Genomic DNA, 71,383 nt, shown 5'->3' with positions numbered 1-71,383 from the left:
TGTCTTCTACTTGTCATTTTCTCCCTCATTACCTTATCTCTTTCTCAAGGACTGCTCTGGAGAATATACAGGCTCAAGTAAGCTGTTCTGACCGGAAATCCCATTGCTCATAAATCACCTCCCTGGGCTACTGATCAGCGCTGTTTCACCACAGCATAAGGAGCATACAGTGGTGTGTGCAGCTGAGCAGCGGCTTCTATAAATCAAAGGAAGAGTACAGAGTATATTGCAAGGGATAAAATACTGTGGGACACTGTATCATAAATCTGGAAAATAATCACTGATTGTCTGTTAGCTGTGATATCAGACAATGAATATAGCAAGACAGGTAAACAGTTATAAAGTTATGGGAGAATGGACAAGGACTTACTAACCTTCTTTTATAACCTGAAATTATGGCATGAACCTTTTATAATTTGAATTTTATAATGGATTTTGTCAGTATGATATTATACAGGAGTGAAGACGGAAGATTTCACACTTCTGTTGAGCCAAATTTTGTACAGTCAAAATGTGCTGTACTCAGCTAATGTATTGGCCTATTAGATAATCAGTAGGGGAACATTGTGTTAATTCCTTCCAACATTTTCCCAGTGCTGTGCAATTAGAATTGCATGCCCCAACCATACCTTGAGGTGTCGTTGCTTTATAAAACATCCACAAATAGCTTCAGAGGACTTTTCCTTATGTGTAACCCTTTTTAGTGTATAAGCGAGATAAAGACTCAGTTGGCTGTTAATTTCTTTCATGCCTTTTAACAAGGGCCTGCGGAGAAACCCTGCTCTGAATGCATTACAGAGCTATTACTGTGTAAGGGAAATAATCTCAGTATTAAATTTGAGCATTCAATTTGACTCCAAGGCGATGGAGGGGGTTCAGGTTTAATTAAAACAAATCCTTCGCACAACTAGTGCAATGTGAGCGTCTAAGACGCTGATAGACCAAAAATCATTGTTGGAGGATTCACAGAATCTGCTGAATTTTTTGTAATTGAAATCGGTTTCATTTTAGAGCGAATCAGCCATCATTGCTGGGAGGTGACCATGTGGCACACAAACCCACAGTGAGGAAGATTCTCTCTCAGTCTGCCACAATCCATTGAATGTAATCCAATCTATTTTCAGTAATCTGTTGTCTTTAAAGGATGGGGGGACACAGCACAACACAACAGAAGCCACATATTAATGCCAAATACATCTATTTTCCAGCTACACTCATTAAACAGCCTTCTTTTCTCTGGAGAAACAATTATTTAAATGTCACCTTCCAACGCAGGACTGCAGGATGTATTTTTAAAAGGGTATCATACTGAATTTTTGCTAAGATTTGTGCATTATGCATGTAAGAAACCCCTCATATTACACATGGAGTACCAGATTAATCCTTCCAGAGATTAAATGTTGCACACAGATGGTGGGCATGTTGTATCGTCCGCTGACCTGCTGCCATTGCTCTGTGATTACAAACAGTGCACTAAACATATCTGCTCAGATGACTTAAAAGCATATCAGGCCTGGAAATATGAAATTCAGGGGGAAAATACGGCATATGGATATTCTAGTGTTTTCAGTGGTGAGTTTAAAAAAACACACAGTTTATCAGGTGAATTTATGACCTCAGATCAACAGCAATAATGAACATGGAGAATTAATAATACAGAGTTCATCCAAAAACATGTGGAGCCTGTGGAAAAAAATATAGATTATTTAATATAGACTTGCAAACAACAGATTTTTAGCCATAATAACGGCTTGGCTCTAAGGATGGTAATGGCAGTCTGTCAATCCACCACTTTGGTCCAGACTGAAGGTACAGCTTCAGATAGCCACTTGCTTGGCTGTAGCCTTTTGTCTTGCTAACACTGTGGATGCTGGGATCATGTCCTCTATATTTTTCTGGCATATTGGGGCTTCTAGGTATCATTCAACAGTTGAAATTTACACATGGTGTGTATTTTACAGGCAGAGTTCAGTAGACTTTTGAGTACAATAAAATTTGAAGCCAATAAAGGACCAACAAAAAAAAGCTCAGTATTGCCACAATCAATTTTCTTATTCTTGGTAGTTTGGAAAAGAAACAACATTTAGACATATTAAGTGTACATAAAGTGTACTGACTTTCTTTTTGGTGTCTGATCAAAATCTTCTGAGGGGGTTTGGGCTGTAGGTTGTCATTGGGTACCTCAGATTTCTAAAATCCTGGCTAAAACCTTCTGTACTCTGTTCTTTTTGTTCTGTTCAAGACTTGTATAGTGTTGATGCTAATATAGTGCAGCAGTGTAGGACCAATAAACGGCTGTTGGTGAGTTTAGAAGTGTAAACAAAACAAAGCCGAGCAGATGCTGTTTCTCCTGTAGCCGTGAAAGCGTTAAGACCCCTGCACTCTCATTAATCTCTATTGGTCTGTGTCACCGCTTAGAAAGAAAGGCGAGATTACTCCCATCCTTGGCCTCAGACTCTCATTTAGCCACATACTTCAAACCATTATTCAGCCATCATAGGAAAGCCACAAAACAAATGGTATTTACCTCAAAGGCCATATTACCTCAGGCGGGAGGGGAAGGAAGCCAGGAGACGGGAAAAGGAAGTGGGATATAAACAAGAGTTTGAAACTAATCATAGCGCATTCACTTCTTCTGGAAGTATCAGGCTGTCATCTGTCATCCGAGAACATGAAAAACGGCTGAAATGAACTGGAGAAGGATTTGACACAGATGTCTGACATCACCATCTAATCCTTCACTACACTCTGGAAATGCCACGATGGGATGGACTTGATTGCCATGGCAACAAACTCAGAAATAACCCTGCAGACCCTGAAAGCCTGGGTGATTGGTTTTGATTTTGATTGTGGTATTAAATCACAGCCTGCTTCTGCACCAAAGAATGACTGATTCTCAAATTAGGGCGCTGTTAATTAGTCACCCTCATGGAGACGGCCTGCAGTCTATCACAGTCCACAATCAAGAGCTTACTTGCTCGTGTGGTTTTAACCTACAAGCTTCTTACACAGCTCAACCAAAGTTTAGCCTCAAGAGTAACACTGATTAAATCTGCTCTAGTCTCCACAGCTCTGTCTGTCGTTTGTTTTAATGCCACAAAGTCTGTTTTTGCTGGATGAAATATCAACATCTGCTTAGTAGTTTTTTTTTAAGCTACAAGAGGTCCGGCACAAGAAAGTGAAGTCAAGGTGAAAGGAGGAAAGACGAGTGTGTTAAGGGCAGGGTGTAAGCGGTTGGTGATACTGAGCTGCCCTGGAAAACACAGTGTGTGTGCGTGTGTGTGTGTGTGTGTGTGTGTGTGTGTGTGTGTGTGTACTGTATGTGTGATAAATCCACAGTTTGGGTGCCAGCCATGAGTCAGGGACAAGTCCGCTGTGTGATTAACTTTAGATAAAGGAGACTACAGACCCAGCCAACCTGGATCACAGCTCCTCGAGGAAATAGAGACGCGACTCACATACAGGATGAAGATAATCCCGTTCTCTACAGGATTGCTGTTATTTTCAGGAAAATAAGATACAAGGAGTGTTTAGAAATCCATGTTTCAATATTAGGGCAGACGACTTGCAGAACTGTTACTAAAACACAATAAAAGAAAACACTCTCTGCATTCCTAAGATATAGATCACTTTTAGACCTCTTATTAGGGCCTGAGCCCCAAAGGGGCAAAGACCCTATTGTATTTCATGTGTTTGTTTCTTTTTTCTTCTTCTTCTTCTTCTTATTAGGGCCTGAGCCCCGAAGGGGTGAAGACACTATTGTATTTCGTGTGTTTGTTTCTTTCTTCTTCTTCTTCTTCTTCTTTCATTAACCCTTAATTTGACCCCCTAAACATGCTCGAAAACTCACCAAATTTGGCATGTACATCAGGTCTGGTGAAAAATTTGATAAAATGTAAAAATTATCCCCCAAAGTGCCAAAATGTGCTCTATAGCGCCACCTATGTATCTAATGTGGCCGCCACGGCCCGTAGGAATGTCATAGAGAGATCGAACCAAAACTCAATTATTCGTCTCATCAAGACCTACAAATCATACACTGACACCCCTGACCTAAATCCAACAGGAAGTGTGCAATATACCCATCAAAGTACGACTTTGCGCCAATTTTGGACCCCTAAGAAACACTATCTCCTCCTAAGGCGTTAATGGTATTGGCTTCAAATGGAAGCCAATACCATGGACCATTGAATGGAGCTCATTGAGTGAGGGTGACAGTTTAGTGATAAAGTGCCACAGAAAAATAAAATCAAAACTAAAATTTGTAGCTCTGTACTGCAGTTTTTCCTTTATTAGAGCCCAATCACCTAATGGTTTGTTCACACTCTCCATTCAAATATATGAGTATTTTTCTGTGTCCAGCTGCAGTTACTTATTGTCTCTTCACACCTGACAGTACACATTTCAATCAAACTTTGACCAGGTCATGTGGGTTAAAAGTCTTTACTTTTCTAAAAATAAACTTGACAAAAATTAGGAAATTAATTTGTTTTACACACAAATTCATCAAGAGTTTTGTTTACTAATTGAAATTCAAGTGAATGGGCCCAAAACTTGCATCATTTTGATGCCACAGGTGTGACCAAGACAGACATCTCACCCTGCAGAAAATTCTCATCCTCGCACCGTTGAGATTTAATGCTTCGCCATGACAGAGGAAGTTGCTATAACTTTATTGTACATGCTCCAGTCTGCACCAAACTATATGATAAGAGTCCCGGCCTGAACACGTCTACATGACAATATTACATCAGTAATGCAAACTGGCTGAATAGTGCCCCCTACAAAATTGCAGCAAAGCAGCCCCAGCAGCAGGCAAAACAGTGGAGAAAGGAAGTGATGTTTTTCTCCTTCTTGCATTGTCTGAAGACATCTACATGCCCGTGACAGAAGACCTTCAATTTCGTCGTGGCCCAACGTGCATGGAGGCGCGAGGGCCAGTTGAACGCTGCTTGCAGCTTTAATTATATATGCAACACACTTATGGCAACATCATCTTGAGGCCTAATGAGCTACAATCTATAAACACTGTATCCACATTTAAAGCTCAAAACATTCCTGTTTTCTCAGGCCTATGAACAGTGTGTGTGCGTTTAGGTGTGTGTGTGTGAGAGAGAGAGGGAGCCTTGAGCAAATGCAGAAACCCCTCGGAGGGACCGGTGACATTTCCCAATTTTTGTGCTCCATACAGATTATATCCATGGTTCACCAGCAGTTGTGATCTGGCCTCTAGATGGCATTCAGTGTCACCTTAATCACTTCTGACACACTTTTCATCACTGCCACCAACTATCGAAAAATGTCACAGAGTGGTAAGGCTTGACTGACAGAAGCTCTCAACGTGTACTTTAACATTTTTAATTCGGATTTCATAATTTTCTACATAACTACTCACCTCTCTCGTATCTTCAACCTCACTTTTCCAATCGGCCCTTGTTGGTTGGCCCAACAGTTAATTTCCTGAACAATAATTCAATTGGAGTGCTGTATCACAGATGTGTGTTTGTAATAGATGTGCATGAATAACGATGAGGCAAAGAGAGAAAGGAAGAGGTTGCGTAACCTATTTTGAATGCTCGAGTCTGTCTCCAAAACTGATACCAAGCAAACAGTGTGACACATGTATCTGCCTACTGAATGGGAATTAGACACACACAAAAGCACATCAAAGGGTGTGATTGAAGGGGTTTGTTCCACAGGAGATGAGTGAAAGAAACTCAGCCAGTCATTTCAGATGTGAATTACTTTCATCATCTGCACACATACGGCAGGCCATAATAATCATGTTACTGCGTTTACTTTGTGAAAGAGAATTTTCCTGTTCACGGAGTCTTCGGGGACGATAAATAGAGGCCACTTCTTTTCTAATTCATAGGCCGTGCAACATACATGCATATAGACCTGCCTGATTTTTGTCCTTCGTAGAGCAGAGCCAAATCTTTGTCTGTAATGCTGCTTCACCTTTGAATTGATGCTCTAAAATTTGGCATAAAGTGATGTTTATATGTGTTATTCTATATTTCTATTACTGGCAATAAATCCTATGAGAAGACAAAAACCAACAATGCTTTAGTGCATCTATCAATACTTTCCATCTTCCCTATCCTGTCTGTGGCACTTAGCCCCGAGCCCATTTTCCTACTGGAGACATAAATCTTTAAAAACAGGCCACAAATAGTTCATCTCATTAAAAAAACAAACTCAGTAATTTTCTAAAACAGCTGGGCACTGTAGTTTTCAGCAAACATTACACAAATAGGAGTAAGTAGTCCCCTTTGTCCCCTTTGTCGGGGACTATTTTCAGCTGTGGATTAATACACATTTGTTGCCAGGACAGTCTATATTGGATCAACTTAAAATAAACTAGTTACTGACTTTTTTTGAAGGAACCAGCCCAGTGTCCCTTCAGATTATGTCCATATTGGACGATTCTGCATTACACTATGAACATTTGCACATTCCCGGTCAATATACTGTATGTACATTTCATTCTCTTCTTTTTAAACTCTACCAGCTCTTTTCAGCTTAGAATATATTTTACATATTTGTATTGTAAATTTCTATTTTATATTATGTATCATTACTTGACTTGTGTTACTTGTATTTTCTCTTACTTTGCATGTTTTGATTGTTATACACCACAACAACAAGGCAAATTCCTTGTAAGTGCAAACCTACTTGTGATTCTGATTCTCACAATTTACGTCCTGAGCCAATGGATGGATGGGTGTGTGGCGAGTCCAACTTTCATGCAGAAGACCAGAGTTTGTGTCCTACAGATCTGCAATTAATGTCCTTGTTTCTTATTATCTCTAACCATGATCTTTCCTCAACCTTACCCAAGTGTTTTCGTTGCCTAACTATGACCACACTTTACCATATTCTATGTGAGCACAATCTTTTTCCTAACCTTAACGTATTGTGGTTGCCATGCACAGTTATTGCAGAGAGCAAGAATTTTAAATCAATGCATTGGACATACAAAAGAAAAAACAAACAAACTTGGCATTGAATTTAAGGGTGTGCCCGAATACAAAAACATTATTCGGCAAAGCACAAATAATGTTTGTTTTTTTGTTTTTTTGTTTTTTTTTACGAATATTTGTTTCATACAAATATTTTTTAAAAATTATTTGTTTTCAGGAAGAAAAAAAAAAACATGTTAAATACCAGTGTGCTACCAGCAGATACAAATACAAATAATGGGCCCTCTGCACATCCCTGCATTGAATGCAATCTGGGGTTTTGCAGAATTGTCCAATATTGACATTGAGTTGGAGGGAATGTGTCATCTGATCAATACTTCTGCTCAGTGATTGGTTTTAAATAGTTTTTGGACAATGATGGAGGTCTATCAGAGGAAGGAGACAGCTTAGGTTTTCGCTACACAGGTAGTATTTGTTGGTTTTGGTCTTTTCATGGGATGTGTTGACAATTTAAACACCTGAAGAATATTGTCAGCATTTTCCTTTGTGCAGAAACATAAATATGGAAAATGACCAGTCTCATATTTCAGATGAGAGGTTCATATGCTCAGGAAGCTTATTTAAATAATGAAGCAGGGCAACAAATGCTCCAACCACACAAAGGCACACTTGATGTCCCGCCAACCTTGGAGTACAAAAATGTTTGCTGTTTTTCCAGGATCCTTTTCAAACACATTATTTCAGATATTAATAACCCTTTTAGCACAGATCTTCTTTGTTTAGGATGGATATAAACTTCTGTGGGCTTCTCAAATAATCAGATCCGAGACTCATGGGACAGAGCCTTCACATTTTCACTATTGTGCCACAGTGTTCTAGTTTCCCATCAGGTTGGGTAATGGACCATAGTGAGGGGAAGCGGTGTCCCGTTTCAGGTATTTCATGCCAGCACAGGACAGGCCAGACACACAAGGCTGGATTCAGGGACTCAGAAAAGTAGGAAAATTGAGAGAGAGGTGTAACAAAGCCACTCTGAGAGAAGGAGGAGAGCAAGAGGACTGAAAGAGGAGAGAGGGGAGACGCAAAGGCAGTCCCAAAGGCAGTGAAGAGGCAGCTGGCTCAGAGGTGTGTGTGTCCTATTTTTAGTTTCCCTCATGCACATCTCCAACTCAAACAGCTGCTGGAGCATTTGCACACCAAAGACTTCAACACCGTCATTCCTGCAGACAAAAAAATAAAAAATAGAGAAAAAAAAATCATGCAACAGGAAAGCTTAAACTTTAGTCTGGCTCAGGTGTTTCAGCTATAATTGGCTAGAAGCTCAAATCCCGCCCCTAAACCCTGCTTCCCTTAGGTTGTGTTTAGTTAGGTTGAGTTACTTTTACACATGAACGCAAAGGTGAGGTGTAGCGTGAAGTCACATGACCCAGAGTGCTGCTGATGCACACTGCCTGCAGCCTGACAAGACAGCTGTAAATAGCCTACATCCCATGTGAGTAATGTATGGGGGGACACACGAGGCTGAGAGAGCAGTAAGAGGAGGTCATTAATGACACGATGGGCCAAGATGTCACTATGCTATCCAAAGGAAAGGCAGACATGTAGCTTCTTTTGCAGGCTGCTGAGAAAAGAGAGAATATTATATTTATTGTTTACCTAAAGAAACTGAGAATGCTTTGACACTGCCATGGTTACAAAATATTTAATTCATGAAATGCTTTAGGAAATCTTGAGATCTTTCCCAACTATCTCAATAATGGCTCAAAGCTGAATAGGAGCACCTACTTTTGAAAATACATTTGTGTTGCTACCAGCAGAATAGATGCATTCAACGCATATTTGAAAAATAAATGAAAATGTCCCTGAGCCAAACCTAATTTAGGCAATGACTGAAACAATGTCAGAGCTGCGATAATAAGCTCCTGCATACGTAGGTAGGGGAGCAACTTAGTGCGCTACCCAGAAGTAAGAAAAGAGGTTGTTTCATTTATTTATCAAATATGAAATATTTATAGGATTCAATCTGCTGGCAGAGGAGGACCAGGCAGAACAAACTGTGGGTGGAAGAATCGCAAAGTTGCTTTATGGATGGATGTTAAAAAAAGCATCTGCCGGCTGCTCTGCATACATTTTCGCCCTAAATGACATTCCCAGGCTTTTAGGCAGTCATGACTGCGTCAGTTGACCTGCAGTGACAGCACACTGAGAGCCATTAACTCAACTGGACTTTGTCTGTCAGACAATGGGAGTGGGCACCTGCATAAAAGGTGAGGTGTCTACATATACACACAAAGGCACCTGCGGCTATCCAAAAAACTGCAGATGTTCCGGTTGAGCCAGTTTAACTGGAATGCATTTTCCCCCAAACAAACTGCAGCCTCACCTTATGTTTACTTTGTGAGAGTGAGAGCTGGCTTTTACTGAGGCTGGTCAATAAACCTTTCTAAAAAGAAATAGAAACAATAAAATGAGTCACCTAATCATCACCTGGGAACTGCTGCAACTATGACAGCGACTAACTTTTGGTGGAGGATTAGTTCCCTCTGAAAGGGAGAAGTTAATTACGTGGCTTTGATGCACCTAAAGTGCTGTTCAATTTGTGGTTAATCCTCATCAAACTGCGGCACAAGGATTATACATTTTGACTGACACCTTGTTCAAATTAAACTGCTGAAACACATCCTCACACACTCTGGAGCACATCTGTACGCTCTGCAGTCAAATGATCAAACACAGCCACAGACAGAGGGGTAGAAAGGGACCCAAAAAAAAAAAAAATTGAGAGAGGCAATGCTGAGACAGATCACATTCAGTGAGTTAGCAGCACTCTCTGCGTTAGACAGCATTTTAAATAAAATATGAACGCTGGAGAAGAAGGCGCTCCTACTTATACACCAACTTGTGACAAGCCATGATATTCTGAGAGACAGCACACCAAGCTCAGAGCTATCCCTGGGGAGACCCTTTCCTCTCCATCAGATAGACTATATGTCAGAACCATCATACATGGTCCCTCATCTCGCAACATCCGAGTCTCCTCAGTAGAGGCCAGACTGACCTGTAAGAAGCGGATAAGCACTTATGGGCTGACTTCCTCTGATCAGTAAAACAACAACACTACACTACAGTCATCAAGCAATAAGTTTCAATCCAGAAAAACATTACCCAGAACTAAAATCAAGTCCTGTTTAGGCCCCCCTTTCCTCTGCCGGAGCCATTAAACTCTTAGAGGCTTGAGAGGAAGGACCTGTATCAACATTGATATGAACATGTAAATAAGTCATGGCTAATCTCTCTCTCTCTCTCTCTCCCCCTCTCTCTTTCTGTTGCTCTCTCTCTCTCTGTAAAAGCCATATGTACATTTTTAGAATTCCCTGAGTTCTGCTGACGTGAAGAAAGAGATGAAAGATTCATGTTTGTTTAAAAAATTCAAACGTATGTCCTGAACTTTCGGTACATAGCCAATATGGATGAATTATTTAGTCTTGAGATGCAAGAAAGGGAATTTGGGGTTTGGACTTTGCAAATTAAATCCAAATAATCACAAACAAATGGATGACACTAGTGATTATGATCATCATGATCATCTGCTGTTACTGCTTTGAATGTCCAGCAAAGGCTAATATTCTCACAAATATGGAGGATGAGTTTAGGATTATTTGATTTTCTTTTACTCAGGTGTGTCCAGCAGGACTGACGTGGGCTGTTCTGGCACTTGCAGGTGATGAAAAGAGGCTGCAGAGCTGCAGGGTCAGTGAATGCACCAGCAGAGGGAGACCATGTCACATGACAGTGCTGTAAACACTGCTCTGCTTTATTTCCCCCCCCCTTTTTTTTTAAATGAATAGAAATGGGGCCACTCAGAGAAGTGAACATGTAAATAAAGTGATAAATGGTCTAAACTATTATGAGGCTGAATCAGAAGGCAGAATTTAATCATTTAGATCTTTATTTAATTGAAATAGTCACCCAAAACTTATTTTTGAATTAATTCATGACTAAGAACTAGTTGAGGAATTACTTAAAGTTTTGTATTTGAATATATGATATTTCCATAATTATTTTATATACGTGTACTATTTCGATCTCATTGCTTCATTTTCCTGTCGTCAAATTAAATGATATATTCATATTAAGGGCTGATTAAGGGTTAAACTCAGTCAGACGCGACACTGAAATCCGATACAGTTCTTGATGAGTTAGCCTTGTTGTAATAGAGAGCTTGTTACCACTGTGTTTTATGACTATCATTTCCACAGGTAGGTTTCTTGTCCTGATAACATTTCGGCACGAGCCTGTCAGCGGTAGTGAAAGCTCACGCGCTGCTGCACCGTCCCGTGCTCAACGCACTGCGTCATGGCGACAGCGGGGAAGAAGGAGTTACGCATTCCTTAATCGGACTTTTGGGAATATTACGCCGGCAGTCAGCGGACACATGTGTAAGTCGTTTTTAGTCCGTGTTGTTCAAACAGATGTCGGAGTATTTCGTCTTCTGAGGATTTTTCCTGTTGCGGTCTTACCTGTGCAGCCAGGTGAGCCGACACGACACCTGTGAGCACGTAGCAACACCCACGCAAGCAGTGTGTAATGTTTACTCCAAAGTTTTTCCTTATCTTACAATTACACATTATCAGACTGTCTGAATCAGAGATTGAAGTTATATTGTTAGTGAACTTATTGCTTTAGATACCGTAGAGGACTTTGGACAGTAATGCTGTAGGTCTGTTATTGTGAAGTTCCTGTCATTGTACTAGCTTTTCATTCGTTTCTCTTCCAGTATGGTGGATTACAGCGTTCCTGATGTACCAGAAACCCTAGTCACAAAGAGAGGTGGCCGTTTTAAAATGGAGGAGCTGGCTCTATTGGCCTTGCTGAAATGTCCTCTGTGTTTGGAGCAGCTGGATGTGTCCGCCAAGGTCCTGCCCTGCCAGCACACTTTCTGTATGTCCTGTCTGCAGGAGCAGGAGGCAGCCAACTCCCAGCTGCTCTGCCCAGAGTGTCTCGCCCCTGTCCCAGCCAGGACAGTGGAGGAACTCCCTGCAAACATCCTGCTAGTGCGGCTCCTGGAAGGGCTCCAGGGGTTTAAGGGGCCCGGCAGGCAGACAGCCCACGACGCAGTGGCCAGGGGCGTCATGACAGTCAGGGAGGGTCAGCAGCAGCAGGAGAGCCAACAGAGAGGGCAGCAAGGGCACAATGAGGTCAGTGCTCGACCCCGGCCTTATTCTGTGCATATCTATACACTACAACACATGCACCGCCTTTTGATGGTCGTAACTGTATTACTGTAACTGTCACACTGCAACAAAATTGAACACTGTATTGCAACTTGCATGCCCTGATTTTGCCAAGTGGAGGAGGAGAAGGGCCTTGCAGACCCTACAAACCATGCCTCCTCCAAAACATGCCCACTTATACACAACGCGTCAGTGGCTGAGGAAGACAATAGACCAAAGCAGATCAAAAATAAATAATTAAAAGTAGCAATCTTAACAACTATTAAGCAAAGAAATGAGGATAACCTAGTCTAGGTGTTTGAGCCACAGCAATATATGACTTTCAACGCAAATAATGTAGTCTAATCAATGAATGAATGCAAACAAAAGGTGGCTTAGGAAAATGAAATGATTTGAAAAAATAAGTATCAATATAGGTATTTTTGCAACTATTAAGCAGAAATAATGAGGAGAATCTATGAATTGTGTTAGTTTAACTGCTAAAAACATATTATACATGTTGATATTTATGAACATCAAAATGTAGTTTTCATACATTTTACAATGTGAATAATTGAATAACTTTTTCAAAATTCATATCATGGGATCATTAGTTTCAAACATGTGCATTTACTATAACTTGACAACATGATTTTTAGTCTGATTTCAGAATCTTACATTAGCCTTTGTAGTTTGATATGTTATTGGCATGGACTGAACAACCCTTCACAATCATTATAATTAATAACTGTCTACTTTTTAACACCACATAAGGGGGGCTCACTAATGCACTAAATCATTCACATTAATGTTATTTTTGGTGAGTCAGCACCACTAGGGATCCATTACAAAACCTTTACTGGAATCTTCATGCACTCCGTGAATGTAAACTATAAGGTTCATTAACCATATTTTGTTGAAGTTTGTCATTCTCTTCTGAGCTCCGTGTGCCATCTTTTCTTTTCCTGTGTCAACACCGGCCAAGCAGCTGAGATAAACAACATCATGTTTTTGGCGCGCTCTCTTCTGTGACCCAGAGCCACATAGATGGCTCTGCTGTGATCCTTCCAGCCCATGAACCATATTTGGAAGTTCAGCTTCCTTCATGTTCAAGCTGTGGCTGCAGCTGGATGTACTTTGGTCCTGAGACCAACATTTTGTATGATAGCCCTGAGACAATCAACATTTGTGATGTCATCACAGAGAGCCCTGCTGCCAATGCCTGCAAATTTTAAAAACAGTGCTATGTCCAACATGAAAGTTCTAAAATTTTATTTAAAACTAAATTTTATTTAGTTAGTTTATTATTATTATTATTATGATATTTAAATACATATTTGCTTTTTACATTCGCATTTTTTCACCATGGCTGTAAGGTAACATTAGCTTGCATAGGTGAGCTAACAGTTAGCCAGGTTGCTACTAGCGAAAACTGATGAGCATTACTGTCTTTCTGGCTCATAATGAAACAATCTGAAAGTACAGTAATATTTAGTGTGCCTAGTTAAAAAAAAAAGGTAAAACTTAGCTGTCTAGCAAACATGAGCAAGCTAGCTAGCTTTTTTTTTAGCTGTGCACACAATAAAAATATCAACATCTAAATATTACTTTCATATTGTTTCAGTTTGAACCAGAAAGACAGCAATGTTTGTTAGTTTTGGCTGGTGGCAACTTGGCTAAGTGTTAGCTCACCTTTGTAAGCTAATGTTAGCTTACTTCCATGGTGGCAAAATGCTAATCTAAAAAGAAATGATTTAATATCCTCTTAATAATAAGACTGTAGTAGCAGACTAGTATAAACTAACAAGTACATTTTAGAACTTTCATGTCAGTCTCACTTCGTTATGTGCACATCTTTGCACAGCTGTTTTTACCTCCTTTTTAAAAAAAAAATGTTTTGCAGGCATCAGCAGCAGGGCTCTCTGACGTTGACTGGCTGAGGCAGATGTTGTCCCAGGGCTATCATACAAAATGTTGGTCTCAGGACAACAACCACTTGGCAAAATCAGGATGTGCATGCAACCCAAAGTGTGGTCACAGTGTTGGGTAAGCTTAGGTTAGCCCATCTCCTACAAACACTTTACATCAATGCTGACCATTTTCTAAAGCTTAACAGTTTTTAAAAAACATTTTTAATACATTCGTTCTTTCACATCAACATCATTATTGGATTTTAAACATGATCTGCATGATATGGATCAAATCCTCTGTCACAGCATATGCATGTGTATATCATAATATTGATATATATCATGATGAAGTAAATTTTCTATGAAAATGAACTGGAAACCTGTTTATGTATTAAATAACCACACATAAACATCTATTTTTGGCTAATCTATCATAAATACTGAAAAATCCTAGTACTTCATCACATTGGTGTAAACAATTATATAAAATTCTAGTATTTCCATAAAGCAGTGCCGCTCATGGATTTGTAACATGGCTCACAATGACCTGATACACCCACACATGTTAAAGGGAGAGCTACTCTGTATAAACTGTATGGCAAATTTATGTTGCCTCACAGTATATATCGTCATATTGCCCACCACTATGATGTCTCTTTAATGTATTCCTCCACACTCTGAAATCGGGCTGTATGCCTCATTTCTGATCTATGAATTACTTATTCATTGCTGAGTGGGATTCTTCACCTTTTAACCATGAACAGCTGTATAAGATTACATGACACATAAAGAGCTGGAAAGTAATCTGAACTATCAAAATATTTCTTCTGGTAAAGTATGAGTCAGTATTTTCCCAAGTCTCTATTGCAATGAGATTTCCATAAACCTGTGCGAATTGTGTTTCGTTATTTTACAGCTGCATTTCAGTCTAACAATGATTTGCTTCTTGTATCACAGAGAACATGGGAGACCCCAACCCTCCTGAGTCCTGCGGAGAGGTCTATTATAACTTTAAACACCTACTGTATTGAGTAATAGCTTTAGGATTAAGAAGAATTCATTGAAAGTAATGCAGAAGATGCAGAATGCAGAAAGATCTCGAACTTATCAATAAGATTGGGTCATATAAATTGACATCTGATGGTAGTATTCCAGATACAGAAGTTAATGGTTGGGAGAAATTAGTTTCTTACATAAAACAGAGAAAGATTAAAGACCAAAAGTTATCTAATGAAGGACAGGATCAAAACACGACCAAGACAAAGCAGCCTGGACAAAGGCTTTTGCTGCATATCTTCTCCCTCATTTCCTGTCATCTTTTCACTGTAATAAAGGCTTTAAAACACCAGAAAAATTTAACAAAAATGTTATAAGACGAGAATTTGATTTAAACCCTGAAAACTCTATTTTAAATTTATAGTTAAAAGAGAAAAAAATGGTTTAAATTGTCATTCATTCTCATTTTATTTGCAGAATTTTTAGTTAAATGTAATAAAAAATGCAATTTAAAAGAAAATAACAAAATAGAAAGCTATGAATGTTTAAAAATAATTTATCTATATAGAGCAGGTCTGTACAACACACCTCACGCTGTCACCTAATTTAAACCCAGCAGAGATCTGCGGATCATAAATGTACTTCACAGTGTGTAAATCATTACACAGTGTTTATTAGATGCTGATGTTTTATTCTCTGAAACAATTAGAAACACAGAGACCTTCCCTCTCAATAGTACTATGTTCAGTATAAACTGTTCAGGGCGTTCAAGAGTTTACTTGTAATCCTTCACTTGAGTTCAGCCAGAGTTTGAAAAGCTCAGCTGAGTTCATGAGGGAGAGTTTGTGATCATCCTACCGTTTTAGACGCTTCAGACAACCTGCAGCTCAGAGCTGTGTTAGATAACTTATTCCAGCAGTATCCTTTCACTCATTCCGCGTATCACAAAAGTCCCATTTTAGTGGGCTCATCTTAGAATAACATCAACATACTGTAGAGATTAAATGCAAGCTGGACCTGATGAGGGAAAACTGTAGACAGTTTCTTGCTTTTTGTAATTATTTGCCAGTTGATTTGAATTCCTCAAAAGTTTTCTTCAAATCCAACTTCTCTTCTCAGGAATCATTTCTCAGCAGTATTATTCTTCTTCAGCTTTAATAAACAGCACAAATTGGGTCCCCTGACTGACTCTGTGGAAGACAACATCACTTAGTTACTGCTCAGAAAATTGTCCCAGAAATGACTCTTTTTTTTTTTTTTTTTTTTTCTGAGTATGAGATGGAGTAGGTATTATTTTTATTTTACTTTTTATTTTTTCCCTGAGAGTTGTGATCGTCCCAATCTTCAATGACATCAATCACATTTATGGATTGTAAACAGTTCGATGATATTTCACACTGTGTTATTAACACTGTATTATAGATAATTCTTCAAGAAAGATATTTCCATTTAACTTGTATATTTGTAGAAATCTAGAAAGTAATGCAATGCTCTTCTCTTTTTTTGAAGGACATTAGTTTTGTGAAGATTCACACAAGTTATAAAATATTCCTTATCACGTTTGTCTCTTGGCGGTTTCCTGTCTCTTAACCTTACTGAAAAAGTGTAACTGAAAACCGTGAAACACTTGATAACATCATCCTTAAAAGGAAAAAGAATGTGTCATATGAAACACATCTGCATATCTAGATAAGAATATTATACATCTGTGTCTTTTGGATACAAAATGTGTTAAAAACATAAGAGTTTTTCTCAGTCTGCCTACACTCTTGTACTGAAAACCAGGTTGCGGTGAACCGAAGGAGAATCACTGAGAGTGATACATCCTGATTGAAAGCCCGAAATGTGTGTTTGGACCAGACAGATGTTTTAGTCTGTGTGTTATCTTTCTTGTCTCTCTTTTTCATTAACAATATTTTGTACTACATTCCTTGTCCCCGGTGTGTAAAAGGAGCGATACAGGAGGTCATTCAGACTCAACATTTCATCTGCCTTTGCCAGGCCTGCTGACATTGAACTGCTCGTAGACTAAACTTACCTTTATTGTTTGCTTATAACACTCTGCTTTTTGCATATCAGGATTACCAGAACATTTGAATATATCTGGACAGGGACTTACCTTTTATTTATTGTTATTATTCTAATCACTTTGCTCATTTCACACTGGAATATTTGACTGTATCTGGATGTTATTAATCTGCAGCACTTTATGCCCTCATCTCATATCTTATTTATAACCAGACTATCATTCTTTATCCCCACTTATCCATTCTTTAGTCTTTCTGCTTATTCATCATAGCTGCTGTGTTCATGTACTTGTTGTCATCTGTAATTTAATGTATCTGCTTGCTACAACAATTTAATTTCCCTCCAGGGATTAATTAAGTCAACTATCTATCTATCTGGTCACAACTTGTCATAGTTAAAGATGAGGACAGAATAAATAGCTTCATGTTGGGCGTTCACCGTCTGAAATTGCAGTTATGTTGGCAATTTATCACCTTTAAAAGAGAGCTCAGCCTCAAGAGCTTTTGCAACCCAAAACCTATAAAAGAGTTTGATTTCACAATCTTGAGAAATGCAGTGAATCATGTTAAACAACGGACACCATATTTCCACATTCTATATATTTGACTTTCTTCTGTTCCTCAGGTTGCTGTCCGAGCTTCAACACGTTACCAACAAGGAGATTCACCGGTGCTCACGCCCTGTAATAGTATCACGCCGAAATACAAAGTGGATGAAGGCTGGCATCACGGAAACGCCGGTGACAGTAGCGGCGCGTCTGTCACTGCCAGCACGCCGCAGGCCGTCAGCCAGATGCCTCAGCTGCAGCCCCTCCAGCAGTCCCAACCACCGGCTCTCTGCAGAGCGCTGTACGACTTTAATCCTGAAGAAATGAATCTAGAAGACAGTAAATATTGTCTCAGCTTCCTGAAGGTTTGACTCTCAAACTACTTACTTAACATGGCAGTATAATGCTCATTTGCATAGAGTTCACTCACTTGTATGTGCACATCTTATCTTTTAAAATACTAGCAGGGTTTCCTGCCGTGTTGAATAGCAGAGATGGAAATAGAAATGAATATAACCTCCTCCAACATCATCATCACAAAATCTGCACTGTAATTAATACATAACAAGCACACATGCAGAAGATTAACACACTTTTATGAACTAAAACATTACTTTTAAAGGGAAAAGAACAATTGTGCTGTTTCGCCTTTATTATATTGCACTTAATGAGTGTGACATAGACTGTCATCTACTAACCAAACTGATCAGAAAACAAGATGTGTCTGGATGTGGGTGCTTAGCACCTCTGCTAAACAACTTCCTGGCAGAGGTTATAGCAAGTGTATTTGTATTGCACTTTTCAACGACAAGGCAATCCAACATCTCATAAGGCATAGAAAGGCATGAAGACAAGACATAAGAAAAACACAAGTCAATATAAAAACACACACAGGGAAACCCACTTAAGGATCATTTATCGGGAAGAAACTGCAAACATTTAACTGTTTTTTAATTTGCTTGATTTCTCTGGTTAATATCACTAAATGATTACTTTTGAACTTTAAATACTCATTTGTCAGTTTATCTGCATCTGCATTTTATGGACCAAACAATGTATTTATCAATTGGAATAAACAAAATATAGATCCATCAGTTATGAAAAAAAAAAAACTTGTTTGCTGCCTTTGGTGATACAACTATCACAATGTCCTTGTCAGTTCAGTTGCTTAGCTTAATTGACTCCCTGATTCACTGTCTGCATCCTCTGGTGTGGTTTATTTGAGCTGGTAGTGCATCTATGTATCATGTATAGCACAGGAAGTCCCCAATTGTACTAATACATAATGGTCAGTGGTCATTGCTTTTTGTTCTTTTCACTGTTTTGAAAGCCTAAAAATTGAGACTTGTACAACTGGAGGCACAGACCTCTGCTGCAGAGGTTGTTACTTACCCTGAAGGATTTCTGAGAGAGTTATATAAGGGCCTCAGTAGGCCTACTTAGTAGTGTGCTCTCCATTAATGCACACTTGAGCTTGCCTTTTTTGAAAATACAAATGCAGATGGTCAAATGGTTTTTAGAGCGAGGCTGGCCGCAGAAAGGACTGGGCCTGCAGACACAAAGGGCGTTCATGTCACATGCTGTGGGAGAAACGCTGGGCTTGGAGAGTTTCAGAGCTCAGTGCTCAGTCTCCAGGGCGAGCACACTCTGTTATAAGCACCTGGCAACTTGTTTTTTTTTTCTTCTTTACAGCAGTCTCTCTGCCTTTCACCTTGTTGTCACTTTTGCCACTCTTAAGTTCACTTCTCTCTGTGTGTGTTACTTATTTTTATCTACAGGGAGACATCCTTACTGTCATCAGACGGGTGGATGAACACTGGATTGAAGCCAAGCTAGGGGACAAAGTTGGAATTTGCCCTTTGCAGTTTACTGAGGTTAGTTCTTTCTTTCTTTCTTTCTTTCTTTCTTTATTTGAATGTGGGTTATGGCCTTTTCAGTGTGATGAGGGTTGACACCTGCCGTTTGGCCACTTTGCTCTGATAGTTTAGCTCTTGTAATGAATTGAACCATAGATGTCGTCGCTGGATGTCATTAATTCTGGGTCACTGCCGGGGTGCTACCTTGATTTCCATTCAAATCTTTGATTCATCCGTAAATGTCACTCCTGCGCCGCAAAGTGCTGAGGCAGAGAGCTAATCTCTGAAGCCCTGCTGTGTCTGCAGCTTCTTATTAGTGTGTGACTATGTGGCTTACTCAGGTTTGCAGAGCTTGCTTAGCTAGCTGACTGTCATTTGTTTTCCTCTGTACTTTCTGCCTCCAGGAATTAACTTCATGCATGCCAGGGAAAATTGTATTCGTTCATACATTGGGGTTAACGTAGTGCCTCATTCAGTTCCTCTTGTTTACTTTCCTCACTTGTCATCTGTTTTCCTAATTTTCTCTAACTCTTCCCCTCCCCTTATTAGTTCTCTCTTCCTCTTACTCCTCCTTTCCTCTACTGCTCATCCATGTCTTCTCCTAAAGCCCCGCCTCGGCAGTGCTCTCCATCCCTTTTCTACCTCTGTGCTCTTACTCTTTCATCCTCCTCTTTTCTCCTCTCCCCTCTCCTTCCTGAGCCTGCCTCTCCTCGAGTGTCGTGCAGCCAGGCGTGAAGACACAGTAATGCTTTCTCTGCTTGGGTGGCATAACAGCACATCACTGTGGGGAGTGAAAGCATTAACCCTGCCATTCCTGTCTGTGTGCCTGCCTGCCTGTCTGTGCAGCTCTATATTTCATGTTGCCTCCTGCTCCTCTCTCAGCGCCAGTCAACACTTCCTGGCTTATTGGCTGGTACTTATCCTCCTGTCTGTCTGCCTGCCTACCTGCCTGTCCAACAAGTTGTAGGGGTGAGTGGAGTAGTCATAAGTGGATGTATTTAGACAGCCGTTTCACTGATCAGCAGGAGCAGAGGTTGACAGGCGCTAGTAGCAGGTAGGAGCGAGTTGGAGAGGATTTTCTCGATTGAAGATTGACTGTTCTCTTTGTAAGGATTTGTCCTGGTTTTCACTGTGGTTTCTCTTCATGCATTCATCTCTTCCAGCCAAACTCAGTGACTGTCAAACTGCTAGAGGGAAAGAGTCGGAGGGGGGGTGACTCAGCAGAATTTCACCATCGGACCGGGAGCGGGGGCAAAGACAAGGCCACTGACGCATCCAACAGGACCACCCATTACAGAGTCCCTCAAGTTCCAGCAAAGACACCCATCATCAATGCTTTGCCTCTCTCCAACCAGAGGAAACAGCCCGGAGCCAGCAGCATCAACTTTCATCAGACGGTCAAAAGAGAGTCGACCAAAATCAGCAGTTTCAACAGCTCCAACCGTCAGGGTCACACACACCGGCTCTCTTTGCCCTCTGCCGCCCGGGGACACGCTCACCCCTCCAGAGTGAACTATCAGCGCATTAGACGCCACTCTGACAACACACACAGACACCTGTTACAGGTGAGTCATGTGCCAAAATATTTGCCTTTATGCATGTCACTTTGATGTGATAGTTTCATATTTTTATCTCTTTCAGTTTCCTCTTTCACAATTTGTGAGCTAAACTATGTTTGACTTTGTGTAGTTTGCAGTGAGTTGCTGTAAACATGTGGTTGGCAAAAGGCATGAAACTTTTCTGTGAGATAATAGGTGTTTTTTTTGAGGGATCAAGTTGTCCTCAGAGGCACAGGGAGGGAACCATGACACAAAGCTTAAGGAATGAATGTGAGAGAGGCATCGCCCTTGTATTGGCTGCTACATGATTAAGTGTCTCTCATTAAGACAACACAGATGTGGTTAAAAGGTTGGATATGAAATATGCAGGATTAAAGGAATGAAAGGACTGGAGGTGAGTGGACCGAAACGTTCAAAGGTCTTTAATCAACAGTCCTGGGACATAAGCCAGGGTTTCCCGTCAGAAGTGAATAACAGTCTAACAGTGTTTGTGTCCTTTTTCTTTCTCCAGCTAAAGAAAATAAAGAACTTGAGAGAAGTTTGGCAGAACAGTAGAGCTTTAGAAAAAACAAAAATGCTCCTTTGACTTGAACTAGAGGCCCAATTAAAGTACTTCTGTTAACTTTCAGGTAATGTCTTCTAAATTACTAAATTATTAGGTGAACACTCAAGTCTCAAAGACTCTTAAAACTGACTACAAATATAAGTATCTTTTGCCATTTTGGCTGTTTTTCATTCTTGCATGAAGCTGTTTCTGGCGCCTATGAATTAAATAAACTCATAATTTAGTGACGTTTGGGTCTCAAACTATGAAGACTGTCTTCTCACCGACTCTTTTCATATGACCAACATGATACGCCCTGCATATTTTATACAGACTGTATCGCATGACAGGATGATGGATGGAAGATTAAGACCTCAATAAGACAATTTCTAAATCAGACATTGTGAAACTCTTCAGGCAAGTGTTTGCATGTGGTAGACAGAGTAGTGATGTGGCTGAGGGTTCACATATACACTGCATTTCATTTTTCAAAATATGTTTATATGACCGTGCAGCATAACAGAAACACAATAACAAACCATGCTGTGAAAAACCCAAAGAATAATAAAATATGTACTTATTTAGTCTGATTACCTCACCTTAAAGCTTTTAATGTATACATGTCATGTCAACAATATTATGTAAGTCCATTCATGTACATTAGAAATAATGGCAAAATAATGAGGATACTGTAGTGCCAACTAGTGCTTGAGTGAAGTGCCGACATAAAAGTCTCTGCAAGGTTTAAGAATATAACCTGCTGCCAAGTGCCTTGCCCCCTGAGATAATGATTTCCTTTGAGTCAGTTGAAATTTCTCGGCTCTGCCCTGCAATTATACATGTCAGAGCATAAAATGCAAGACCTCATGCAGGTTGGAGAAAAACCAGTAGAGGAAGGGAGGTGGAAGAGACTTGAAACTTGAAATAAAAAATGAGGAAATGGGAGAGATAGAAAAGAAGGAGGAAATACTGAAGGAAAAGAAAGAATGGTGTAGAGCTGGCAAAAGAAACAGAAAACAAAATTTCCCAAGCTGCAAAAAGGCAAAACACAAGAAGTAGGAAGAGGAGGAAAAATAAGAGTGTGGGAGGCTTGGAGAGTCCCTCAGTGTGTCTGCTTATCTCTCTCATGCTGATGATGATGAGTCACTGGTGGTTTGTTACATAACAGACCCCTCTCTCTCTCCCCTGCCTTCACTCCTTCCTCTTCACTAAGCAGGTAACACTCACTCTCACATCAGTGGACCAGTAATAGCAGACAAGTCATGCACTTCCCTTTTTAAAGGAGAGGAGGGCTCCGTCCCTAAAGCTGAAGCTGAGCTCCCTACTGACCAAACCAGCATGTGTGCTATTCTTAGTGTTGCGCCCCATCACCTCTCACCTCTGGCTCCGCTGTTTCACAAGGAGATGCAGCTTCCCACCAACTGTAGATGAAACAATTAGTGTGAATATTGGCATGATTATGTAAGAACATAAATCAGGATGGAAAAGAGACAAAAAGTTAAATACCGTATCATACATCTCTGCTGCATCAAGATACCAGCTATCATTGTTACAAAAAGATTCTTTGTGAGGAACCCTGTCTGCCTCAAACTCACATCTTGAAATAAAGAAATCCAAAACACCAATTAATAGTCAAAATATCCGTCACATCTTTCTTGTTACCAAAGGTTTTTGTGCATTAAAATAATATTGACTGAACTGATTGAATGTATTGAGCCTCTCTGGGCTCATAAAAGTTGCCCTCAACCACACGACATTCATTCTATTAATAGAATAAACTTTCATAGTACAAAATGTGATTAATATAATTCAAGCTCATGTTATTAGTTCACAGAGTTTGGTGACATAATTTCCTGCATAGCTTCATCCAACTTCAGCCTGACTAAAGCCCTAATTAGTCAGAGTAATTGAAAGTGCTTGTGCAGGACCTTTTAATCAGTAATTGATTCTGACACATTTTCACTTTGTGTTCATCTCACAGCTAAAAGTATTGGTCATCCTGTGTGTCCGAAAACCCACTTTGTTTAGTTACTTACATGTATATGTGTATCACATTTTTACATACACATACGTAAGTGTTGAGCTTCACAAATAGATTTTTACATAATCTTTTTTGCTGGAATTTGGAGATTTTTCCTTCATTTTACAGCAAGACGTTTTGCAGGCTTATTCTTTCTGATAAAATTACTTAAAATATCACATGGCATTCTGATAATCGGAGATGTTTTTGTTTTTTGCTGATCTTTCTGAGTTCTGTATACAGTTAAAACACTTTGGATACATGTTTCTATGCACAGATAAATTTGTATTTAATATGATTAGAAAGGACACAGTACACAGTAGTGTATTGTAGGTCATTTTTGCTCATTCAGACTGAACAGCCAATCTCATCACAACTGGCCTCTGCCTTGTTTTTTCAATTGTCAGACAAAGACTTTGTGATTAAGTGCCATCATAAAACAAAACAGTAACAGGGAAAAAATTCTGTTGTGGCATTGAAATTGGCTTTGGGAAAAGAAATATTTTAAATTACAGAGAATAAATTACATACAAATGACAAATGACCTGCAGTTAACTCTTTTGTTATTGAGAAAAGACACAGGCTGAAATACCATTGCATAATAATGAGCTGTATCAGGATATTTTACAAATCCCATAGTTATATTATATATTTAAACTATATCTATTCATACAATTATTTATTCTATAAGATTTTATTTGTGTCTTTGACTTTGAACACTTCTGATTTCCATACATACATGTATATATTCTGTTAATTGGTTTATTTATGGCAGCAGGGATTCTAGAGGATGTCCCCTGTTTGAACAGAATAAGACTTTATTTGCTGTTCGGCCAGTAGAGGTATACTCTCCATGTAAATATAGCCACTGCCGTTGCTGGGTCACTGCACCTGGCCATAGCGTGACTGCAGCATAACTCAGACAGGCTCTTTGTATCTGATAAAACACAAACCAAGAATAGAAAAAGGACACAGAATAATAAAAAGAACTAAATAATTTAATACATGAAAAAAGTGGCGTTTGGCTTCTTTCTTGTTGCATTAAACAACATTTTCAAGATGTTACAAGATGAAAATTAAATTTCCCTCTTGCTGCCTTTATTTTCTCTACAGTAGAGGTGATGTAGAGAAAGCTACAACAGGAAGTTCTCACTATTTAGTGGTCAAGGCTGTGTCATAAAAGCCTTGCTCTATGCTCAGCGTACGCATGGACAAAGACATTATAGATGACAGTGATGAACATCCATCTGCTCATATAAGATGGAAGGCTTCAGGATATACTATCCTAACTTTATCTCTTTTTACTTCTGCCTCACAGCACTGCTTTTGACAAGTGAGAATGTGGTTGTAGCAATAGCTGCATCTTAATTAAGACTTGCTTTGTGTTTCTGTGAGGTACAGTGTGAATACATTGCAGCACATCAGGATCCAGGCACATGCTATATACAGAGAACCTTTGCCTACAGGCCAGTATTAATGCTTTAAGCAGTAGATGGGTGGTAGTGCTGTAAATAGCAGCAAGCATCTGCGGACGTCACTGAGGAGATAATAGGCACTGGGAAAGTTATTTTCATCCCTCTCTAATGATAACAAAAAGAAAACCTCACATGTGTGGGATTTGTTTGGTCAGAGGAGAAAATTAAAAGTATATAAAAAACCTCTTGCTAAAAGGCTTTTTCATCTTGGTAATTAAATAATTAGGTATTAAGCTTCATACTGTGTTGTTAACAGTTGGAGACACACCTCAGTGTCACTCCCTGCTAGACGCTGGCTGCGTCAGGCCTGACTCACTGCTTGATGACTTGAGGCCTGTCAGAGTTTCTTAGCGCTCAGCTTTGAAGAGAAGCTTGAATAAAATGCAAAAGACGTCTGTCATGCCATTACATATACATTTTACTGGTACTGTATGTTACATAGCTTAAAATATAAACAGTCTATATTGATAAAGATTGAGCTGAGCATTTCAAATAATCATGTCAGACGGGTGACAAATTGAAGGAAGAATCTGAATAAATGAGTGGAGAAACTCCGCAGATGCAGATGCAAGAGGACAGAGATGTCACTGAATGATCTGATGAATATGAAATTATGTGAATCATATGCTATGTCCTTCGCAGTCAACATATCTCAACCTAATTGAATATAGACTGATGTGTTTAGACAGCGCTCCCCACCATCATCGTTAAAATACTTAGTGAGGGAATATTTAGTTTAGCTTACCATATTTGGCAGTTTGAGCTTAAACGTCTGAGTTAAGCTTTAATTTGACTCCCTTTTTAAAGTTATGCAAAGGTCATTTTTCTGATTCCTGGCACCACAGAACCTAAAGGAACAAGTACCCATAAGATGGTCTTTGAGATACTTACGGGCTCTATTATTATATATATTGTGTACTGCTCTGAGTTGTGTTTGTATGCCTCTATTCTTCAAGTGTAACCATCCGAGCTTTTGGGAACTGATGTTTGCCAAAATGTACCCAACACACTTGTTCTAAGAGATCAGTAGTTTGTCTTTTAGTGTTTCCCCCTAATATCTTTTGGAAGAATAATGTTCATCCCTCTTTTTGAATTCAATATAATGATAATTTTGGATCCAACTCATTACAGAGTGAGAAGAAGATGACCAGTGAGACTCCACCCAACATCTCTATGGCTCTCGTGAACCCCCAGATGTCCTCTGCCCCTGCAGACAGCAAAAACTCCTCCACGCAGCAGCTTTCAATCAGTGTGTGAGTTACTGTTTTAAACCTTATATTAATTAAATGAAGGTGCAACATAACCATATACAAAGAAACACCAACCACTCGAATATCCATAAAATTGAGCTTAATCTGGATATATGTTGTAGAAAGCGTGGTAGTGACCCTCTGTGTGACTCCTCAGGTGTGCTGTCCTGTACTCCTATAAACCACGACGCCCAGAGGAGCTGGAGCTGAGGAAAGGAGAGATGGTGGGAGTCTACGGAAAGTTCAAAGAAGGCTGGCTGCGTGGGTTATCTCTTAGAACGGGCAAAGTAGGCATTCTGCCCAGCAACTACGTCACTCCTGTGCTCAGGTGAAAGGCTATGATCCCTGACTGCAGAATGTGGGGGCTAAATGACGTTTAGATTCAGGATTCAGTAGTTTAGTGTGGGCAGGAGGACATGTCATCATGTACACATTTATATGATTCATGAATTGGAAATATAAAGCTATATAACGAGCTGCAAATAAACTTAAACTACAGTATAACGTGATGTAAGTACTTCAGTTTTTTATATTAATGTGTCTCATTGCCTCACTGCAGAACATCGGCCAGACTTCTGGAGACCAAAGCAGCTAATGCGTCCGTACAGTATAACACAGTCTCTGGAAAGAAACCCACAGCTGCCAAGAATCCTGCTGTGGTCCTTGCTCTTGATCGGGTAAACGCTGATGGAGCGATATACTCAACAGGACAGGTCCCATCTGTGCCAAATGGAGCACAGCACGCAATGACATCCACTGGAGCTGGAAAATCGTCCTTCTGTGGGGGTTCACAAGGTTGGGACACCGTGAGGCGCATCTTTAACCCACATAGAGGTGAGTGAGCAACCAGCTCATCATCTAACATCTTGATTGAATTAGAGATTTCAGAAGGTTTTCAAAGATCATCTTTTAACTTTCTAAATGTATTTTTTTCAGGCTCCAACACGTTTTCTCATTCGTCCAATTTGAATGTCCCGTCCAACTTTGCACAAGTTCAGGCGTCCGGCTACTCACCTGCCCTGCAGAGGAAGAAAAACAGTGGCATCCTTCCTAACTCTGGCAGACCACTGCGCTGGATGACTGAGTCAGCAGCGCCCTCTGCTGCTTCAGTCCTGAAGGACAAGGACTTCATCACTTCTCATGAGGCAGCATTTCACCATGTTAGACAGCCCTCTAATGGCCCTCACTCAATTCTGGTCAGACCTGACTCACACAAGAACAATACAGATAAGGTAAAGTAATACTTTTGTATCATGCAAGAGCTTTGAGCTTGTATTTGTCATAAGTTATTCACTATTTATGCACTAATTTGTTTTAGTTTGCACTATTAAACTCAAAGTTCTGCATGTGCCTTACTGTAAACATTTTACTTCCCAAGCCTGCAAAGTCAGTGCGGTTCCTAACAGATGAAGACTCCCCTCCTCCAAGACTTCGGACCTCCTCCTGGTCCTCGGGAAGTCAGGTTCCCTCTAACAGCCGGCCTGGCCCCCCTCCGCTAGAAGTGTGGGCTCCATCACTCACCCTGGGAAGAGACGGACCAGGAATCATTCTTAAAGAAGGAAAAGCTCCTATTCTCAGGAAAGGCCTTGAAACAGCCATCACAGACCTGAATTCTAACCCCCAAAAACCAATATCATCATCCCAGCCGTCGCTCTCAGCCGTGTCAGCTCAGTTCAGCCCCAGCAGGTGTGTTGTATTTGTGCATTTGCCCTTGAAAACAGAGAGTGGTGATTAATTATCAGACAGAGGCGGCAGGCTTGAAAAATTGCTATTGATGTGACTCACTGCACAGAGATCTTTACTATCTTTTGCTTGTTTTCCTTCTCAGACACAGAGTGACCACAACGCATTTAGCCCAGACGGACTCTGAACTCAGTCTGCTTCAAGGAGAGTTCGTCCTTGTCCACAGACCTCGACCCGACAGACGAGTTCTGGTTACTCAGGAGAGCAGCGGCCACACAGGCTTATTTCACAGTAGTGTTCTTCAAGCCCTGGAGAGGCTCAGCTGACTGTGTAGTGTTACTGTAGTAGTATATTTCTATTTTCCCTGTGTTCAAAACTGCCAAATGACTTGACTGACCTGCTGAACAACAGGATGTGTGTTAAGGTCCAAAGGTTAATACTGCCAAATGACAATCCTATGAAGAAAGTGTTTATTTTTGTCCTGAGTGCATGTGAGAGTGTGATTAAATCTCCAGAGATTGAGTCCTTCAATGTATGTGCATGTATGTTACACATGTACGAATATAAGATTTTGCACAAAAATCCACCTAATGGCTGTTCCCTGTTCAAACCCATGTTACACGCATTGGTGAGTGCCTTTGTCAAAACCCACAAAGAAAACAAACTATATTTAACTATATTTAGAGAAATTATAAGGTAAAATATCTGTACTGCTTATGTGGTAATAAACTATACTTCCAGAACATTAGTAGGTGGTGTCTTATTTCCAGTATTTGCACAGAGTCTTGGTCAAATGCAAAAGTATTGCATTCAAAAATGTGTGTAAAATAAGCAACAGAAAGCAGACAAATATGTATAAGTATCACAATATGAAATTAGGCCTTATCTTTCTTCTAAAAAGTTAACACTCATGCAACAACTATTTTAATGTTGCAGCTGAGCTAACTATTCTATATAATGTTTTGGAGTTACTAAATGTTCTGCATGTCCTTATTCTGCAACCTGTAGCTGCAGCAGTCAGCAAGGCTGGAGTACCTAAAACCCCTAGGGGCTCCCACAAGTCCACTGTGTGCTAATTTAATTAATTTACATTTTTAATCGGGGATATACACCACGCTTAAGATATGTCCTACTTGATTTTCTAACCTTGAGGTCCTTTTAGATGAGGTCAAAGTTAGAGCATGACAGATACTCTATCTTTTTAGGCTGATGCAGATATGAATATCTGAAAATCTGACAACAATGTTTGTGAGAGGGATCTCTTAAATTTGGTTATTTAAAAATAAATGCCCACAGAAGGGGGGCTGCGATTGAGACACTGATTCTAAATAATCTCAAACATTTCTTTGGTATTTCTGCACGATACTAATATCTGCAATGATAAGCCCATATACGTATAGATTACATCTGCGTTGCTGCAGTTACAGTAACCAATCTGTAGCGCATGCGCACACCGACTCAGAGCAGACCTGACAACAAGCTATCGGATGTGAGCCTTTTGATGATATGGGCGCTGCGCTGGCATATAAATTCCTCGGATAAGCTAGAGTAAAAGCCTTACAAATATCTCATTGTCACTAAAATTCTACTCTAATCGGTTTCTGCAATCTTGCTATGCCGGTAAGTCGCCACGCCTGTTTGCATTTTTTTTTTGTTTTGTTGGTGAAGGGGTTCCTCCCTTCCTCCGACCGCACTGATGTGATGCTAACCGGTTAGCATGTCGTTTATCTGATATACTAGGAAATAGCTCACTACTATCAGCATTACATTTTATCAGTCACCACACCTCACTGAGCATTAAGTGTTATAAACATTGAGCTCAACAAGTATTTAATCAAATCTTCTGTGGTCCGTCTGTCAACGTTTTTACCTGCCCGAGTTAGCAACCCAGCAAGCGGCCAAGGCTAATCAGATGACGTTAGTTAGCCTTTGCATACTGCTCTTATTCTCACCCAGCTTAAGTATCCCTTCATTTTAGTCCCTATACCAGGTTTTGAACCACATATGCAGTTTTCATCCATAGATATCTTATCAGTCATTAATAAATGGGGTGATTGATCCTTCATTTATGATTCAGAGAGCAGAGACAGTGTTTTCTTTTAGGTTTGCCACTATAGAGAAAATACATTCACAGTCACACTATATCATGATCTCATGTTATCTAAAGCAAGAGAACATAACAGCCATGATTATTTCTATTAATTTGTTGAAAGTGAAGAATGCAACAACATTTGAATGGTAGGTTTCATTATATTCATTAAAACCAGCCAGTCAGTCAGCACTGACCCAGAGCTCCCTCTATGTGCAATAATGTATACTAGCTGCACACGAATACATCATTTTCAAATATTTCCATTTTTGTATATTCTTGGCCACTTTAGGAAAAGTCAAAATGTCAGGTTTAAAGAATGTAATTTATGGTGTTTTTTTTTTTTATTGCTTTCAAATGTCAAAATGGGTCAAATTGCCACTGTATGTAAAGGTCAACCAGCTAACTAACGTTTTGACCAAATTACTTAATGCTATCTGCACATAAACTGCTTGGTGTTATTTACTTACTACAAACAGATTGACAGCAGTATCCTTATGTCCATGTTGAAAAATGTTGGTTTGTAATTAATCAACTAACTAGTTAATGTTACCTAGGTTACATTCAGTTCAAGTTTTATATGTATAGCACCATCTTATACAAAAGCTGTTCAAAGTGCTTTGTATAAAAACAAAATAAAACAGCAAAAATGGACTTATAAACAAAAACATCCATGCATACATACACACACATACATATATATATATATGTGTGTGTGTGTGTGTGTGTGTGTGTGTGTGTGTGTGTATATGTATATATACACACACATAGAAACATACTGTACAAATTAGGTGTGTTCATTCAAGAAAATGCTCCACTGCTTTTAAGAGAGCACAGTTTTGGAGCACGTTTAAGATCAGCAGGCTAACTGTTCATTCTTTAGGTGCATAAACGCTGAATGCCGTCTCACCAGACTTTGGAAATGATTCAGGCACATGGAGGAGATTTCCACCTCGTGACCTGAGAGATCTGCCGGGATTGTAAACTGACACAGCATGTTTGATATGTACTGTGGAGCCAGACTAATAAGTGCTTTCACTGTGTCTTCTCGTTTGTGTGTGTTTTTGGGGTGTTTTTTTTTTTCAGAGCAATAAGCTTGAGAAACATGACAAGCCGGAGGTCAGTGATAATGTTAAGGTGGTGGTCAGATGTCGGCCCCTTAACCAGAAAGAGAAGGTGATGGGCCACAAACAGGCTGTCATGGTGGACGAGATCCGTGGGACCATAACGGTCAACAAACTGGAGACTCCCCATGAGCCTCCCAAGACCTTCACCTTTGACACCGTGTTTGGACCGGACAGCAAACAGCTTGATGTCTACAATCTAACAGCCCGCCCCATCATTGATTCAGTGTTAGAAGGATACAATGGTAAAAATTAATTTGAAAAAGTTAATCATTTTAATTAATAAACTATTCTCATCGGACACATCTGGCACACAAAAATGCATTTTTTTAGCCTCTTATAAATCTAGCGTTAATCCTCATTTGATCATAGTCATACTAGAATTGTTGTTTTCATTATTAATCATAATATAATAATGATAATGATAGTAATTATTGTGTGTTTTATATCTATAATTGTTATAATCTATACTGACACTGATGGTGTGATACGTCCATTTCAGGCACCATTTTTGCATATGGGCAAACTGGCACAGGGAAAACATTCACCATGGAGGGTGTGAGAGCAGTCCCAGAGCTCAGAGGGATAATCCCAAACTCCTTTGCTCATATTTTTGGTCACATTGCCAAGGCAGAGGGTGACACAAGGTAAGAGAGCAATCACTTTGTAAATATTAAAAACAATTCTGTCTACAAATAAATGAGCCCCCTCCCTCCCCCCACTCCAAGGACCAACGTAACTTAACCTTACATGGTTTCCTTGAAAGCTACACCACTCAGATAGTGCTTGTAAAGAAAAAGCAAAGGTAGACATCGTTGTGCACCTCTGATTTTACCTTAATGAGGGAGCTTGTAGGTTTTCTGATAATACAAAGTATGTGGGGGGGGAAAAAATCTGTTAAACTGAGCATGAAAGTTTTGCCCACTGCCTTGAAGAGGAATAGGATTTGATGATGTTAGTTTATTGTTCTGGTTGGTTGCTTATGTGTGGAATCTGACTGTATATACACATATTAAACTGCCACAGGTTTTTGGTCCGCGTTTCGTACCTGGAGATTTACAATGAGGAAGTGCGAGACTTGTTGGGCAAGGACCAGATGCAGAGGCTAGAGGTAAAAAAAAAAAATTAAATTTTTTTTAATTTACTCTAAATCATGGAATCCAGTGATTAAAAACAAAACAGTCTTGGAAGATTTGTCATAAATGGCATTACAGTCATTTTTCCAAGCATGGAAACTTGCAAAACGTCACTGAGCAGATTTGCACATATCAAATGGTTATGTCTCACTGCGGTTTTCCATGGTAAAGGTCTGTTTTATCGTCACAGGTCAAAGAAAGACCAGATGTTGGTGTGTACATCAAAGACCTCTCTGGCTACGTCGTCAACAATGCTGATGACATGGACCGCATTATGACACTGGGCCACAAAAACCGTAAGCAGACTAACTGATAGCAAGGAAATAGATGCCCACAACATCAAATGTTGATCTACATTTTTCAGAGATATTTAGCTGTGCTACGTGTTCAAACCGCATCACTGACTGTGAGAAACACAAATGAACATTCAAAGAGGCTTTAGCAGTCTTGATTACATACAAGGTTGTGTTGATTTGACTAATTGATTTACATAAAACAAAATCTGTAATTGTTTCTTATTGTAAATCTAGGGCATGCCTGAAATAAACAGAAAATGTTTATAAGTGTGTTGTCACAATAACTCGTATGAGTCATTTGTGTCAAATGTTATTTCCTTGTATCCAGGGTCTGTTGGTGCCACCAACATGAATGAACACAGCTCCCGTTCTCACGCCATCTTCACCATCACCATCGAGTGCAGTGAGAAGGGTGTTGATGGAAACCAACATGTCCGCATGGGAAAACTCCACCTGGTTGATCTTGCAGTATGTATCTGCGGCCAGAAAGTTCTAAGTCAAAATAGTAAGATCATACAGGTGTAAGGTGAATATATGCTTTTTAACTCTTGGTCCATCTGTCCCCCACCAATTTGTCTGCCACACTTCCTTCCTGCAGGGCTCAGAGAGACAAGGCAAGACTGGGGCCACAGGTCAGCGCTTAAAGGAAGCCACAAAGATCAATCTCTCTCTCTCCACACTGGGTAATGTCATTTCCGCCTTGGTGGATGGCAAGAGCACACACGTGCCCTACAGGAACTCCAAACTAACCCGTCTGCTGCAGGATTCACTCGGAGGAAACTCCAAGACCATGATGGTACAATGAATGTTTGAAACAGTAGAAGCATGCATGCTAGAGTTGCAAAAAAATACTTTAAATTGACGTCTTTTACCAACAAATGTTCCATTTCAAAGAGCAATTAATGCACATTGACTGTTTCCAAGCACAAAATCTTAGCATACTAGACCATGACATTGCAGTTTTTGCCTCACATTTTAAATGACATATTTCTCCTCACCAGTGTGCAAATATAGGCCCTGCAGACTATAACTACGATGAGACCATCAGTACCCTGCGCTATGCTAACAGGGCTAAAAACATCAAGAACAAAGCCAGAATCAATGAGGACCCCAAGGACGCCTTACTGCGCCAGTTTCAGAAAGAGATCGAAGAGCTGAAGAAGAAACTGGAGGAAGGTAACGAGTCATTTCTAGTTCAGCTGTAAAGATAGTAGAGAGTAATCATGCCGTTTGAATTACAATGTTTTTTGGGGTTTTTTTGCTGCACGTTTCTTTATAATGTGCCATTCTAGGCGAGGAGATCTCTGGCTCAGAGGGCAGCGGATCAGAAGAGATGGATGAAGGTGATGATGAAGCAGTTGAGGCAGGAGATGGCCATAGGAGAAGAAGAGGTAAGAATTTGCAATTAATGCATACACATTAAGCATGCATCAGCAAAATAAAAAAAATCTTTTGATGTGATCTTCACAAGTCTGTGAAGGGTGTTATGTTGTGGTTTAATTTGCAATTTTGGTAAATGGTTTGATAAAAATCTGGATATTTGCTGTATATCTAGTTTCACCTCCTATCAGTATGTTAAATTGTGATGAGTCAGCATCCAGTAGCTCGGATAATTATCTAGCTGAAGTTGCTCCACTCTTTTTGATCGGGCTTGCTTTAGACATAACACTGTTCTCATTTAGGAGTTCCCCTGGTATTCTCACCTTCTCCTCTGCTCTGCTTTTAAGTGGAATTTGTTAGTTACAGATGAATAAGCATAAGTTAAGCAATCAAATTATGACGCAATGCTGTGAAACTGTTGTTGTTCCTGTGAGGTCTTGTTCCCAGGTGTTTTTATATTGGTATCTTTTTTTATAAATTCCAGTTTTCATTATCCTTCTTTTAATGTTATAGTATTTGATTAGTCTGAATTAATAACAAGCAAACCATCCAACTTCTGTGAGTATATTGCATGTGTGCACCCACAGCTGCCTGATTTGTAGGACCTGTACCGTATGTAGAGCACTTCTATTTTGCTTTAAGCTCTGCTAACCAATGTTTCCTAGATCTCCTCTATCTGTTTCTCACATAATAATTTCAAAGGGTATGGTACTTTCGCTGCTTCCCTTCCAGACAGTAGCAACAGTAGCAATAGCTCAGAACTTGCCTGCTCTTCCTCAGTACCACCACCCACTGAGGACAATTCTCAGACTAGTGAGTTAGAGCAGCCCCTGCTCTACCAGCCCACATGCCCATTAATTTAAGCCCTTTTCACACATGGAAACCGTAAATTTTCTGGTTTTAATATTGATGTAAGGCAGTCACCATGGTGGAAACACTGCTGCGAAATATCAAGTTGCAGAAAATTAGCGTTGTCACTTCCCACGCTGTGCAGGCTACCGGAATAATTATAAAGTGTATTTTGTCGTTGAATGCTTTTTTTTATCTCCACGGCTTGATTGCTGACCATAGACGTCGCTTGTGGAGGGTTGCCTCCACTTATGCATCCTGAAAAGTTGTCACAGCATCCTGTAGCTGTTCTTTATTAATTTTATCCAAAATAAATAAGACAGATAATTCCGCTGACTGTGATGCACAGTCTAGCAGCACCTGGACTGCTTTTAAAGTTTCTCTTTAAAATTAGAAAAGTAGGGCATCCTGGGGGTTGTAAAGTTGTCTCTCCTTTCAGTTCCTGCTTAGCCGGTATGTCGTTTGTTTGTGGCTTAAAAAGTTTTTTTTTTTTTTTTTAGTTTAGTTGGAATTAATTAAGTGTTACGCGACTTGGCCAATGTGTTTATGTGTGATATTTTTTGCAGTGTGTGTGTGTAGGTAGTTTTCTGAGGGGAATTTCCTGATGCCTTTATGTCTCCTCGACAACTTGAGTCATTCGTAGTATTTCCTTTCTAAAGTTCTTAACCTCTGTGCTCATTAAGTAGCATGTAAAAGAGTGAAATTGCACAGCTGTCTGAAGAAGGGGTCATGATATGATGTGCATTATAATACGGCAGGCCTGCATGAAAAATAAGATTTTACTTAACATCAGAAAGACATGTTTTTAAACTTTGTTGAGCGTATCTATTGATTCTAAAACTTCCAAAAATGATTTTGATGTATTTGGTAAAAAAGTTATTTTGGACATATTGGGAAGAAATGATCAGGTTTTGGTGTTGACTCAGATCAGGGATATTTTTTTTAAGGATTTCTTCACCTTTTGTATTATTTTCGGGGGGATTTTATATATTTGTTAGACAGACGACAGTCAGGACGTGACAGGAAATTGAGGTAAGAGAGAGATGGGGAATAAGTGGGGGCATTGTGTGTCATGATCAACACTTTAACAACTAGGTCACCAGAGTATTATAATACAGATCCAAATGCAGATGAAATATGACTGTATATTATATATATTATATATATATATATATATATATATATATATATATATATATATATATATATATATATATATATATATATATATATATTATATATTATATATTATTTATATATATATATACACACACACACACACATACATATATATATATATATGTATATATGTGTATATATATATATATATATATATATATATATATATATATATATATATATATATATATGTATGTGTGTGTGTGTGTGTGTGTGTGTGTGTGTGTGTGTGTGTGTGTGTGTGTGTGTATATATATATATATATAATATAATATACAGTCATATTTCATCTGCATTTGGATCTGTATTATAATACTCTGGTGACCTAGTTGTTAAAGTGTTGATCATGACACACAATGCCCCCACTTATTCCCCATCTCTCTCTTACCTCAATTTCCTGTCACGTCCTGACTGTCGCCATTTATGGATTACAGTGCATGTGTGAAAGGGGCCTTTTTACTTCCCCCATGTCAGATGTAACTCTCTGCCACTCTTGTAGACACACAACCCAAATCCCCCCACCGCTACAGACCACACTACTGTACTTTCATGTACCAAATATTATTTGGATTTACATGAAAATGATTACAGAGTTTCCTGGTGTGGCTGTTTTGACAACGATGTCTCGGGACAGATCCCTGTATTACTGTGTGTTGACGTTTTTTGTGCACAGAATTCAAATTTTGCACTGTGTTGCTTCGATTGTTTCAAAAGGATTGACACCCTCTGAAGAAGTACATTTTTCTCCTACTCTTTTCATGCATGACCTAAATGACCACAATGTGTCCACATCATAGACAGTTTCTGTATGACAGAATATTCTCAGTTCCAGTTTACACCTCTGCCAGACTTTGTCAGACCCTTCTCATCAAAAGACACTAAACAGGCCTTCACCTACATCATGTTTCATTATGTGAAAGTTTTATTTTTATTTGTTTTCTACGTCATATCTTCTCACCTCTCTGTTATTCTTATTACAGAAGCTCTCTGTCTTTGATGTTCGGTCTTTCTCCCACTCCTTGTCCTTCCCTCATGTGGCGTTCCACTCCATAGAGTCATAAGACTTTCCAGATCACTCTGTAATGTGTTGCTCTTTGTCTCTCTTTCCTCCTCCTGGTGCAAATGCCGCCTGTCTGACTTGCTTTACACCTCTTAATTCAAGAAGAAAGAGGTTGGTGTGAGAATCTACATGGTCCTACTGTCCTGTAGCTATGGTGTCTCTATTTACGTAAATTATCCATATGAAAGTCGTGTAGTCATTTCGGTAGTTATTTCACTAAATCTTACTAATAGATAATAGGTTTATCGTATAATCGCCACTAACATTTTTCTGTCTGTCTTTATATGGATGCCATCTGTGAGTGTCATGTTCACCATCTACATAACCACTGTGTCATTTAGAGAATCTCACACTGGATATAGTTTCCTTTCAAATTTTGCTTACACTAACAATAATTATTTAATACTGTGCATTAGTGAATAAAAACTTTGTGCAGCTGGATCTCGCTGTTAGGATTAAGGTCCTTAAAATAAACAGACTAATGCTTTTGTAAAAAAAAAAAAAAAAAAAAAAGCAGATACATATTTATAAACTAAAACTGCACAGGTTAAATAATACTGATGCTGATTATCAGATGTATTAATCTGCTTTGTGATCACTCTAACATACACAAGTAGTTAGAAGAGAAGCTACATTTAAATTAAATTTTCAATTAAAAGCATTGTATGCCACCCTGTGTGTCTCTCTACAGGGAGAAAGAAGGTTTCCCCGGACAAGATGGTGGAGATGCAGGCAAAGATTGAAGAGGAAAGAAAGGCCCTGGAGGCAAAGCTGGACATGGAGGAGGAGGAGAGGAACAAGGCAAGAGCAGAGCTGGAGAAGAGGGAGAAGGACCTGCTCAAAGCTCAGTGAGTCCACGGAAAGAATTTATATTTCGGTCATCTGAGAACTCGTCATCACCCATTAACCCCCTTGTCTGATACCCTCATCTACCTTTAACTCTCATAGGCAGGAGCATCACCTTTTGCTAGAGAAGTTGTCCGCCTTAGAGAAGAAGGTGATTGTAGGTGGCGTGGACCTCTTGGCCAAGGCTGAGGAGCAGGAGAAGCTCTTGCAGGAGTCCAACAATGAACTGGAAGAACGCCGCAGGAGGGCAGAGCGACTGCGGAGAGAGCTGGAGGAGAAAGAGGTAAGGACACATGGCAGTTACTTCAGCTCGATCTGCAGAACTGATCCGACTACAGAGTACTTCATTAAGCGGATCAGCTGATGACAAGTGCAGTCATGCTTGTAGTCAGTATGAAATGATTACATGAATGTATGTATTGATTACATCACATTTAAAACTCTATACAACCACTATCATGCTGTAACTAAAGTAAGGTTTAAGTTGCACTCAAATAATATGTCTACTGATCATCCTGGAGTTAAATGCTTAATGCTGTGTTTGTTTGCAAAGATGTTTGTATGTCTGAATTAACAGTTGATCAAAATAAATCAATAAGATGTGTTTGAATAAGAACAATGTCACTTCCTAAATTAAAAGGATGTGATATCAGATAGTTCACACGAGATGCTGATCTCAATATATATACACTGAAATTACTTCATCACTGTGGTTGGAAAATAGGGTTAACATAGTCGCTCTCTCACTTTCTTTGTATAAATGTAAATGCACACTGGTGTGCCTTTTGATATAATACAAAGGTCAGGGTTCGAAAACTGTCCTAGATGCACAAAATCAGGTCCTTTACATGACCACAGTTTCCTTTGATATAATCACTATAATTGGATACCGCAGGTCCTTCCTTCCTGCTGCTGTCAGAATTTACGATCAACACAACTCCCCATAGACCACACACACACACAAACTAACAACCCACACATGTGCATTATCAATGTATACTCAACTGCAATATCATTATTTCCTATATTGTGCAATAATGTGAATTCAACCGTCGAATCAGTTTACTTATCTTGTTATATGTTGCTTTATCACTGATGCTTCTTGCTATTACGCTATCCCCTTTGCTCCTATAACACTGCAAATTTCCCCGCTGTGGGATTAATAAAGGATTATTTTATTTTGCTGATCCCTCTCCCCTCTCTCAACAGCAAGAGCGTCTGGACATTGAAGAGAAGTACACTAGCCTTCAGGAGGAGGCTCAAGGAAAGACTAAGAAGCTGAAGAAAGTATGGACCATGCTGATGGCTGCCAAATCAGAAGTAAGCATAGCATGGTGTAATGTGTGGGGACAATCATACAGGCTATTATTTTGTTTTTCATTTTAAACTCTCTCCATAGCTGTAGTTAGTTTTGATTAATCGGTGGAAGAAAGGAAATTGATCGACTGTGGTTGTTATGTTTTAGATGGCAGATCTGCAGCAAGAGCATCACAGAGAGATCGAGGGCCTCCTGGAGAACATCCGTCAGCTGAGCCGCGAACTCCGGCTCCAGATGCTCATCATAGACAACTTTATTCCACAGGAATACCAGGTCTGTGTGTGTGTGTGTGTGTGTGTGTGTGTGTGTGTGTGTGTGTGTGTGTGTGTGTGTGTGTGTTGACTTAACTTTAGTAGCACTATGGTTCTGTCATATTTTTTTCATATTGCACCAAATACCTATAACTTTATCTGCTCTGTCCAATCTGTGCACACAAAGAAAAGGCATAAAATAAAAAAATAAAAAAAATCTCCCTTTGTTACTGACTCACCACATAACTTCATTTACACAACTTTGTTTTTTTTTAAACTATTCTGTGTATAATAATCTGACACAAGCTCCTGGCAGACAAACAGCTAATACAGTTGATCCATGGACAGTCACTTTAAATGAACTGAAGCATTATAATGTTTCTGTTGGAACATATGTTTAGTTCAATGCAAAGAACCTCATGAAACATTGCTCACAACCTCACATACCTATCATTGAGCTAAACCCTAATACTGATCTTAACTTAGGGCATTAGCAAGCATTTGCTAACTATCACTAAACACGAACTACAGTTGTGGCTGAAAGGGATGAACAAATTCATTCATAGAGCTAGCATGGCTAAAAGGCTGCATTGGTAACGTTCATTGCTTACGGGTGGCACAGATGTCTGAGGGGGGCGGCTTTGCATCAATGACAATGTCTTTCCTTTTATATTTGCTCATGTTTTCCTGTGCAGGAGATGATAGAGAATTACGTGCACTGGAATGAAGACATTGGAGAATGGCAGCTGGTGAGCTGACTTTGCATGACTCACACATTCACACATTGGTTTGTGGTTTAAACTTAGACTTCTCTGTAATTTCTGTATTTTTATTTTATCTTGTGTTTTTCAGAAATGCGTGGCGTACACTGGCAACAATATGAGAAAACAGACCCCCGCCCCAGACAAAAAAGAAAAGGATGTGAGTTCTTTCTATGTTTTTTGTTTTTATTGTTCCTGTTTTTGTGTAATGACTGATGTTCCTGATTTTTTTACCTCACAATGCCATATTTTGCCGTCTCTCCTCTTCTGTCCCTGCCTCCTGTAGCCATTTGAGGTGGACCTGTCCCATGTGTATCTGGCCTACACAGAGGAGAGCATGCGGCAGTCATTGATGAAACTAGAAAGGCCCAAGACTTCTAAAAGTAGCAAGAGTGGCCGACCCAAGACTGGGCGAAGGTAATCTCCACAGACACCACAGACACGGTTTGTCTCGGTTTTTTCTGGGTGGGATCTACTCCAGTCCAGAGGGTGGTGGTAACGCTCCCGGTAACTGCCAAAAATGCAAGATGAAGAATAACCTGCACGATTTAGCAGTTTAGTTGCTACAGTAATAATTGAGCAGACTAGAACAACTATCCATCAGCTCACATGGATGACTCGCATGTATAGACTATAATATCTTCATGACGCTCCCTCACCCATACAATTAATTCAGTGGTTGCACTGATCAGGGATCAGAAAAATTCTACAACAGCACATTGGCCTTCTGTATGACCTTACATGTTGAAATCGCAAATCCTGTTCTTGCTGTTGCTTATCAAATTATAGGGTGAGAGATAGTTGATTTCAGTGCAATTTCAGAGACACTTAAGCTGCCATTATCGCAGGGGAAGATCTTGTTAATGTCGTCTTACACAGACTGTTCACAGGTGTAGTAATAGTAAAAATGTCTATGTATCTTGGAATGACATATGTATTTGCAGAATCAGGCTAGAATGTATCTCCAACCGCTCCTGAGGTTGTTTTAATAATGATAATAATAATAATTAATAATAATAACTTTATTTGTATAGCACCTTTCACACCAAAAAGAAATGCAGCTCAAAGTGCTTTACAGCAAAAGAAATGACATGCACCAAATGCGTCACATCAAGACAGACATTAACGGCATAAAATGGACATAAAAACATGTAAAAATCAGACTTGAATGCCTCTTGGCCACGTTTACATTTAGCTTTTTTAATATTAGATAATTATCTCATTTGCTGAAGATGCTTGAAGTTCTGAAAAGCAGAAACCTGATTTTGAGTGAGTACATTTTTGGCCTCAAGCCCATCTCAACTCACAGCCAAACACACTACATCAGATACTATGGTTAAATACTGTGAATATGATCAAACAGATGTTATTGGTTGTGGACTCAAATGGTAATAATTTGTCTATTTCTAGCATGTTGATATGAAGCGTTTGCAAGATGGTATTTGCCGTATATCATGATATACTGTTATTCTGAGAATTGAGAAGGCTGAAAGCTTCCTGAAGCCGTTGATAACCCTTATCACGTACCCATCTTTACACAGGAAAAGAACTGCAAAGCCAGAAGCTGTGATCGAATCCCTTCTGCAGTGAAGACACCGTAGAGGAGAGCTTCATTTCACTACAACTTTGACATAACCTTAGGAAAAAGAAGTCAGTAGTTGAGTCTGAAGAATTTATTGTTGAACATTATTTAAAAGATTATCTGAATACACTGTATAGCTGACAAGGTTTTAAATGTGAAGGGGCAGTTGTTCAGGGAGGATTAAGACCTCTTGGCCAAGAGGACCTGTTATTTGTATTATAGCTTAAGACTTCTTTGAGGATCTCCAACATTTTAATGTTGCTTTAGAACACATTTCAGCAGCAGCAGCCTGTTTAAATTAAGCACCATTAGCATTAAGGGGAAATCTATCATAAGCATATTTCACTTGCAGCACCAGTAGTTTTGAAAATGATCAACGCTCTGAAAGAAGCTACAGATGGTTGAAAATAGAATTGTCAACATGACCTAAAAACTGGATCTTCTTCTGAAAGTTGTGCGGTTTTACATGCTACATGATTCGTGATGAACACACACAGGTCAAGTCTCCAATGTTGCACTAATTTCATGCTTTCTGAGAAACTGGTCACAGTCCAAGTTGTAACGAAAACATTATAAGTGAATTCTAATGAAGGGTGCACTTTAAATTAAATTATTCTACTCTGAGCGAACGCCGTAGCCTCAGTCTCTTCCCTATAGAAGACAAGAAATAATGGGGGCGGGGGGGCAATCAGAGGAGAGTTTGTAGTATCAAGTATGTAACTGAAAAGTGCGCTTTATACTTTTTCCTGTAGGTCAGAAGCATAGGGGGTATGCATGCCAGTATGTTAGTGCCATTTGCTAATCTAAGCAAGTCATCTTTTATTTTTAAATGTCAGAACACTTTGCTTTATATTGAGATACATACTGTTTGCCTCAGTATAATGCACTAGTATGAGGTTTTTGTGAGCTAATTTAATCTTACAATGTTCTGTAGTGGAGGCAAACTGACTTTTTTTGTATCATAATGTATGTCAAATGTTTACACCCACCAAACCCCTGGATATTTTATTTATTAAATTATTTGACATGTTTTATCTCACATTCCTGTTGCTCTTTCTTTCTGCGTTTCAGTGTTAAATTGTGATATTCCTAAATTGTTTACTGGTGATTTGAAAAGTTCACTTGAGGACAAATCCCACAGCTGGATCATCTGTAACCTCAGTAAGCAAGTGGTGTCTAAAAAAAGTTGCCTCATGTTTCACTTGAATGATGAGGATGGATTACTAAATATTATATACAGTATATATTGATAAATAGTACATTATATGCCAGAAGAAAATAAGACTTTCACAACAAACTACTGTCACATGATAATTTATTGATGTATAAATAGAAATATTACAAAAATAGGATATGTAAGAAAATAAACATTACATTTTAGAATAAATAAATATAATTTATGTATGTTACATGTGTTAATTAAATAATACAATCACTCCTGATAATTCCTGTGATCATTTCATTTTCCTCTTCTCTGCACAATACTTGATGTCGTCCAGCACTTTGTGTAGAGTAACTGTGCTTTTCTTGTTCAAGGAACAGTTGGTATTCCCTTCCTGAAACAAAATCATTTCAACAATTTTAATTCTAAGCACACAAAGATTTAGCTAAACACAGAACTGAAATGGTACAGAAAATGATGAACATTAAAGGACATTTTTATTGTTACAACAAATGCCTTTTAGAGTCACAGCAACATGTTTGATTTGTTTTTAAATTTTGGTTTCAGAAGGGACTAAAAAGCATGTTCAATAACAATTAATTCATCTTTACCTCGTTAGTTATGTTGTTGTACTGATGCAAAAGACGGGTGAGTTTCTCTAAACCAGTGCCATTCACAATCATCTCTGCACAACAGAAGAAATGTTTCTGTGAAGAGGAAGTCACAATTAGCAATGGCAACCAAATCATTATCTTCACACGTTCCATGCAAAGTGTGTAAATTACTTCTGCAATGTCTGTTAGACATCAAAGACCACTGTGTACAATAATCAAAATAAAAGTAAAATGTTTCCAACGTACCCAACAAATTGTGTGATGTTTTTTTGGTATCTCTGGCACGTATATATCCTTCCCAATCTATGACAAGATAAGAATGTCAGTATATTATAAAACAAACAAACAAGAAATCAAACAAACAACATGTAGTTTTATAGTTTTCTTACCGTTTTATTGAAAATAATTTTTTCCACCTCCTGTTTAATGTCTTGCAGCAGAATTTTTGGGTTTGTCTGTTCATCTGTCTGTCTGAGTGATGCTGCATAGATCATTGCAATCAGCATCATCAGTGAGAGACTCTGAATATTAACCTTCTTCATGTCTTTGGAAGAGACTGTGAGCCAGCACTGTCAGGTTGAGAAGAAAAGTCGAATACTCTCCACTGAAGTGTTGCTGCTTATATTGACAAGAAATGCTGACACTCAGAGACCACAACCTGCAGACACGTCAGAAGAGGAAGACACCAAATAAGGACTAGAGTGATGTGACTGACGTGTAGATTATCTGTTTTACTATCAAATGTTCCACTAGGTGCATCTGTTACTAAGAAGTTACCCATTGATCCCTCATCAGCAAAGCTCCCATCAATAATTGCAGTAACAAATGTATGTCCTTACACACAACAGAAGTATATTTTTATGGTGGCTTGGCCCTCACATTGGGTTTAGCAGCCTGCTTTGAATCTGACATGCCTACAGACCCTTTTCACACCTGACAATTTGACTTGGATTGCCAAATATTGTATACATCATATATTGATAAATAGTACATTATATGCCAGAGGAAAGTAAGACTCTCACAACAAACTACTGTCACATTATAATTTAATTATGTATAAATACAAATGTTACAAAAATAGGATATGTAAGAAAATAAACATTACATTTTAGATAAATAAATATAACTTATGTATATTACATGTCTTAATTAAATAATACAATCACTCCTGATAATTCCTGTGGTCACTTCGTTTCATTCAACGCATGCTTTATACAGATTTTGATGTCCTCCAGCACTGCGTGTAGAGTAACACTGTTGTTCTTGTTCAGGAAACAGTTGGTATTCAATTTCTGAAACAAAATCATTTCAACAATTTCAATTCTAAGTGCACAAAGATTTAACTGAACACAGGATTAAAATGGTACAGAAAATGATGACTGTTAAAGAGCATTTTTATTGTTACAACAAATGCCTTTTACAGTCATAGCAACATGTTTGATTTGTTTTTGAATTTTGGTTTCAGAGGGGACTAAAAAGCATTCAATAACAATTAATTATCTTTACCTCCTTGTTGTACTGATGCAAAAGACCATCGAGATTCTTTAAACTAGTGCTCTCCAAAGCCTCCTCTGCTAAACAGAAGAAATGTTTCTGTGAAGAGGAAGTCACAATTAGCAATGGCAACCAAATCATTATCTTCACACGTTCCATGCAAAGTGTGTTAATTACTTCCGCAATGTCTGACAAATGTCAAAGACCACTGTTTACATTAATCAAAATAATTGTAAAATGTTTCCAACGTACCACACATCTTTTATGATCTTTTTTTGGTATCTCTGGCACGTATATATCCTTCCACATCTATGACAAGATAAGAACGTCAGTATATTATAAAACAAACAAGCAAACAAACAAACCACATGTAGTTTTATAGTTTTCTTACCGTTTTATTGAGAATAATTTTTTCCACCTCCTCTTGAATCATGTCCAGCAGAAGTTTTGGGTCTGTCTGTTCATCTGTCTGTCCATGTGGTGCTGCACAGATCATTGCAATCAGCATCATCAGTGAGAGACTCTGAATATTAACCTTCTTCATGTCTTTGGAAGAGACCGTGAGCCAGCACTGTCAGGTTGAGAGGAAAGTTGAATACTCTCCACACTCAAAGTGTTGCTGCTTATATTAACAAGAAATGCTGATACTCACAGACTACAACCCGCAGACACGTCAGAGGAGGAAGACACCAAATAAGAACCAGAGTGATGTGAATGAGGTGTAGGTAATCTGTTTTACCTGCTCTCATCAAGAACTGCAGTAACAAATTTATGTTCTTACACAGAAGTAAAATTTTATGGTGGCTTGGCCCTCAGATTTTGGTTTAGCAGCCTGCTTTTCACACCCAAGGAAAGCACAGGAATTGATGGAATCGGTGATGACCCCAGTCCATTAAATACTGTAACAGTGAGCCAGCATGCAGTTATTATTAGGGGTCCAAGCAGCGAAGCTCGCTGCTGGAGCCCTATTGTTTTTGTTCTCATTATTCTTTCTGTCTTATTTTTCTTTGCTTAAAGCGTTGCAACCCTAACCCTAACCCATGCAGCAAAAACCATAAGACCAGAAGTCATCAAAGTTGGCAAGTGGGTTTCAAATTCCACCCACTACTCAAAGACACTCATTGACCTGAAGGTGGCACTATAACAATCAACTTAACATTTTTGAAATTATCTCAAAAATTTCCTCAAAAACCTATTTTTGAGAAACCGTTGGACCAATCGTCCTGAAACTTTTTCAGTATCATCTACGGACGTCCTTGATCAAAAGTTATCAAGAAAATTTCAATATGTCAATCCATTTTTAAATTATACATTTTTAAACCTGTGTCTTTAAGTTCAATTTTACATAAATGCTCTTAAATCAAAATTGCCTTAAGCGATTGTAACCAAACTTGGTGCACATGTTCGGATGCTAGGTCTGAGCTTCGCTACCCAGTCCTGGGATATTCTGCCACTAGGGGGCGCCACAAATGCTAAAAGTTTATATAACATAAAAAGCTCAATGGATTCATACGAAATTCGATCTGCGTTCATGTGTCAATCGATGTATAAAATTTGGTAATGATTGTGGTAAGTGGGCTTGGCTTATTACAACAAATCTAAAATTCTTGACATTTCACATTCCAAACTTCTAAAAATCAAAAATAAATCACCCATATGTCCTATTGAGCTGAAATTTTTTCAGTACATCCCCTGATGGTGACAAAAGTTTGCCTCACTGCAACCCATGGTCAATTCAGAAGTCTGTCACTCTATATTTGTAGTATGCAAAACCAGTTAACATCTGTATCTCCACAAGTCTTCATTCATATGTTAACAAAATTGACACAGACATTCTCTAGATGGTAAATATCAAGTGTGTCAATTGGTTTTCAGATTGGTCAAATGGTGAGTCTGCAGTGATATTCAATATCTTGATGTAATCTGTGCTGTATGCACATTTTCTATTTCATCTAATTTTTAAACAAATTTCACCAAAATATTTGACAATACACCCGAAACCATCAGAATAATGTGTGACTTTTCTCAGAATTTTCTCACCAACATTTTCACTGTTGTAAGCCTTTCAAGTTTAAACAGACAAAAATACCCCAGTTTGCACATTTGATGTCATTGCCTCAAGTTGTAAGGTGTGTGGAAACCACATCTCCCTAGTGGTGCAGCCACCTTCTCTGGAATACAAAGGTCCAGGGGTTGAATCCTCACATGGACAATTCATTTCAATGTGCTCGGACCCTGTTCATTGCCGCTTGCGGCTATATTTAATGTAATTATTATTATCATTATAAGTAACACATGTGCTGTTGCAACACAGCACATAAAATCTCTTTGATGTGTAGGTACACAGGGGATATTTTGAGTCAAGCTTATTCCTCGTATTAGCAAGAGGAAACTGTGACTGACAAAAAAAAATTCCTTCCAACTTTCAGTTTTACTCTGGGTGACACAGCCCAAAAAGAAAGTATCTTAGAAACACTCAAGAACTCTCTTGTTATTATTCAAATAATTAAAATAATTGAAATGTTACTTTGATAATAATTTGAGTAAAAATGTTACTTGATGACGCCAGCAATCATGACAATAATTTTAAAGACAGACTATAGCTGCAATTATTAGTAAACTGATAGATGAGCCGATAGACAGAAAATTAATCGGCAACTATTTTAATAATCACTTCATCATTTTAGTCACTTTTTAAGCAAAAATGCAAAATGTTTGCTGTTTTCAACTTCTCAGATGTGATGACTTCATGATTTTCTTTGTCTTACATGATAATAAACTGAATATTTACGGGTGTTATGTGTAGCGGAGGAGGTGAATCCAAATGCAGGAGACTGCAGGCACAGCAAGGCTGAAGAATAACATCTTTATTTTTAGGCTCGGGTGCAGGCAAAGGAAAACTGAACTAAACTGAACAGAATAGACAGAACAGAACAAAGCAGTGCAAACTGAACAAAGGATCCAACAAAACTGAATTGAAAACATATAAACTGAACTAATGAAGCAACAAGAAACAGGTGGCAAGACACAAGGGCCAGCTGGGAGCTGATTGGCTGGGGAAGACACAGGAGCTGCGGTCAAATAGTCTTTTTTGCTTAGGAAGGTTCCTAACTGAGTGAAATGACCCGGAAGTATCTAAGTGGCAGCCATGATGAGAGCTTGTTGAATTCTCTAAATGCTAAGGAAAGGTGCTTCAGTGCTTTCTTTCTAATCCCATTTAGCATAGGGTACACTTAACCATCCTTTATGAAAGGAAAGGATATAATTCCGTCCTACAATTCCTTGCGGCAGCAATATTTAAAGCGACCAAGCGACACCATTCAGGCAAAATAAAGTTTAAATAGAATAAAGTGTAAATAAATAACTATTGTGCTGTGTTTTTTTCCTTTTTTTCATTTTTAAACCTAATGATGCATTATCGTTGTGTAAGGCAAAACAACAGCTATATTCTGTGTAAAAAACACATTAAATATGCAAGAACAATTTCAGTTATTCTTTGATAGTATGTTCAGTTGAAACATATCCTGTGATCTATGTCCAAAACCCATATCAGCATCCTCTTACCGTTTGTAAACAAAATGCTGTGAGCCTCCACAGCCCTACCCTCCTATGAATGTTTCTTTGGTTTTGCCGAAAGGTGAGCCACACAGCAGCAGCAAGCTCCATGTTTCCCATATTGCAGTTTAACTCTGATACTCCCCAGCTGTCTTTTTATAGGCCACTTTTGATGATGGGCTCATAGGGATATATATGACTCAGCTGGGTAGATGGGTTATTGTTACTACTGCACCCAATTGTTGAGTGCAGTAGTGTTGAGCCCTTGATTATCTGATAGTAATGTCTTTGGGGAATCAACTATTTTGTCACATTACACATGCACAGCCTGTATCAACCATAACAACTTAAAAGCACAATAATGTCAACATTTTTAGGTGTTTACTAAGTTGTGTGGTGGTTCTTAAGTTATTATATGGACATGCTAATAACAGATTATAATTGGCATATTGTTTTCTATTTTCCTATGTATTTCTGTATAGTAGTTTTTCTATTTTCCTATGTATTTTCTGTATGGTAGTTTTTCTATTTTTCTATGTATTTTTCTATGTAATAGTTTTTACTTTTTGGATGACTCGTAATTTATGATCTATATTTGATTAAACTTTTGAAGTGTTCTATTCCATATGTGCCTGTATAATATTGATGTTGTTGTTTCAAGTTGTTTTTGCCTTTTTCATAGAGGCATGTTCTATTCCACATGTGGGAGTATCAGACAGTGTTGTCCATATCTGCCCTGATTGGTTTCACTTGGGAGCAGATTGACTTTCAGTCATGCAGATTACAATCACCTGAGTGCCGAATGTGTTTGTGCCTACATATTGTTTGTCTTGCTCTGTGATGCTGATTTGACAATGCCTGAAGAGGATCTCTGGTAGATTGAAACGTTGCTCAATTAAAATTGCTGGGAGCTACTAGTACAGTATGCAGATCTTTTTTCTAATTGGCATATTAACCATAACACAGAAGTCTGTTTTTTGAGAAAAAGGCATATGAGACGTTTTTAGTCAGATGATGTTTTTAATTCAGCATGTTTGAAACTTAAGAATGATGATATGTACAGTAGTAGATTTGTAGGCCTAACATGTTCTGCCTATCTTACATACATTTAACGTTTATTTTCATACAATAATTGGGGTTCAGGAGGGTGAGTGTGAACAAACATTCTCAATGTGACAATTTCATTTCAGTTTTGTGACTGGTAGCCTATGTTCCTTTTTTAAATTCAACTCCTACCTTGGTAATGAAGTAATATTTTTCACCGTGTTGTCCACATTTATATAGCCTGCATGAAACAACGGCGAAGTATCTAAGATGCACTTTTTGTAGTCCATCTTCAGAGCATTGAAGTTTCACCACAGCAGACCCACATCAACAGCATCCGCCGTCGCACAATTACATAGCCCAGTGTAAGTGCAGTCGGATTCTCTTAGCACCACAGTTGTCTTTTCCTAAGACCTTATGAATTCCCCTTCACATCTTTCCTTTACCTTGTGGCGTTTTCCATCGAGGTCAAGGAAAAGTGGTTAAGGGAAAAGATGATAGGCCGTACTTTTTGACTGCCGCCAGGGAGCAGGGCGGGGCTAACGAGACTGAATGCAGGGCAGGTGTGGAGGGTAGAACAGGCTGGGGAAAACAAACAAACAAAAAAAACACAATAGGCAATAGCTGCTCTGGGTTGAGGACAAATCAAAAACAGAATTTCATCCATGAGTTAAATAAGAGTCTACAATATAATTATGCACAAGCCTCTTAATATATAAACCGTCATAAATCAAACTGTCTCAGAATTACATAAACATAACTTAAAGTGGACAAGTCATACTGAACCTTTACTATAAAGACTAGAAACATAAATTGATGTTGACAGAAACATTAACCAATAGATCTGTCAAGCGGAGTGGCCGGCATATTAAGACTGCATGTAATAACATAAAGAAAAACAACTGTTGCTTAGAGTTTCAGTTCACTTTTACAATTAGTTTCTATGAGAGTCAATGTAGAGAGCAACAGTATCTCAAGTGGTCCTTAAATATAATCTGCAACCTCTTATCTGTCCTTCCCATTCAGTCCAGTCTTTAACAGGCAGAAAAGCCTGAGGGTAGCTGGTGGACTGGTGGAGGGACATAGAGCCAGACTGGGCCAACCCCATAACATCAGGTTTTGGAACGTTCATCAGAGAAAAAGTTTTTACAGTCATTTAATCGTTCTAGTCACTTTTTAAACAAAAATGCCAAATGTTTGCTGTTTTCAACTTCTCAGATAGGATAATTTCATGCTTTTCTTTGTCATACATGATAATAAACTGAACATCTTCAGGTTTTGGAGTGTTGGTCAGAGAAAACAAAACATCGGAAGATGCCACCTTTGACTCTGGGAAATTGTAATGGTCATGTTTCACTATTTTCTGCCATTTTAAAGACCAAACAAGTAATCAATTAATCGGGGAAATAATCGACAGATTAACTGATAATAAAAATAATCGTTGGTGGCAGCCTTAAGACAGACACAATTGAGAAGTGCTTAATTAACGTTGCAGCATCTTTTATTGACTGATAAAACTGGTTATTGGAGAAGTCAATAGCTTGGAAACTAGGTTGAGTTTGAACTCTGTTTTGACTTGAGTTGAGTCGCTGAGTTCATATCGTTGCATATTCACACACATTCCCATCTCCCCATTTTACATTTACCATTTCTGCCGTAGCATATTTTGAACTATTGCACCACCAACTGAAAACCCTTGAAGAAGAGCCCCATCTTCAGGTTATATTTGTAACGTTTACATCATTCACAATATTCACACTTATGTGCAATTAGAAAGTTCAAAGTTATGATGTTAAACTCTAAAATTCATAAACATCAGCCACATCTTTATAGGCTACTCACTATATATGCGGACAAACTGTTGTTCATTCAATAATATTTTCTGTCTGATTGCACTTCCAAACCATAACCACAACTATTTTTGTTTCGTTGTTTATTATTGTTTAATATATGTTACTATTGATATGTACCTAAACTGCGCAACAAAACTAAACCAGTAACGAAGGTTATGATATTGTAACCCTAGTTCTATAAGCACAGGCAATTCTGGGGCTTTACTGGAATATCTTTGCAGTTTCAAAAAACTCCTTATTTATCCTATACTGGCTCTTTATGTAGCCCCTCAGTTCAGCCTCTGTCTGAAAGAGGCTGTTTTAGCTCCTGTCTCTTTAAGGTCCCCCTCTTGATGTTCTCTATTTTGATTGTTTGGCTCCTGAAAGCCACAGACAAAAGTGGTAGGATTTGACTTATTTTTCTAGTTCTTTACTTGTGATGGAAACTTCTCAAATACATCCTTATGTTTGAACCCAATTCCAATCCGAAATATATAAATGGACAACACAAACAACCCATGAAACAAACTTAGCAACAACCTAAGTAACAAAGACTATGGAACGAATGGCCGTTTGTAGGCATGCACAAACAACCTGACGTCATCATGAAGAGTAAGTAGAGGTAACATTGCAAATGACGCGTTAAGAGCAGGCTGAATCCCGGGCTTCTGACTTGCAGGGAGCATTTTCACAGACATTCAGTTTTGTTATGGACCTTTAACCGTATTTAACATAGACATCTGACATTATAACAGTATAAAAATAACAAAATCACAAAAAGCACGATATGTCCCTTTTTAGAAAGCTCCTACTGTCTATACTATAATAGTAAACCTAGCTTACTCTCATGTAGATCAAAGCTACAGAGACAGAAACAAAGGTTATTGATACTGTAACCCTAGAAATATAAGCACAGGCGGAGCCCTCTACTGGACTCTCTGAGTAATACTCTCCTCCAATCACATGCACGCAATTGGCCACTGAAATTTGCATGTACATAGCTGGCCAATCAGGATGTGCCTACCTATTATGTGTGTCTTACACAGTAGAAAAGGCAGAAAAGGCCGCTCTCATCTCGAAAGCACTTCAGCGGATGGCATATGAGCAGCAGGGTCCATAGGTATAGGGCTCTGCCTGTGCTTATAGAACTAGGGTTACAATATCGCAACCTTTGTTCTATCTCATCTCTGCCCTCTACTGGACTCTATGGGCACAGTAGGCGGAGCCAGATGAATGTTCGCCCTGCTGCAACATGTCATCAGACTGCATCACTGAGCCCAGCCATCTATATGTTAGTCGCTGCAGCCCTCCTACTACTTTATATTCCCAGCTGCTTCAGCGGAGTAGTGGGGGGCCCAACCCAGTCCAGTTAACATGAACATGAAATGAGGTGTAACCATGGTCTAACCTCACAGGGGTTAAAACAGGGGTTCATACAACTGACAACCTGCACACCACATTTCCCGAGTCATCATGGATCATAGCAGAATGCAGGTGTATAATTGCCTGCGAGCATGGACCTTCAAAAGAAGCCCATCATGTCCAAGAGAGAGAACCTCATGAACAGACAAGGCATAGACCAAGACGCTGTCATGCACCTGTCCTTGACACTTGCCCCACTGAATAAGGCTGTTGACACTGCTACACCATGTGTGAAATGCGGTGAGACCACAATGGGTGGGTCCTTACCTGCCTGCCTGTAGCTTGAATGCGCTTACAAAGCCAGCTAGCTAGGCGGTTCCTGGATAGGGCTTTACCGGCCACACCACTCCATAGCACACAAACAGCTGTTCATTGTGCTGAAAGGGGGCTGTGTGTTTAACATAACATGCCAACGCACATACTAGGCACAATAGATGCAATTTTACATCCCTGACGTGCCTATAGGATGGAGGATTAAATGCCTCTGGCTGAATAGTTCTCGACCTAAATGACCTCCTTATGTTCTTGGGAACAAAGGAGGAGTTCGGTCTGAGAGGAAACTTCAAATTTAAAAAGTAAAAACTTTAAAAGTTTAAAATTTCATTAGCATTACAGTGAAGATTCTTGTCTGCAGTTAATGGACCATGACTGTGTTATACTAACAGTTGGTGTTAAGTTGGTGTGTTATTCAAATTGATATCAGCTGTACACGTGCCAAGTTGAGCAAACACACAATGAGTGCTATGTGAAAAAAACACAGGTCAAAATAGTGGGAAAAAAAGAAAAAAGTAAAGGGGTGTGCATGGGCACAGAAGGAGTGTATGTTTAGTTGCTAAGAAATAAGGCTATACATTGTAAAATAAATTACAGTAAGTTTACTGTTTTTTTACAATAGCAATATTGTAACTGTAAAATGAAACACAGTAATTTAATGATACTGTATCTACAGTTACAGTAGCTGTACACAACTGTGAAATAAAATACAGTAATTTTATGTTACTGTGTATTAGATTTAAGCACCAGACATTTTGCAGTAAATTAGATTACAGTTATTTATGTAATGCTGTAAACTTTCAAATCACACTTTTAAATTTCAATAAATGAGTATAGAACCAACTCTTTAAATGACAATTATTTATTGTTAACTGTTGGGCAGGAACAAACATATTTACTACTTTTATTATACATTTAACATTTAATTTATTTTCATTGTGCGCAGGGATTGTACATACCATGTTTACAGAAATCTAATGGCCTTCTTCCATATGGCAGAGCCTGCTGCTCTTCGTCTGCCCGCTCACTGTGGCTGTTTCCTCTTTTACCCATCCTCCTTTGCAAAATATAAAACTGGTCTGCTGACCAAACAGCACAAAACATTTTGCTATGTTGACCAATAGTGCAATCAACAACAGGAAATGTTTGGACTGCATGGGCATCAACTTAACACAGTAAATAAGAATGTTTTCCTTTCAGTGTTTCCAGTTCTTATAACTTCTGAAAACCTCTATCATTTCTTCTTTAGCCATAAAAGTAGCAGAGACCATGTGCAACTTTCTGTCCTTTAAAAATCATTCTGTAGCTCACAAGGTTAGCAAAGTTTTCAAATGTGTAAAGTACAAACATTAGCAAATGTTACAAAGACAACATTAAAAATCCAATATTCAAAAAGCTTGTTTAAATCTGTAGCCACAGTTTAACAAATCCTCATGAAAAAAAAATTACTGATGTCATTTCTTATGCCCACTACAAGTAAAAAAAATCAAAACAACTTGAACTTGACAATATACTTGTCATGGACTCATGGTTTTTGGTTTTTGTTTTCCTGTGTTAAACTTCTGTTGTCCAGTCCTTTTGGTCATATGGTTTTGCTCGTTCATATGATTTGGGTTGTATTTAAAAGGACTGTACTTAAGTGTACACACTATAATACATAGTGTATTCATGTATATTCTTGGATGGGTTGATGCTTGCTGGTTGGTTATTAAGAGGTTTTGTGTTTTGTGTGTTTGTGTTTTGTCATGATGTTACTGTGATTTTCTTCAGTAACGTAAATGTTTCTGCAGTAGTTTGAATATCTCTGTGAATTTCTACAGTAGTATGAATATCACTGTGATTTTCTACAGTATATAATGGTTATTGTGATTTTCTACAATAATATAATGGTTACTACAATGGTTTTTTACAGTAACATAATAGTTTCTGCATTAGTATCACAGTAATATTCATACTACTTCAGAAACCATTATGTTACTGTAGAAAAGGCAGCTGAATAACAACTGATTTACACCTTTTCAGCTCTATATCTGCTATTCAAGCCGATCACTTGAAGACAGGTGAAAATGTGTACATGAATTGCCCTTTCAAGCAACTGATATCCAGTTAAATAGACAGCCAACCTGGAAAGAAACCCAGAGGAATTTTTAAAAAACTAATGTGTTTATTTTGTCTGACTCTTGCAGCCAAAAGTGCTATATTGCTGCTTTTTCTCAAGATGTAGCAAAGTGCCCCCTCATGAGTGTGGTGGAGAACTTCATGATGACATCTATCTCTTATTTCAGAAGCATAATACAGAAGCTCTCCCTCTTTCTCTGTCCCTGTCACTCTGCCTCTCTCCCATTTTGGAGCTATCCATGGCTCTGATGGGTTTTTTTGACTGGAAAATCACATCCAAAACGCTAATCTGAGTGGAATAAGCTTACCTTATAACAGTAATATAATGATCACTGTGATTTTCTACAGTAACATAATGGTTTCTGAAGTAGTATGAATATTACTGTGATTTTCTACAGTAACATAATGATTTCTGCAGGAGTATGAATAGTAGTATGAATATTACTGTGACTTTCTACAGTAGTATATTGGTTACTGTGATTTTCTACAGTAACATAATGATTTCTGCAGTAGTATGAATATTACTGTGATTTTCTTCAGTATTATAATGGTGACTATGATTTTCTACAGTAGCACAATGGTTACTGTGATTTTCTACAGTAACATAATAGTTTCCACCGTAGTATAATAGTTACTGTGATTTTCTATAGTAACATAATAGTTTCCACAGTAGTATGAATATCACTGTGATCTTCTACAGTAGTATAATGGTTACTGTGATGTTCTACAGTAACATAACGGTTACTGGGATTTTATACAGTAATATAATGTTTACTATGATTTTCTACAATACTGGGATTATCACTGTGATTTTTCTACAATAGTGTGTTCACTACTGTGCTTTCTAAAGTATCATGATGATTACTGTGCTTTTAGACCGAATACAAAGCACTATAGTATAAAAATATTCACAGCAATTAACTGTGCAGAAAAACCATTAATTATTCATTAATTATTAATCATTTTTACAGTAGTGCATTCATCCCTCTAACTGAGTGTGTATGTAAGGGTAAAACATATTAAACAGCAAAAATGTATACAGGAAAAATTATTACATGCACACTTAAGACTGTGGTAAGAGTGCAAATCTTGTTGAAAAGGTATTATCTATAAATGGCCACCTTTGTGTTAACGCATATGAAATTTATGTTTCTGTCAGCAGTTAAGATTCATGGGAATTTGTACATGAAGGACGGTTTGCATCTGAGTATTGGGGGCAAACAGCAACTGTTTCCATATATCAAGAAATTTCTGTTGCATTTTTGTAGTCACAAGTAGTTGTTATTGTGGTTTATTGTGTGCATATTATGGTTGAAATAGTGTTTTTTTACCACCAAATAAAATCACTGCATCACCCCTTTGTGATGGGGAGGATTTTTTTCTGTATGCAGGGTAGTTAAGAGTGAGTGTACTTTATGCCTAACGTGTTATAATATGACAATCTTAACTGTACTTGTTAATGCCTTCTTTTTTGGCCACACCCACCAAATTTAGGTTAAATACCTGTGTTGTCCTTAGAGGATTTCATTTTATTGCCATTTGAGCAAAACACATGAGAGACCAGATACTCCAGATAATTAAAGGTGCTGTGAGATTTTGACTTTGAGGAAGTCAGCAGGATTCCTACTCCCAAGTTGGATCTGTGCTATTGGACAACTTAATTTGGTGTGAAGCAAGGTGAATTCTTTTATTTATCAATAATATTTTAAATTAACTATTAAACCGTGAAATGCATCATTACAAACCAGAATGAATTTGTTAGTTTGACATTCAGTTGGTGGCATCATTATGTCAACTCAGTTTCAGTACACATGATATAAAAACATAAAATTACACCGACAAAAGCAGAGAGACATCTTTTTGCATTACGATACTCCCATGTCAATCACCCATTTAATTGAATAGGGTGAAGTCAGGTACATGGGACATAAGGTAAAATGGGACAAATAAGGTTTTACATATTGGGCTCTTTAAATATTAGCAGCCAATCGCCAAACATGGTATTGCATTGTTACTACAAATGTCCTGTACATGAAACAATCATTTTGATTAGTCTGAGATAACTGGGATGGGTGGAGCAGACCTTGCAAGATAGCCTAAGCCATGTGGCATGTTGTTTTTCTCATAAAGGTATAACACCAAATGGTTGTAGGATGTTGCATTTTATCAACTGTTTGACTTATAATCAAAATATTTTCACAATACTCTTTACTTTTTATGGGTAAGGGTTTTGAGTGACTGTCCCATTTTACCTGGATGCATTGGTCAAAATGGGACAAAAAATTAAGCTAAAATGGCAGATTTTTCTGAAGTGAAATTGGCATGTTTCTAAGCTACCAGGTGCCATAAAATCATGAATTACTATGCTAGCCTATACTGAACTGATAAATCGATTTAACCATTTAAAAACCAAACATACATGAAATACAATTACTCATCAATTAACTTGAATTGTTTTGGTGTCCTCCATCAGTGACTGTCCCATTTCACTTTTTTGGGTCTAACTGACCGACCACATATTTCAGGACTCTAAGAAACAAAGGGAGTCCTCGAGAAACTCAGTCTCTCCAGAGTCTGTGGTTGTTTGCACCTAAGTGTGAACTCCACCCATGGACCCAGGTTAACAAAACTAGAGGTCCCCTCTCTTTTTTCCCCCTCATTGCTGCTGCTGGAGCAGCTCTGCTCTCTTGCATGGCCTGCTCACAGCAGACACACACAGAACTCTTTTCTTTATGGCAGATGAAAAAAGAGCCTGCCTAAGACTCAGTAACTAAGTTATCTAGTGATTAAACAAGCACAGGAGCCACAAAGCAGAGTTAGCTTGCCGCCAACTCTGTAAGGACTGCACAAAGGAGTGACCTGGGCCCTCTGACCTGCATGACTGGCTCAGAGACTACCCAGCAAAGCCTGCATCTTTTAGCCTTAGGGCCAAACACTTCTCAGCCTGACTCATCCACAGATTTGCCAGCTAAGAAACAGCACACCACAAAGCATCTCTCTCCCTCCATGGGCTTGGTAACAACTGGGCATAGCCTAGCAACGTATAGTGTAGCATAGCACAGCTAAGCAAGACTGTTGAGCTCAATCAATGTACTGTACTGTATTGATTTAGTTAATGTTATTCATTGAACTATTGTTGTGATGTCCTTGTTGCGATGGTCAGGTTATTGCATAGTCACAGTGCCAAGTTAATGTTAGCATGCTTAACACATGTTATATCCAGTAACAAGGCCTTGCATGTAACTAGCCTCTTCCTAACCTGGCACCTTTGGCATACACTAATTGGCCTTAAACAGATAACCACACAGTTAAGAGGTTTAAAACCTAGCTTTGCACACTCTTCAGTGTTGGGATGGGCAGTAGTGCGTTTGGTAATTAGCAATAATTCATAATTACCATAAATAATTATGAATTATGAAATCAAGATATTGTTATTCTTAATCAATAATTCAGGCACCAACTGTTGGATCTGTGAGGAAGACAGTTGATTATTTGCAATAATTATCAATTATCAAAGATAATTAACTAATTATAACAATTAATAGAATTATTAATATGAATTAACAAATACGGGGCACCACCCAGAAACCACAAGGTAGTCTCATAAATGGGAGTTCACCTAGAATGTTAATATCTGAGAGATATCAGCCATCGAGGGTGAACAAAGAAGGGTGAATTCGAGCTCTGACTCCTTCAATCAGCCATTTTTAACAATATGTTACACACAATAATGACAAAAGAACTTCTCTTTAAAGATATAACAGTGTTTATTAAACTTAGCAAGATTGACAAAGTTAACAGATGCTTCATTCAATAAACAACTATTCTAAAATCTAATGCTACCAAACAAAACACAAACAGCTATGTACAGGGTTGAGCACATGCAGGGGAATGCATGTGTGTGTGTGTGTGTGTGCGCGCGTGTGCGACAAGATGGCGACAGGGCCTGACGTGATGACGTCGTCGGTCTGCGACGCGGACGTGACTATGGGAGGAAGTCACGTCATGTGAGAACCGGATGGCAGAAGTATGGCAGTGTCTTGGTTAGACAGAAGCAAGATGGCGCCTCCTAGTGGTCGGCATCTTGCACTCACCCAATTCTGTGTCTGATGGTGGATAAGGAAAGACAGAGTAAAGATTTGTACGACGTTATTCGACCATCAGATGTGCAAAAGATGCCGGTGCATGTGCACGCGTACGTATGTGTTAGTCAGAAGAGAGAGGGAAGAAGGAGAGAAAGCGACCGTGAGAGGAAGAGAAGCAGTTCCTTTATCCACAGATAAGATGGTTTCTGACCGACAAAGCAACTTACTTTCTCACTCACGATGGCACAAACACAGCAGTAGTCCCGAGCAGGACAAACACAAAACAGTCTAGCGTGGTGAACATAACTAAACAGGCAGCAAACTTAAAATACTCCTAAGAGTAAAGCAGGAAAAATGGACTCGGCGGTCCTTCAACAACACAACAAACAATAGCAAAAGCTAAAAGCTAAATGCTAAACAACAGCAACTGATGCTCATAGGAACACACAACTAACACTGCCTCTGCCCAGACTTATGCCTCTTACTTGGTCGCTTCAGATAGCGAGCAGGGTGTGTGTGTAGTCCGTCTTTATGTCCGGCTTAGTCCTTGGCTCGGATGTAGACGATGGCTGTCCTCGCATGGTCAGCGAAAAGCATGGCAGCTGGCTCCTAGCGGCGTGGCGGAGAGAACAGCAGAGTTGACTCGGTGAAGAAGAACGGAGCGTTTCTTCCTTCGAGGGAATTTGAGGACGCTGGTTGCAGCAGCGATCTCTCTCGGATCGGGGAATGTGTTCGGTTGAACAGAGGCGAAGTCTCGTCTTGTCCAGCAAGGGGAGTCTTCGATGAGGGGAAAACACGTGCGTAGGGTACCCCCTTTAGTCAAGCTGACTCACAGAGGAACAAAGGTTACCCCTAGCTCAGTGACATGGGAAAGGTGTGTGCTTCAGGGCACGTTCAGTTTTTAAAGGGGCGGTGATGTCATGGCTGTGTCATCAGGACGCTCCGCTGTGCAGGAGCGTCTCCGCCAATGAGAGACTGTATGTTGACTGTTCCCTGCTGAGGTGTGAAAATCGCAAAGCATCCTTGGAAATGGAGTTTGCAATGGACTCCCATTGTCTGTAAGCAGCATTTTGACACTATTCCTTTGTCTCGGGGGAAACAAAGGAAAAAAGCGTGGTCAAGCTTCACAGGTTACATGTAGGCCCTCTCTGTGTGACCTCGTGGTTTGAGGCCCAACATCAGGCAGCACATGTGGTTCAAGACACCAAATGGCCTGGCCTTTTGTCTCTTTGGTTCTTTTTGTCAGCCATATTGTCTGCGTGCTGTGTGCTCAATTAGCAGGTGACTTCAGCCACCTTGCCATTGTCCCCCCCCACCCCCACCACCACACACACACAAATTTAGTTAGATTAATAATGTGTGTTTTGCTCTTTTACCTTTTTATTAAATAAAGGCATTTGGATATACACGTCTGTTTTAATGTTGCACAAGAATGAGTTTTGCCAATGTCTGCTCTGCAAAGAACTCCAAAATCCTTCAACCATAACTAGCTATTGACATGGTAATTTTGGTTATAGTTATTAAGTTAATCATTAATCAGAATTCCAAATTTATAGCTTAGTGAATTTTGAGACTGAATTGGCTGTTGTTTTCCCTGACTCCAGGGTGGTGCCCTGTTATTATTAATTATTTTAAATAATTATTCTATTGATTTAAATAATTCATAATTATATTTGATAATCATTAATTATTGCTGATAGCCAAACTTGCCGCCAAGGCCCAGCAACTTGAACATGTCATCGCACTGAGGAAGGGGCTCTTGATGTGTTTGAAGGCCCAAACTTTCTTAAGTATTTTACTTGGGAATATATTTTCTTTGTAGAAATATAGCAGAGATCCGTAATAAGTTCTACAAGTAACACTTAGGATAGTCTTCAGAATTAAATTGGTTTTCTTGTAACTTGTAATCTACCAAAAAGTGTCCCAATTACCTGTCTTCACTTTAAAGTATGTGCCTTTGAGTCAACTTTGAATTCAGGCAAATGAATGTGGCAATTACAGAAAGTAAATAGAAAGTAGAAATTATGTGTTCTTGTAAAAATAATTACTAGTAGATTAATAGAAATTAGTAGTAGATTGATTTGTGTTGCTAAAATATGAACAGAACGAAAAAAATTGGAAGTGAAAAATATGTTTGGTTTTAATCTATATACACAATAGGTTGCATGATGTGTACACACAATTACAGAAGACCAGGCTCAATGACTTCACCTATGAAAGAAATGATTTCCACTCATTGAAGTTTCATTCAATATATGTACATATACAAATAAAATAGCATACTTAATGAAAGATGGGAATATGTAGCATAAAATGTAGAAACAAGAGCATAGAACGTTAGTATAATAGTTTTTGTAACAAAGTGGTTTTTGCTCTTTACTGTGGAGCCCAAATACATCGTTTATTTCATTGTTATTACTTAATTACTTAACAGATACAAATACTAATCCACCAAAGAGTTCCACAAAGTGTTATGTGAATGGAGCATGCAAAGCTATTTGGCTGTCACTGTTAATTCAGCATAAATTAGAAATCTGTTGTGTCTGTCTGTAGTAGAGAGAAACTGACTTTTTTTGTATCATAATGTATGTCGAATGTTTACACCCACCAAACCCCTGGATATTTTATTTATTAAATTATTTGACACGTTTTATCTCACATTCCTGTTGCTCTTTCTTTCTGCGTTTCAGTGTTAAATTGTGATATTCCTAAATTGTTTACTGGTGATTTGAAAAGTTCACTTGAGGACAAATCCCACAGCTGGATCATCTGTAACCTCAGTAAGTTACTGGTGTCTTAAAGAAGTTGCCTCATGTTCAAAAGTCTTGTTCTTCAGTGTAAAACAGTTGTTACTGAGTGAAAACAGTTTCACTTGAATGATGAGGATGGATTACTAAATATTATATACAGTATATATTGATAAATAGTACATTATATGCCAGAAGAAAATAAGACTTTCACAACAAACTACTGTCACATTATAATTTATTGATGTATAAATAGAAATAATACAAAAATAGGATATGTAAGAAAATAAACATTACATTTTAGAATAAATAAATATAACTTATGTATGTTACATGTGTTAATTAAATAATACAATCACTCCTGATAATTCCTGTGATCATTTCATTTTCCTCTTCTTTGCACAATCTTCGATTTCTTTCAGCACTTTGTGTAGAGTAACTGTGCTTTTCTTGCTCAAGGAACAGTTGGTATTCCCTTCCTGAAACAAAATCATTTCAACAATTTTAATTCTAAGCACACAAAGATTTAGCTAAACACAGAACTGAAATGGTACAGAAAATGATGAACATTAAAGGACATTTTTATTGTTACAACAAATGCCTTTTAGAGTCACAGCAACATGTTTGATTTGTTTTTAAATTTTGGTTTCAGAAGGGACTAAAAAGCATGTTCAATAACAATTAATTCATCTTTACCTTGCTAGTTATGTTGTTGTACTGATGCAAAAGACGGGTGAGTTTCTCTAAACCAGTGCCATTCACAACCTTCTCTGCACAACAGAAGAAATTTTCCTGTGAAGAGAAAGTCACAATTAGCAATGGCAACCAAATCATTATCTTCGCACGTTCCATGCAAAGTGTGTAAATTACTTCTGCAATGTCTGTTAGACATCAAAGACCACTGTGTACAATAATCAAAATAAAAGTAAAATGTTTCCAACGTACCACACAAATTTTACCATTTTCTGTTGGTATCTCTGGCACTTTTTTATTCTCCCACATCTATGACAAGATAAGAATGTCAGTATATTATAAAACGAACAAACAAGAAAACAAACAAACAACATGTAGTTTTATAGTTTTCTTACCGTTTTATTGAGATTAATATTTTTCACCTCCTGTTTAATGTCTTGCAGCAGAATTTTTGGGGCTGTCTGTTCATCTGTCCGTCCATGTGGTGCTGCACAGATCATTGCAATCAGCATCATCAGTGAGAGACTCTGAATATTAACCTTCTTCATGTCTTTGGAAGAGACCGGGAGCCAGCACTGTCAGGTTGAGAAGAAAAGTCGAATACTCTCCACCGAAGTGTTGCTGCTTATATTGACAAGAAATGCTGACACTCAGAGACCACAGCCTGCAGACACGTCAGAAGAGGAAGACATCAAACAAGGACTAGAGTGATGTGAATGACATGTAGATTATCTGTTTTACTATCAAATGTTCCACGAGGTGCATCTATTACTAAGAAATTACTCATTAATCCCTCATCAGCGAAGCTCTCATCAATAATTGTAGGTCATCACCTTTTGTTACATTCTAATGTCTAAGGACAGAAAGAAAGAATTACATATAATAACAAAATATATCATTTTAATATGAAAACTCAAACAGAAATTTTATAAAGTATATTTTTATGATGGCTCGGCCCTCACATTTGGTTTAACAGCCAGCTTTGAAACTGACATGCTTAGAGACCCTTTTCACACCCGACATTTTGACTTGTCGTAGGAAGAAAAAGCACAGGAATTAACGAATCCGGCGATTCATTAAAGATTGTAACAGTGAGCCAGCATGCAGCTATTATTAATGTAATTATTATTAGTAGTAAAACCTTTTCTTTCCTGTTGCAACATTACAAAATCTCTGTGGTGTGTAGGCACATGGGAGATATACTGAGTCAAGCTTTGAGTTTGCTACTCCACACATTAGTAAGAGGAAACTGTGACTGACAGAAAAAAAAAGTTCCTGCCAACTTCAGATTCAGTTGTAGTCTAGGTGATAAGGCCGAAAACTAAATGTTTTAGTTGCTATTGTTAGAAATATTGAAGAACTGTGTTGTTATTATTAAAATAAAACAAATCAAATATTAAGTGTGCAGGTTCATTCTTGATCTTGGAAACTACTTTGACAAAAAAAAAAAGATTTTACTTAAATACACCTTAAAATAATTGAAATGTTACTTTAAATAATGTGAGTAAAAATGATGATTAATGATGCCAGCAATCATGCCAGTAATGTTAAAGACAGACTACACCTTCAATGATTAGTCAATTAATCGATTAGTTGATCGACAGGAAATTAATTGACAAAGATTTTACAATCATTTAATTGTTCTAGTCACTTTTTAAGCAAAAATGCCAAATGTTTGCTGTTTTCAACTTCTCAAATGGGATAATTTCATGCTTTTCTTTGTCATACATGATCATAAACTGAATGTCTTCAGGTTTTGGACTGTTGGTCAGAGAAAACAAAACATCTGAAGATGCCACCTTTGGCTCTGGGAAATTGTAACAGTCATGTTTCACTATTTTCTGCCATTTTGTAGACCAAACGATCAATCAGTTAATCGACGAAATAATCTGCATATTAATTGATAATGAAAACAATCGTTGGTTGCAGCCTTAAAACAGACCCAACTGAGAAGTGCTTAATTAATGTTGCAACATCTTTGGTTGACTGATAAAAACTGGTTATTGGAGAAGTCAATAGCTTGGAAACTAGGTTGAGTTTGAACTCTGTTTTGACTTGAGTTGAGTAGCTGAACTTGACTTCATATCGTTGCATATTCACACACATTCCCATCTCCCCATTTTACATTTACCATTTCTGCTGTAGCATATTTTGAACTATTGCACAACCAACTGACAACCCTTGAAGAAGAGCCCCACCTTCAGGTTATATCTGTAACATTTACATCATTCACAATATTCACACCACAACAGTTTTTTTCCAACAGGTACCCATGATCAGAGGAAAGGGAGACTCTCTCTTTTATGTGCAATTAGAAAAATCAAAGTTATGATGTTAAACTTTAAAAATCATAAACATCACTAATATCTTTACAGGCTACTTACTATATATGCTGACAAACTGTTGTTACCTCTGTTCATTCAATAATATTTTCTATCTGTTTGCACTTCCAAACCATAAACACAGCTATGAACTTTTGTTTAGTTGTTTATTATTGTTTAATATATTACTATTGATACATACCTAAACTGCCCTACGAAGCCAAACCGCAGTAATTACAATTTTGGTCAAAATTGAATTATGACTGAAAGTGAACTTTTAAATGTTTGTTTTATCTTGTGACAGATTTTCTGAAAGTTTTAAGTTAATTAACTTAATTTGATTGATATAATTTATTTCTATTAAGGCAGGAACTTCATTTTGTTCTATAAGAGCATGTATCTAATAGGCTGACACATTTTACAATTAAAATAAATGCGTCAAGCCATCTTAATAGATTATACTTCATAAAATAATACTTGAGGATTGCTTGAATTTTTCTTAATTACTCGTCTATTTCAACTTTTAAAACATGCAAACAATAAAACAATTAAATACAGATGTAATGTGACAAGAAATCAAATTGGATTTAGATTTTCTCAGGAAGAAGACACGAAGATTGTATTTACTGCACTTTGCCTTTGAACTACATATATATTTTTGGGGTCATAGGTCAAATAGTTGGTCATGATTTTTAAGCCTTAAAAATAACTTAAATAATACACATTTAATAAACACATAACTGCTTTTCTACCCATAACACATTTGGATGGACAGTCAAAAGGTGCTAGCTGTGCTCGAAAACTCACAAAACTTTGCACATGCATCAGAAGTGGTGAAAATCGATGTCTGATATGGGTCTTGGGCTTGGGTGTGGCAAGTTGGCTCGATAGCGCCCCCTAACAATTTTCAAAGTCAAAGCCAGCCCCACCTTAAAATTTGATGTAAATGTACGAAATTTGGTAGACAGATGTAACATCTCCAGACTTCCAAAAAAACCTCTTGGAGTCAGACCCTAAGCCCACCAGTAAGTCAGCCATTTTGTATTTTCTGTGCAATTATTGCACAGTTTTAGAGGCGTTGTATATTTTAACAAACTCCTCCTAGAGAATTAACCTGAGCGACTTCAGATTTGGTCAGTGTCATCTAAAGACCTCTGCGATGCTAAATTGCATGAAACACCCTTGATGTTTACCTTGTGAGACATCTGGATTTGCGAGATCACTCGCGAATCCATCTTGTCAGGCTTGTGTGATCCTGTGATCTTTCGAATCCAGCTGCCTCACAAGGTAAGACGGTGATAGACAGATGATTCATCCAATCACCTGCCAAGTATTTTTTGAAAGGGCCTTCTCTTTTCCAAACAGTTTCCAAGGACCACTTCTCAGATGGCTCCATGGAACAAACCATCTGATGCATCAGGTTACCTTGATGTGGCGTGCTGCTCAATTTGCATGTTTCGTCATGAAATATGAAGTTGTTGTAACTCGAATGACAGAAATGATTTCCACTCATTGAAGTTTCATTCAATATATGTACATATACAAATAAAATAGCATACTTAATGAAAGATGGGAATATGTAGCATAAAATGTAGAAACAAGAGCATAGAACGTTAGTATAATAGTTTTTGTAAGAAAGTGGTTTTTGCTCTTTACCGTGGAGCCCAAATACATCATTAATTTCATTGTTATTAATTAATTACTTAACAGATACAAATACTAATCCACCAAAGAGTTCCACAAAGTGTTATGTGAATGGAGCATGCAAAGCTATTTGGCTGTCACTGTTATTTCAGCATAAATTAGAAATCTGTTGTGTCTGTCTGTAGTAGAGAGAAACTGACTTTTTTTGTATCATAATGTATGTCAAATGTTTACACCCACCAAACCCCTGGATATTTTATTTATTAAATTATTTGACACGTTTTATCTCACATTCCTGTTGCTCTTTCTTTCTGCGTTTCAGTGTTAAATTGTGATATTCCTAAATTGTTTACTGGTGATTTGAAAAGTTCACTTGAGGACAAATCCCACAGCTGGATCATCTGTAACCTCAGTAAGTTACTGGTGTCTTAAAAAAGTTGCCTCATGTTCAAAAGTCTTGTTCTTCAGTGTAAAACAGTTGTTACTGAGTGAAAACAGTTTCACTTGAATGATGAGGATGGATTACTAAATATTATATACAGTATATATTGATAAATAGTACATTATATGCCAGAAGAAAATAAGACTTTCACAACAAACTACTGTCACATGATAATTTATTGATGTATAAATACAAATATTACAAAGATAGGATATGTAAGAAAATAAACATTACATTTTAGAATAAATAAATATAACTTATGTATGTTACATGTGTTAATTAAATAATACAATCACTCCTGATAATTCCTGTGATCATTTCATTTCCCTCTTCTTTGCACAACACTTGATTTCTTTCAGCACTTTGTGTAGAGTAACTGTGCTTTTCTTGCTCAAGGAACAGTTGTTATTCCCTTCCTGAAACAAAATCATTTCAACAATTTTAATTCTAAGCACACAAAGATTTAGCTAAACACAGAACTGAAATGGTACAGAAAATGATGAACATTAAAGGACATTTTTATTGTTACAACAAATGCCTTTTAGAGTCACAGCAACATGTTTGATTTGTTTTTAAATTTTGGTTTCAGAAGGGACTAAAAAGCATGTTCAATAACAATTAATTCATCTTTACCTCGTTAGTTATGTTGTTGTACTGATGCAAAAGACGGGTGAGTTTCTCTAAACCAGTGCCATTCACAACCTTCTCTGCGCAACAGAAGAAATTTTTCTGTGAAGAGAAAGTCACAATTAGCAATGGCAACCAAATCATTATCTTCGCACGTTCCATGCAAAGTGTGTAAATTACTTCTGCAATGTCTGTTAGACATCAAAGACCACTGTGTATAATAATCAAAATAATTGTAAAATGTTTCCAACGTACCACACAAATTTTACCATTTTCTGTTGGTATCTCTGACACATTTTTATTCTCCCACATCTATGACAAGATAAGAATGTCAGTATATTATAAAATGAACAAACAAGAAAACAAACAAACAACATGTAGTTTTATAGTTTTCTTACCGTTTTATTGAGAATAATTTTTTCCACCTCCTCTTGAATCATGTCCAGCAGAAGTTTTGGGTCTGTCTTTTCATCTGTCTGTCCATGTGGTGCTGCACAGATCATTGCAATCAGCATCATCAGTGAGAGACTCTGAATATTAACCTTCTTCATGTCTTTGGAAGAGACCGGGAGCCAGCACTGTCAGGTTGAGAAGAAAAGTCGAATACTCTCCACCGAAGTGTTGCTGCTTATATTGACAAGAAATGCTGACACTCAGAGACCACAGCCTGCAGACACGTCAGAAGAGGAAGACACCAAACAAGGACTAGAGTGATGTGAATGACATGTAGATTATCTGTTTTACTATCAAATGTTCCACGAGGTGCATCTATTACTAAGAAATTACTCATTAATCCCTCATCAGCGAAGCTCTCATCAATAATTGTAGATCATCACCTTTTGTTACATTCTAATGTCTGAGGACAGAAAGAAAGAATTACATCTAATAACAAAATATATCATTTTAATATGAAAACTCATATTGAAATTTTATAAAGTATATTTTTATGATGGCTCGGCCCTCACATTTGATTTAACAGCCAGCTTTGAAACTGACATGCTTAGAGACCCTTTTCACACCCGACATTTTGACTTGTCGTAGGAAGAAAAAGCACAGGAATTGATGAAATTAGCGATGACCCCAGTTCATTAAAGATTGTAACAGTGAGCCAGCATGCAGCTATTATTAATGTAATTATTATTAGTAGTAACACCTTTTCTTTCCTGTTGCAACATTACAAAATCTCTGTGGTGTGTAGGCACATGGGAGATATACTGAGTCAAGCTTTGAGTTTGCTACTCCACACATTAGTAAGAGGAAACTATGACTGACAGAAAAAAAAAGTTCCTGCCAACTTCAGATTCAGTTGTAGTCTAGGTGATAAGGCCGAAAACTAAATGTTTTAGTTGCTATTGTTAGAAATATTGAAGAACTGTGTTGTTATTATTAAAATAAAACAAATCAAATATTAAGTGTGCAGGTTCATTCTTGATCTTGGAAACTACTTTGACAAAAAAAAAGATTTTACTTAAATACACCTTAAAATAATTGAAATGTTACTTTAAATAATGTGAGTAAAAATGATGATTAATGATGCCAGCAATCATGCCAGTAACGTTAAAGACAGACTACACCTTCAATGATTAGTCAATTAATCGATTAGTTGATCGATAGGAAATTAATTGACAAAGATTTTACAATCATTTAATTGTTCTAGTCACTTTTTAAGCAAAAATGCCAAATGGTTGCTGTTTTCAACTTTTCAGATGGGATAATTTCATGCTTTTCTTTGTCATACATGATCATAAACTGAATGTCTTCAGGTTTTGGACTGTTGGTCAGAGAAAACAAAACATCTGAAGATGCCACCTTTGGCTCTGGGAAATTGTAACAGTCATGTTTCACTATTTTCTGCCATTTTGTAGACCAAACGATCAATCAGTTAATCGACGAAGTAATCTGCATATTAATTGATAATGAAAACAATCGTTGGTTGCAGCCTTAAAACAGACCCAACTGAGAAGTGCTTAATTAATGTTGCAACATCTTTGGTTGACTGATAAAAACTGGTTATTGGAGAAGTCAATAGCTTGGAAACTAGGTTGAGTTTGAACTCTGTTTTGACTTGAGTTGAGTAGCTGAACTTGACTTCATATCGTTGCATATTCACACACATTCCCATCTCCCCATTTTACATTTACCATTTCTGCTGTAGCATATTTTGAACTATTGCACAACCAACTGACAACCCTTGAAGAAGAGCCCCACCTTCAGGTTATATCTGTAACATTTACATCATTCACAATATTCACACCACAACAGTTTTTTTCCAACAGGTACCCATGATCAGAGGAAAGGGAGACGCTCTCTTTTATGTGCAATTAGAAAGATCAAAGTTATGATGTTAAACTTTAAAAATCATAAACATCACAAATATCTTTACAGGCTACTTACTATATATGCTGACAAACTGTTGTTACCTCTGTTCATTCAATAATATTTTCTATCTGTTTGCACTTCCAAACCATAAACACAGCTATGAACTTTTGTTTAGTTGTTTATTATTGTTTAATATATTACTATTGATACATACCTAAACTGCCCTACGAAGCCAAACCACAGTAATTACAATTTTGGTCAAAATTGAATTATGACTGAAAGTGAACTTTTAAATGTTTGTTTTATCTTGTGACAGATTTTCTGAAAGTTTTAAGTTAATTAACTTAATTTGATTGATATAATTTATTTCTATTAAGGCAGGAACTTCATTTTGTTCTATAAGAGCATGTATCTAATAGGCTGACACATTTTACAATTAAAATAAATGCGTCAAGCCATCTTAATAGGTTATACTTCATAAAATAATACTTGAGGATTGCTTGAATTTTTCTTAATTACTCATCTATTTCAACTTTTAAAACATGCAAACAATAAAACAATTAAATACAGATGTAATGTGACAAGAAATCAAATTGGATTTAGATTTTCTCAGGAAGAAGACACGAAGATTGTATTTACTGCACTTTGCCTTTGAACTACATATATATTTTTGGGGTCATAGGTCAAATAGTTGGTCATGATTTTTAAGCCTTAAAAATAACTTAAATAATACACATTTAATAAACACATAACTGCTTTTCTACCCATAACACATTTGGATGGACAGTCAAAAGGTGCTAGCTGTGCTCGAAAACTCACAAAACTTTGCACATGCATCAGAAGTGGTGAAAATCGATGTCTGATATGGGTCTTGGGCTTGGGTGTGGCAAGTTGGCTCGATAGCGCCCCCTAACAATTTTCAAAGTCAAAGCCAGCCCCACCTTAAAATTTGATGTAAATGTACGAAATTTGGTAGACAGATGTAACATCTCCAGACTTACAAAAAACCTCTTGGAGTCAGACCCTAAGCCCACCAGTAAGTCAGCCATTTTGTATTTTCTGTGCAATTATTGCACAGTTTTAGAGGCGTTGTATATTTTAACAAACTCCTCC

At 38.1% G+C, this 71,383-nt stretch overlaps 2 protein-coding genes across 8 annotated transcripts; both read left to right on the top strand.

Annotated features, from left to right (window-relative positions):
- The first annotated feature begins 11,081 nt into the window (after positions 1-11,081).
- Positions 11,082-28,755, top strand: sh3rf2 (SH3 domain containing ring finger 2). Of its 5 annotated transcripts, none has more exons than XM_044363051.1 (12): positions 11,082-11,365; positions 11,704-12,124; positions 17,698-17,985; positions 19,399-19,494; positions 20,323-20,445; positions 20,640-21,041; positions 26,206-26,327; positions 26,482-26,652; positions 26,884-27,158; positions 27,261-27,556; positions 27,703-28,010; positions 28,153-28,755. In XM_044363051.1, exons 2-12 carry the CDS (start codon positions 11,705-11,707, stop codon positions 28,331-28,333), a joined length of 2,682 nt encoding a protein of 893 aa, XP_044218986.1. In that variant the 5' UTR covers positions 11,082-11,365; position 11,704; the 3' UTR covers positions 28,334-28,755. The 5 variants fall into 5 exon arrangements, with proteins under 5 accessions (XP_044218986.1, XP_044218987.1, XP_044218984.1 ...); XM_044363052.1 differs by having other exon boundaries at positions 11,082-11,458; positions 20,359-20,445; XM_044363049.1 differs by having other exon boundaries at positions 11,082-11,458.
- Positions 28,756-29,454: 699 nt separating this feature from the next.
- kif3a (kinesin family member 3A) lies at positions 29,455-42,917 on the top strand. 3 transcript variants are annotated; one of them, XM_044363055.1, is made up of 18 exons: positions 29,455-29,627; positions 31,183-31,465; positions 31,723-31,867; positions 32,247-32,331; positions 32,547-32,652; positions 32,981-33,120; positions 33,251-33,448; positions 33,654-33,828; positions 33,945-34,043; positions 37,223-37,231; positions 37,812-37,968; positions 38,069-38,249; positions 39,176-39,286; positions 39,432-39,557; positions 40,231-40,284; positions 40,388-40,456; positions 40,583-40,713; positions 41,838-42,917. In XM_044363055.1, exons 1-18 carry the CDS (start codon positions 29,622-29,624, stop codon positions 41,884-41,886), a joined length of 2,124 nt encoding a protein of 707 aa, XP_044218990.1. In that variant the 5' UTR covers positions 29,455-29,621; the 3' UTR covers positions 41,887-42,917. The 3 variants fall into 3 exon arrangements, with proteins under 3 accessions (XP_044218990.1, XP_044218992.1, XP_044218991.1); XM_044363057.1 differs by lacking the exon at positions 37,223-37,231 and adding an exon at positions 34,765-34,845; XM_044363056.1 differs by lacking the exon at positions 37,223-37,231.
- The last annotated feature ends 28,466 nt before the right edge of the window (positions 42,918-71,383 follow it).

The sequence above is a fragment of the Thunnus albacares genome, chromosome 10 (assembly GCF_914725855.1).
Source record: "Thunnus albacares chromosome 10, fThuAlb1.1, whole genome shotgun sequence".
In the NCBI taxonomy this organism is placed as follows: domain Eukaryota; kingdom Metazoa; phylum Chordata; class Actinopteri; order Scombriformes; family Scombridae; genus Thunnus; species Thunnus albacares.
This window is presented reverse-complemented; position numbering and strand designations above follow the sequence as displayed.

Excerpts from the sequence above, each read along its gene's own strand:
- kif3a (XM_044363057.1), top strand. Across the intron at positions 37,969-38,068 it reads AAGGACCTGCTCAAAGCTCA|GCAGGAGCATCACCTTTTGC; the intron begins GTGAGTCCACGG and ends TAACTCTCATAG. Across the intron at positions 40,457-40,582 it reads CAGACAAAAAAGAAAAGGAT|CCATTTGAGGTGGACCTGTC; the intron begins GTGAGTTCTTTC and ends TGCCTCCTGTAG.
- sh3rf2 (XM_044363051.1), top strand. The coding sequence starts at position 11,705 with ATGGTGGATTACAGCGTTCCTGATGTACCAGAAACCCTAGTCACAAAG. Across the intron at positions 20,446-20,639 it reads CTGTCCAACAAGTTGTAGGG|CCAAACTCAGTGACTGTCAA; the intron begins GTGAGTGGAGTA and ends CATCTCTTCCAG. Across the intron at positions 26,328-26,481 it reads CAGCAGCTTTCAATCAGTGT|GTGTGCTGTCCTGTACTCCT; the intron begins GTGAGTTACTGT and ends GTGACTCCTCAG.